This window comes from Moschus berezovskii, chromosome 11, assembly GCF_049115385.1.
Source record: "Moschus berezovskii isolate FMDL1 chromosome 11, NW_MosBer_1.0, whole genome shotgun sequence".
NCBI lineage: Eukaryota > Metazoa > Chordata > Mammalia > Artiodactyla > Moschidae > Moschus > Moschus berezovskii.
Genome location: NC_142470.1, coordinates 86,171,000 through 86,231,947, shown reverse-complemented (window position 1 = coordinate 86,231,947; position 60,948 = coordinate 86,171,000). Strand labels below are relative to the sequence as shown.

The following is a 60,948-nucleotide window of genomic DNA, read 5'->3' as shown; positions in this document are numbered from 1 at the left end:
GTCCTGGGTGTTCATTGGAAGGACTGATGCTAAAGCTGAAACTACAATACTTTGGCCACCTCATGCGACGAGTTGACTCACTGGAAAAGACTCTGATGCTGGGAAGGATTGGGGGCAGGAGGAGAAGGGGACAACAGAGAAAGAGATGGCTGGATGGCATCACCAACTCGATGGAGGTGAGTTTGAGTGAACTCCGGGAGTTGGTGGTGGACAGGAAGGCCTGGCGTGCTGTGATTCATGGGGTCTCAAGAGTTGGACACGACTGAGCGACTGAACTGAACTGATGAATATTTACTGTATGAATACACGACAGGTTACCATCCCACTGGGCCCAATATGAGGTGCTCTGGGTAAAAATCCCAATTATCACCTGTACCCCACTCACCCCACACTGACAGTGGACCTTGATAACTGAGCTGAGGTTACACGTTGCACCCTAGCCAGAAAACAAGTTTTTGCTTCTATTTTAGAAAGGTGGGATTCACAAGGTGAGAATTTTCCCCAAAATGGAAACATTGTTCAAATGGTACTAAAGCAGCCATGAAGCTATATTAGGCTATGGAAAAAAATCAAATTTTTCTTCAACTGTTTCTTTAAGAAGTGAACACAAAGGATGCATTTAATTTAAATAGGAATGAAGTGACAATGCTTTTAGAAAAAAACCAAAACTTTACTTTCCATCATGTTGGAGGATATTGGTTTAATTCACATTATTATTCCCACTGATGCTTTATATAATATGGGACATAAAAAATGTACTGTGAATAAAAGTTCTTTTCATTCAAATGGAAAAGAAAATTATAGGTTCAAAAAATCAAGTTAAATATCAAAAGAAGTTAATATCAAAAAATAAAAGTTTCTACATTTCAAAAAACCTGACAGTGAAGATATTATCAAATTTGTGATGACTGAGATACACTTTATGGTGAGCCTCTGAAAACCTTGGCTTTGAAGTTGAAGCTTCTGCTTAGAAACAGTGTGGGCAGAGCAGACCTGTTCACATTTTGATAGAAGGGTAAGTTTAAGAGTCCTTTAGTCCAAATATCTGTTAATTATCCTCTGTCAGAAACACTCTTCAGAGTGTTAGACAGAAGTTGTTATGGAAGAACAGGCGTCCAGCAGCTACAACCCTGTTTTAGGGGAATCTGTTGACTTGGAACTCTCTGGCACCGTTAAGATCCCTGAGACAACTGCCTTCTACTCTGTTCAGCTGACATGCAAGGATCAGTAGCAGCAAGCCTTCTATCGCCCAGGCGAGTACGCCTTCTTATATTTGGAGATGAGCGCGTCTGTTTTTCCAAGGCTCACTCTATAGCAGTCCACTGGCACCAAAGAGCCAAGCGGCGGCATTCCATCCAAGCACTCTTGGTTGCCGGCTGCGAATGAGGATGGCACCGGCTCTGATACAGCGGCTTTTTCTGCAGGAGTCAAGCACTCTTCGCCTCCAGGTTCCTCTGTGTGGCCGCCCTGGGAATTCAAAGGGCCGCTCCTTGCCTCACCACCCTTAAGGCGCTTATGGTGATCTTCGCTGAGTAACAGCACGATGGTCCCACCAACACGAAGCACTCTGGGACAGAAAAAAAAAAAAGGTAATTAGTATGAGTATTTCTTTTTTTGCAGACAACAAACAGTCCCACTTTGTTTAAAATATTTGGTGTTCTTAATTTGAAATTTAATTTTAGCCATTTAAATGCGAGGATTTTGATAATTAGGTAGTATCTTCCATAATGCATATTCATTATAGTAATTATGAAATCACTAGTACAAATCTGCTTTAATTATCTATTTTTACTCTATTTAAAAGGCAAGCCTCAAAGTAATTTGTAGTCACAGTTTAATAAGTGATTGTACAAAGGAAAAGGCAAATGAAAGGATCCTGAGGAATCTGACTCCATGAAAGGCAGCAGGCTGAACAACAGCAGAACAAAGTCCCCAGGAAGGAGTGAGGATGAAAACAAAGGAAGGGCCACAGGGAAGACCCGGAAATGTCAGCCTGTGGAGGAGGACTGACTTTCTCAATCGTTTGACCAAAGTCTATACAGCACTTACATGGAAACAGTGATGAATGATGACATACAGTCCCGAGTTGCTAAAAAGATGGCTGAGGAGTGGGAGAGAGAGGCAAGGAGAGAGCTAAAGAGCGTGGGTGGCAAATGACACTATCAAGGCAAGGGTGAGGGGCTCCGGAAACACCTTAGGTGGGACCCAAACCTGGGCGCTCAGAGGGTGAGAATAGCTACGGTGGGTGTGAAGGACGAGAGGAATGAGCTGGGCATGAGTGGGGGACTGGAGTAAGGGGGTGCCCGGGGCAGGGAAGGGAGCAAAGACGGAGAGGAGGTACTGAAACTAGTCCAGCTGGAGGGGGAACCAGAGGGGGCAGGATGAGGGGACGGAGGAGCTGTCTGGAACATGCTGAGCGCGGGGCCTCGGGGTTGTCAGAGAGACGGGGGTTGGAGGTGGAGATCTGAGTTTCCCATGATAAATGGCAGATAAAGCCAGGTGGTGCTAGTGACAAAGGACCCACCTGCCAATGCAGGAGACATGAGGGGCAGGTTTGATCCCTGGGTGGGAAAGATCCTCTGGACGAGGAAATGGCAGCCCACTCCAGTATACTTGCCTGAGAAATCTCATGGACAGAGGAGCCAGGTGGGCTACAGTCCATGGGGTCGCAAAGAGTCCGACACAACTGAAGGAACTTAACAAACACAAAGCAATTATGGGGGATGAGATCACCTAGGGTGGAAGAACAGAGAGAGGAGAGAAAAGGGGTCAAGGAATAGGGACTTAACATTCAAGGAAGGATGGAGAAGGAAGAGCCCATGAAACAGCCAAGGAGAAGGTCTGAAATATGGTGATAGCATGGAAGCCCGAAGAGCAGAGTTTCAAGACGGGAATGAATGGTCTCAACAGTGTCAAATGCTACAGGACTAACAAGTGATAAGGATACTAGTGACCCTGGGGCAGCACTCCTAGTTGGGAGCAGGGGCAAGTGCTGGTCTGCAGAGGCAAGGCAGGGGGTTGGAAGGTGAGGACAGCAAGTGTAGACTTTTCTCTGAAGAAACTTGGTTGTAGAGCTTAAGAAACCAGGTGACAGCTGGAGGGCCAAGACTTAAAGGGAGCTCTGCCCCCACCACACCCAGCAAAGAGGTCAGGAGCTGAAGTAGCTTTCCCTCATCTCAACAGTCCATCAATCTAAATGAGTCTGTCTGCAAACGACATCACAGATTCATCCACTTCATTCGGAGCTCTCCTCTGCCCGCACTATCACAGCCTGACAGGTCTTATTTCCAAATCTGTCATCATCCCCCAACCTCCCCTTCCGAGTTTCCACACCAGACACAACTGTACATCCCTGCGAATCTCTCGACCATTAAACTTCAAATAAACTCTAGACTCCCACTTGCCTGCTCCCCTTTGCTCACTGTGTGTTCCACAAACTGACCTCCCTTCTTCTTGCCCTGGGACATCCAGCTCTGCTGTTCTGGGGCACTGACACCCACTCCCTTGTGTGCTTCTCATCATTCAGGTCTCAGAGTTCAAACACCTCCTTGGAGAGGCTTTTCCCTGAGCATCTATCTAAGGAAGCCACAGCTGCTTTCTCAGTCACTCTCTGGCAAAAATGTCTTTAGTGTTCATCATATCTATCATGATCTGAAATTATTCTGTTGATTTGTTCATGATCTGTATTCCCATGCTGGAGTGCCAGCACCATGTGGGCAAAAACTGTCCTGTTCTCAGCCAGATCCCCAGTGCCTAGTACAGTGTGTGGGTATGACAGGCCACAAAAATGTCTGGGGAAGGGATAGCTGGATCTGGAGAGAATGAGGAGGTGGACAGGCTGAAGGTAAGAAAGAGGTGGGCAGAGAACAGTTCCTGAGGAGGCAGGAACCAAGGGGATACACTCTTGCTACTGGGAGAGGAGGAGGCGAGATGACAGGTGTGGCTGGACACCAGGGGACAGAAATGAGTATTCCTAAAGACAAAAATTGATATAACTTTTTTCACAGTAATATCAAAGATATGAAATGTACATAACCTTTGACCCAGCAATCTCACATCTAGGAAATTATTCTAAGATATAAGAGCAGAAGCTGTAGCAGTAGTAGAATAATAGTGACAATTAATGGCAAAGATGGCTAATATTTATCGGTACCAAGGTATTCCTAGGTGGCACTAGTGGTAAAGAACCTGCTTGCCAATGCAGGAGATGTAAGAGATGTGAGTTGGATAGCGGGTCAGGAAGATCTCCTGGAGGAGGGCATGGCAACTGACTCCAGTATTCTTGCCTGGAGATCCCATGTACAGAGGAGCCTGGCGGACTACAATCCATAGGGTTGCACAGAGTCAGACATGACTGAAGCAACTTAGCACGCACGCATGTATTATGTGATAAATATTGTTTTAAATGCTTTGCATATAATTTAATCCTTAGAATTCAAGTATATTCTGTTGCCATATCCATTGTGCAGATGAAGAAACAGAGGCACTGTGGTTTTAAATAACTTGCTCATTATAGCCAGTTTGAAAAACTGTTTGTGCAAAGATGGCTCAGAATGTTATTCTTTATTAAAACGAAACGGTGGAAGTTACCTAAATACCCATCCCTAAGTTCTGTAGGCTACAAAATGGTATATACATATAATGCAACCACTGTGGCAACCACTGAAAATTACCATGTACATTATAACAACTCATCAGAATGATTTATGACATATTTCTGAGTAGAAAAAAACAAAGCAGATTATACAGTGCAGTAAGTTAAGGATGATCCTATTAATATAAAATTGAAAACATCTATATATTTGAAGCTCAACATTCAGAAAACAAAGATCATGGCATCTGGTCCCATCACTTCATGGGAAATAGATGGGGAAACAGTGGAAACAGTGTCAGACTTTATTTTTTTGGGCTCCAAAATCACTGCAGATGCTGATTGCAGCCATGAAATTAAAAGAGGCTTGCTCCTTGGAAGGAAAGTTATGACCAACCTAGATAGCATATTAAAAAGCAGAGACATTACTTTGCCAACCAAGGTCCGTCTAGTCAAGGCTATGGTTTTTCCCGTGGTCATGTATGGATGTGAGAGTTGGACTGTGAAGAAAGCTGATCGCCGAAGAATTGATGCTTTTGAACTGTGGTGTTGGAGAAGACTCTTGAGAGTCCCTTGGACTGCAAGGAGATCCAACCAGTCCATTCTAAAGGAGATCAATCCTGGGTGTTCATTGGAAGGATGGATGCTAAAGCTGAAACTCCAATACTTTGGCCACCTCATGTGACGAGTTGACTCACTGGAAAAGACTCTGATGCTGGGAGGGGTTGGGAGCAGGAGGAGACGGGGACGACAGAGAATGAGATGGCTGGATGGCGTCACTGACTCAATGGACATGAGTTTGAGTGAACTCCGGGAGTTGGTGATGGACAGGGAGGCCTGGCGTGCTGTGATTCATGCAGTCGCAAAGAGTCGGACACGACTGAGCAACTGAACTGATACGTGTACGTGTACATGTACATGGAATGCTGTCTTACCGGACATTCACCAATTAATTTATTGTAACTTTTTTCACATAATGGAAGAAAATAAGAAAGTAAAAATCACCTGGAATCCTGCTACTCAGAGATGACCATTTTTGATAAAATGTCCCTCTAAGCATCTTTCCACATTCATATACACATACATTTCTTACTAAGAAAGCTATTCAGAAATTATAAAGCAGTATGTCCCAAACTGTATTCCTCTAAACACTAGTATAGTATGAGAGATTATTTCTTGTATATATATAAAAAAGAAACCAACTAGAGTTATGTGGTCAATAAGTTGGGGAAGCTCTGTATCAAGCAACATAAAAGCGATTTCTCTTCTACACGTGAACCTCCACGAGTAGGGGTGGATGACACAAACAGCCGCCTTATCTGAGCTTGGCTGGCATTAGGCCTAACCTGCTACCACTCATCTCTGTTCCAAGCAGTCTGCTATAGTCATTGTTTTTTGAACATGCTTTTTGCTTCATTATTACCCAAGAAATACTTGCTGAGTATCTGCATGTGTAAGTCACGGTGTGGTCTCCTTTTTCATTCTTTGCACATTTCTAAATTTCACTGAGATCATGCTTCTCCCATGAATCCACCTCAAATCTTCTGGGCATGGAGTGACTTCTTCCTTCAAGCCGAACAAGTTAAATTTCTAATTTTGCTCGTCTGGTTGAGAAGAAAGCTCTAATATTATACTTCTCTGTATTTCTCCTTTGCATACATGAAATTGTTATTGCTGAAGTAAATTAAAGGAGGAAATAATTGAGCTGACAGTGCAGTGCTCACACCACCAGAGCAATTATCTGTCCGACAATTTAAAATTCCGATTGCATGTTCTTTCTTGAAGAATCAGGTGCTCTGTTACGCTCAGGACCAAATATTTCCATTGCCTATTATAAACACGTTTATTTTGTATTTTTTCTCATTTTTAATATAATTCCCCTCCATTCTCTTCCACTTTATATCTAGAGCCTAAACTACTGGTAAATCATTGGGAAAAAAGTTATGTGTACTTTAGATATATTCATGTATATCCCCACCTATTTCTCAAAAGCACTGGAAGTGTTCTTCACTGAAAAATCAGTGAATCTGAGCTAACACTGGAAGTGTTCTTCACTGAATCTGAGCTAACACTGGAAGTGTTCTTCACTGAAAAATCAGTGAATCTGAGCTAACAGTTGCTGAGAGCTTTCAAGGCACCTAGCACTGTCCTTGCTTCCCTGGTGGCTCAGCTGGTAAAGAATCTGCCTGCAATGTGGGAGACCTGGGTTTGATCCTTGGCTTGAGAAGATTCCCTGGAGAAGGGAACAGCTATTCACTCCAGTGTTCTGGCCTGGAAAATTAGCACTGTCCTAAGAGCTTTAAATATACTGACTCCTCAGGCCAATGCTATCAAGTAGGTACTATTATTTAAAGATGAGGCACAGGGTGATTGAGCAACATGCCTATGACAGAAATGACAGAAGAACTATTGAGTATTCTGACTCCAGAGACTATGCTCTTCACCACTGTGTTACAATATATAGCCTGCATAAAATCTCAAACCAGAAAAAGTCAAAGGCCAAACCATAAAGGCCGAGGGCCTGTGGCAAGGAAGCTTGGTCATAGGACCCAGGAATGTTCCTTGTGTCCAGAAGCATAACTTTTTTTTCTAAATTTTATTTAAAAATTTTTTTGCCTTTTACATTTTTACAATGTTGTGTTGGTTTCTACAATTCAAATCAGCTGTAATTATATATCCATCCTTTCCCTCTAGAGATTCCCTCCCTTTCCCCCTTCCCATCCCTCCCTATTCCATCACAGAGCACCAGACTGTGTTCCCTGTGTTACACAGCGGCTTCTCACCAGCTATCCATTTTACACATGATAGTGTATATATGTTGATACTACTTTTTCCATTTATCCTACTCTCTCCCTCCCCAAGTGTCCGTAAGCCCATTCTCTACGTTTTCATCTCCATTCTTTCCTTGCAAATAGGTTCATCAGTACCATTTTTCTTTCTGGGAGGCACCTGAATTACATGGGAAATCTTGAACGTCTTCCTGGTTCTCGTGTAAATATTTAAATTTCCCGAGACAATGTGAGGGTGGTCATATCTATTAGTTTCATTTTCAGTTGCTTAGAACAGAAATCAAAACTGACCGAGAGAAAGTCAGGCTGGTCTAATTTTACCAGCGATGAAAGGGCAGTCTACTCCGAACACTGCCCTACAGTGACTTGTGAAGATGTTTAAAATACACAGCACTAGATCATCAGGGAGGCTAAGCCGCCACCTCTAGTGGGAAGTTCCAGGTTGGGTGGGAAGTTTCACACTCGGTGTAACATGCTCTTACAGCAGTATCTCGGCATGGGCCAGCTTAAATAGTACAACTGCTAAGTTACCTGGCTAGGCACAAAGGCTGTGGTTATTAATCCTGGGGGCACCACAGAATCGCCTTGGGAGATATTAAGAAATACTGGATGCCCAGGTTCTACCCTGGACTGATTAAATCAAAGCCTCAGTGAGGAGGAGTGGAGTATGGGTATCAGTGTTTTTCAGAAGCTCCTGAAATGATGTTAATATGAAATCAGCATTGCAAAATCTCAAGGGGAATGCTCCATCAAGCAGAAGGGGATACAGGAGCTCAGGAAATGTCTTGAGTTACAGGTGCTGAGACTCCAGGTGACGTCATAAGTCAGGCAGCTGTGGAACAGGGTTAAACACTGGCTCCTGACCACGTATTGTGTTGTCCTGCACCATCAAACACTCAGTTGAGACAATTTAATACAAACTGACCCTGTATCCATGACCCTTCATTCCGCTGTGTGTTCCAGGGTCTCTCCTTTTTCAACTGAAATGATCAGGAAAATTCATATTCAGGTCTCACTGTTTGAACCTCTCAAAGAAACACTTTCACTTCACTGCGTTATATTCCCTGAGGTTGACCTTAGAAACATCACATGGCTAGCACTTCTGCATTTTCATTTCAAACCAGCAACAAAGGCATCCATTCTATATGACAATGTTCCATGTGTAAATTCGTAGCTCTGTGATCTTGAGAAGGATAATATTTCTGGGTCCTGGTTTCTCTCCTGTAAAATGTGGGGGGTTAACACATAGGAGGCAGGGTTGCGGGGAGAATTCGAAGTAAATATGTAAATTAACTAGTTCAGTGACTGAAATATATGTCACTATTTTAGATTTTCAAATTTTTGGCTATATTGAAAAATTATTATCTTTTCCTGAATAAAACTCATAGTATGATGATATAGAATAACTATATCAAGTTTATAACTATATAAACTTCTGATTTGAAACCTTAGAAAATTAAGCTATAAAAACTCTAGGAAATTACTAAAATGTAATCAAATCTTAACTGAAGAGCTACAATACATTTTGGTTAAATTCCCCATGACTCAAAGATTTTGGAAATACACTCAACAGCTTACCTTTCCATCTCCTGCAGAGTCCTTTTGATGTCTTTTCCTAACTTAAACTTTTTTCCAAATGGAATATCGGAAATAATAATATCGATACTTTCTGAAGGCAATGGCAATTCTGAAATACAAAAATGAGAAAATTCTATTACAGTAAGTTCAAACATTTACAACCTAAACATGAGAAAACTGAAATACAAAGGATTATTTTTGCATACTAAATAAAATTTAAGGCTTCTAATATTGTTTCTAAGGAATGACAAGATCCTGAAGGCTTTCAGAATCACTAAAAATAGATGGTACAACTGTTGTATTCTGTTTTTTGAAAAGTGGTTTCTCAAGTGTAATAAAATATGACATAAGTTATGCAGAATTTTAAGTTAACCAGAAAATTAAACTCTTTAAAAACATAACATGAAGACTCTTGAGAGTCCCTTGGACTGCAAGGAGATCCAACCAGTCCATTCTGAAGGAGATCGATCCTGGGTGTTCATTGGAAAGACTGATGCTAAAGCTGAAACTCCAATACTTTGGCCACCTCATGCGAAGAGTTGACTCACTGAAAAAGACTCTGATGCTGGGAGGGATTGGGGGCGGGAGGAGATGGGGATGAAGGAGAATGAAATGGCTGGATGGCATCACCAACTCAATGGACTTGAGTTTGAGTGAACTCTGGGAGTTGGTGATGGACAGGGAGGCTTGCCGTGCTGTGATCCATGGGGTCGCAAAGAGTTGGACACGCCTGAGCGACTGAACTAAACTGAACTAAACTGAGCAGTGCTGGGAGCTAACTTTATTTTGGTCATGCTCTTCACACTCTAATACTTCGTATATTTATTTTCTTTCCCAGTAGAAATATAGTCTGTTAATAACTAAGTAAAAATACAGATCTCCATGTTGGGAATTTATGGATATAATTTAATCATCCCTGATGAGTCTAAATAACTTTTACATAAAACAACAACAAGGTCATCAAACCCTTAAATATTCCTTTGGAATCACCTTATTAATCACAATCCTCCCCCAGTGGGCCAGGTATGACAACATGGAAACAGAAAACTCAAGGAATATAGTAAGGCAACAAATTCACATTTGTGGTTTACTGACACTGTCACCATACACATAGGTGAATTTCCTGGAATTACTTTCAGAGAAGTAAAATTAGTGGACACATCTATGTAGCAGGATGTTAGATCCCAGGTTGGTCCACATAAATAAATAAACTGTATAAAAAACTTTTAGGTAAAACCTTAAATTTAGCTAGCTTCCACATGTCCTTTTTTATCCAGTGAACTTAAAAATGGCTCATCTAAGTATCTGCCCTCTCTTTAACTATCATCCACATTCTTCTTTCCCCTTCTTTTGTGCTAATCCATTTCCTTTAGTGACGCCTATCCCTTTCAAGTTCTTTCCATTAAATCCTCTGCAAAAATAGAAAGTTTTTTTCTTGTTTTGGATTCATTAACTTTTCAAACATTTAAAAAATTCTATCCACATTTGGTATTATATTTTCCATCATTAGCAGTTTAAACACTAATATAATTGAGAAAAAATCATGAGCAGTTCTTATCCTAACCACATAAGTTCTGTTGTATTATGCTATATATATGCTGCCTATTTCCTAGAAAATAGATATGATGATCTTGTTGTGAGTTGTATAAAAAACAATTATTAATAGAAAGATATTTCTTACGTGTTTGCTAAAAACTTCTCATTATTTTTTTTACTGAATATTCTATTACTTACCCTAATTAAAAATTGACTTTCAGTTGGAAAGAAAAGGATATAATTTTTCTGTCTTCCAAATCATAAATATTCATTTTTTAGCAATGTATAACTCATGTTAATAATCTTAAACCCTTCCTATTTTATCTACTCCCACTAATCTCTCCACATTCATTAAGGACATTTGACCTGACTCTATCTCATTCCTATTAAATGTATTTCACCATCTTGCATAAAAAAAAAAAAATAAAATAAAAAATAAAAAATAAAAAATAAAAACATAACATGAAAAGAAAATTGCTAGATCCAAGAAGAAATATATTAGGATGCCTAGAAAAATCTTTTACAAAATTATATCCTATAACTTTCATTTTTCTTTTCATGATCGTATATAAAATTTATTTGTAGATCTATTTGTTTTTAAGAAAAGTGACCCATAGGTTTCATTGTATTTTTAATGGCAACTCCAAAGGTTAAGAACATCCACTTAAGTCCTAAGACTAGAGAAAAAGTTAAACAATCAATAATCAAGAAAATGACATCACTAAAACAAAATATAGTGTTTGATTATCAAATCTAAATTTCTTTCTCAACTTTACATTTTATTCTCAGAAATTAATTACGATAAGGTAATACACCCAATCTTCCACATTTTCTGAATATACTTTTCACTTTGCACTTTTTATACTTCTACTACCATCAAAATTTAAATAATTATTTTAATTTCAGACAGCACCTAATTCTATAGAAGTACAATAGAATTTAAATAATCTTTATTATTCTGAATACAAATTTTTGTTGGCAGGAAATTTAAAAACAAAACAAAAAGTCCTGTTATCTGGGAAAGTCTAATGAATGAACATTTGCTAATAGAAGAGTGGGTTATTAAAAAATAAGTAATGGGATAATATTTTGTTAGAACTAGGCAGGAAATCTTCTTTTTTCCAAGTCATGTGTTAATGTCACGGTGACTCAGACAGTAAAGAATTCTCCTGCATGCAGGAGATCCGGGTTCAATACCTGAGTCCAGAAGATCCCCTGGAGAAGGGAATGGCAACCTACTCCAGTATTCTTGCCTGGAGAAACCCCATGGACAGAGGAGCCTGGTGGGCTGCAGTCTACAGGGTTGCAAAGATTCGGACATGACTGAGTGACTATCACTTTCACTTTCTTTTTTCATTTTTAGTTTTAGGGTATTGATATAGAGTGGGGCTTCCCAGGTGGCTCAGTGGTAAAGAAGCCTGCTTGCTGACACAAGAGATGTGGGTTCCATCCCTGGGTTGAAAAGATTCCCTGGAGGAGGAAATGACAACCCAATCCAGTATTCTTGCCTGGGAAATCCCATGGACAGAGGAGCCTGGCAGGCTACAGTCCACGGACTGAAAAGAATCAGACATGACTGAGCAAACTGAACACGCATACACTGATATAGGACACATCTATTTGAATACTGTAACTATACTTGTAAAACTACTAAAGACAATGAGCAAACATGGTTATCAAATGCTTATACTTGAGGAACCAGGCAGTAATTTACTCTTCAGATTGAGCTCACATCTTTTGCTTACATAAACACACAACAAACATGAGTTGCCCATCTTCAGGTTTGGATTTTTTCCCCTTCTGGTTAGTCTATTTTCATTTGCAATTTTTTTTTTTTACTCTGTACTATAATTTACCGAACTGCTTTACATCATTTTAGAAGATGAAGCAATAAACATCACCGAGACAGAAGAGAGTAACCTTTTACACAGAACCAGTGTCATCTTCCAATAACAGAACAGAAAATAATCTGAGCTTTTGTGCAGGCTCTGGTGTCATCTTGCATTTGGCTCTGCCACTTACCAGCTGTGCGACTCTGGGAAATTATTGCTTTACTTTTCTCATCTGTAAAATGGGATAAAAGTACCTATCTCAGAAGTTACATGTGAGGAACCTACAGAAAGTATCAACAGACATTGCCTGGCACACAATGAGCAGTCAGTAATTGTCAGCTGTTGTCAGTATTCACAATGTCCTCCAGTGCGTATAAGGAGATGACAGCCAGGTGGAGCCAGTGGGTCAGAATCCTTCCAGGAAGCTCTGCAGAACTTAGCACTTCTTCTCACGGCTCCTCAAAGACCTAGTGCGGTGACTACTTCCAGATGGGTCTCTTTCCAACTTGCCTTTCCCTTAGCAGTGGTTCTCAACGTGCGATCCCCAGAGAAGCACCGTCAGTATCACCTGGAACTATAAATGCAACATCTTGGGCCCTACAACTAACCTTGATATTTAGTGTGGATCAGAATCAACTGAAAGGCCTGGTAGAACACAAACTGCTCGCCCCGCTTCCAGAGATGCTCATGCATAAACTCCTAAAATCATGAGCACCTGACCCATAAGAGTCAACACACAGTAAAATCTTTTAAATTATTAAATGTCTGAATTGCCTGTGAACAAAGAGTTTGTAACTAAGGAGATAAAATTATGAAATAGAAACACAGCTTAAAACAAGTAAAAAAATCATCTTTTTTACATCTCTGCAGGATGATTTAGAAACATGAAATAAAGGTAAAAGACTGGTATGTCTTGAATAAAACTGTGCTGTTTACTCCCTCCTTCTGGGATAAGTTTGAGTAAGAACTGCTTAAAACCAGGATATAGCCCTAAGATATTTTCTCCCCCAAAGTTTTAAGAGCCTTTAAAATAACTTTCATGTATATACGTAGGCAAGAGACTGGGTAAACTGAGAACTTTTACAAGGCTGAGCACATTCTTTTTACATTTTCTTTCACTGTACTTTGTCATTCTTTCCATCATCTAGGTTTCTAACAATGGCATTCTGTCTTGTAATTCTCAGCTGCTCAAATAGTTGTATATTTGATTCAATCCTCATGACCGGTCATTTCACCTTGGCTTTCTCTATTCCTCAGCTGGTTCATCTCTTAAATGTCTGGGTTTTATTAATTTTTAATAATCCCTCCCCCTCTGACATGCTTGTTAGTGAAACGTTGCCTGAACTTTTTATATTTGAAAATATCTTTGTACTAAAATGACATGTGGTTGAGCATGATATTTCTGGGTCCCACTTTGCCTTAGGAACCTTGTAAGTAGCCACTATTTCATCGGCTATTGCTCTATAACTTTGTTTCCATTGTGGGCAGATTTTGAAGTTTACTGCATTAGATTATGCCTTTTCTTTATTTGATTGCTGCTGGTGAAATTTTTCTCTTCTACTATTTTTCTCTTTATACTATTCTTTTTGATTTCATAAAATAGAGAATACAAACACTTCAATGAAGTTGGAATTTCAATGTGTATTGCTAATTCAGAAGTCCATAATTAGTCTCGAACATGCAAAATGTAGTTTGGCATCTGGGGGATGATTTTAAAGTGCTATTGCCAGTTTTGTTTTTAATGACCGCAATTTTTAAAAAACTTAAAAGTTTTTTTGCACTCCATTTGTTGAATTCTTTGATTACGGATTTCCAATGAATTCTGAAAAAAATGCAACTACAATTAGGCAACTTATTTATTTAAAAAAGTTTATAGCACAATTATAAGATACTCTGGCTAGGTACATCAGTCATCAGTACATCTTCAAAAATTAAAACATTTTTAAGAAAACTGAAGTATAGTTGATTTACAATGTTGTGCCAATCTCTGCTGTATAGCAAAGTAACTCATTTATACACATACAGTTCCTTGTTTATATTCTTTTCCATTATGGTTTATCCCAGGAAATTGAATACAGCTCCCCGTAGCATACAGTAGCACCTTGTTGTTTATCTATTCTAAATGTAATAGTTTGCATCCAACAACTCCAAAATCACAGTCCATCCTACTCCCTCATCTCTTCCTCTTGGCAATCACAGGTCTGATCTCCCTGTCTATGAGTCTGTTTTTGTTTTGTGGATAGAAAAATTGTTCTGTTTTGTTCACTTGTGCTATATTTTAAGATTCCACATATAAGTGATATTATATGGTATTTGTCTTTCTCTTTCTAACTTACTTCACTTGGTATGATAATCTCTAGTTGCATCCGTGTTGCTGCAAATGGCATTATTTCACCTTTTTTACGACTGAGCAGTATTCCATTACACACATACAAACACATATGTATATACCACATTTTCTTTACCTATTCATCTGTTGATGGGCATTTAGGTTGTTTCCAAGTTTTGCCTATTGTGAATAGTGCTGCTATGAACATTCGGGTGCATGTATCTCTTTGAATTATTTTTGTCCGAGTATATATTCCCAGTAATGGGATTGGTGGATCATACGATAATTCCATTTTTAGTTTTCTGAGGAACCTCCCTACTGTTTTCCATAGTGACTGCACCAACTTACATTCCCACCAGTGGTGTAGGAGGGTTCCCTTTTCTCCACACTTTCTCTAACATTTGTTATTTGTAGACTTTTTAATGAAGGCCATTCTGACCAGTGTTAGGTGGTACCTAATTGTAGTTTTGATTTGTATTTCTTTAATATTTAGTGATGCTGAGCATCTTTTCATATGCCTATTGGCCATCTGTTCTCTGGAGAAATGTTTATTAAGGTATTCTGTTCATTTTTTTTTTTTCTTGGATTGGGTTTTTTTTTTGTGGTTGTTGTTGAGTTGTTTGAGCTGTTTGTATATTTTGGAGATAAAGCACTTGTTGGATGCATCATTTACAAATATTTCTCTCATTCTGTAGGTTGTCTTTTTGTGTTCTTTTCTCCATGCAAAAGCTTATAAGTTTGGTTAGGTCCCTTTGTTTATTTTTATTTCTATTGCCTGGGAGACTGGCCTAAGAAAACATTGATACGATTTATGTCGGGGAATGCTCTGCCTATGCTCTCTTCTAGGATAGGAGTTTTAGGGTATTGTATCTTTTTTTTTAATTGGAGGATAATTGCTTTACAATGTTGTGTTGACTTCTGCCGCACAGCGATGCGAATCAGTCAGAACTATACATGTATCTCGTCCCCCTTAAGCCTCTCTCCCACCTCCAGTGTTAATGTTTGTCTTTAAGCCATTTTGTTTATTTTTGTGCACAGGATGACGATGTGTTTTAACTTCACTGATTTACATGCAGCTGTCCAACTTTTCCAGTACCACTTGCTAAAGAGACTGTCTTTTTCCCATTTAAAACTCGGATTAAACATTTTAAAACCCAACAAATGATGGGCAAACAGAAAAGCATGTACTGTCAGGCTGAATTGCTTTTTCTGCATTCAACCATCTTTACAGAGAGTCTACAGTTCAGTTACTCTGTGTATATTAAAAGTTTTTTTAAGTCTATTATTTTGATAAGTTACTATTTCAATTCAGAACATCACAGCTTGTTTGGAGGTAATGATGAATTATGTAGGTACCATGTCAAATTCTAAGTACATTTCTGCGTCATAGATTTCTTTATTTAATAAACACATTAATTTTTACCAGGATGCTGCGGTCCACCAAACAATGCATAAACAGACACAGGTGCAGTGCTGAGCTGAATCTATAGTAGCGTTCACAATCATGAAAGATGTTTCATCTCTGACAGAAAAAAAAATTCCTAAATTTCCGAGAATTGGGAGGGGGTAGGAATACTAAACCATTACTGGAATTGACTTAGCTAATTTTCTTTTTGAAGGATCTGGTAACACTGATACAAAACTGGTAACATTTAACTTTCTGCAGAGGTCTTCTGCTCATGGAGCCAATGTATTAATAGCTATAGCTTCATTTTGTTTACATACATAAGAAAATTTGGAACTGAAAATGAACAAAATTAATTTAGAAGAGTGGTCATTTGATCTAAATGAAAAGTCATGCTTCACAGAGTGATAGTTAAATGCCTTTCTTTCTGTTGCATCTGATAAACACTATTTTGGCTTGGTCTCCTTAACATAATGACCAAGTTTTGAAGTAACTGCTAGATGCCTCTATAAACAAGTTTATTTCATTTGGTTACTGCTATCCCCATGGACCTCACAGTGCATGATAAAAGTACATAAACATTTTACTCCAGTTGTATGTTCACCAACAGCTTTCTTGAGAAACAAACTCAGTATAAAATTTTTCATTAAACATGGATTTTTAAAATTGGGGTCGCAAAGAGTCGGACACAACTGAGCAACTGAACTGAACTGAAAACCTTATTGCTGCTGAAAGAGTTTGTTACAGAACAGTGTTACCAAACAAAGGGATTTATAGCATGATATATGATAAAGCCACTGTAGCAAAAACACCCAAATTCTCTAAGGTGAGCTTCTCACCCACTATATCCCACACGTATTTTGTGGACACCCAACCTATCACTTCTCACATTTTCCAACTTCCCAGATGCCAGGGCAGCCTGGCAGCTTCATGAACTGTGCAGAATATGGTGTGAACCACAACACACCTGGTAGAACGCCAACTTTTCTGCTCCCCTTACCAGGCAAACTACCCAAAAGAATGATGAGAACTAGCTGTCTTCAAGTTACCTTTTCCCACTCTCTCCAGATCCTATTCAGGCAGGCAAGCCTTTGTTCCTGCTGCTCCATGGAACCAGTGAATCCTGAGTTTTGCTCCATGGAACTGGTCAAGCCTGAGTTTTGCTTCACCAACCAGCAGCATCTGACACAGCTGCTCTTCTTGCTCAGATTTTCTCTTACTTTCTCATCCCTGGTCATTCCTTTACTAGATTCTCACCCTCCAGAACTCTAAGCATCTTATCCTCAGAGAAAGCCTCTCTTCTCTATTTGTGCTCATTTCCTAGGTGATCTCACGGATGTAAATGTTATCTAGACTAGTGATGTGCAGCGTCTCCCCTAAACTCCAGATTTGTATGTTGACTATCTACCTTGTGATCTTAATGGCTCTTAATCATCATGCAGAACTGAACAGGCCCCCAACTCTTAACTTGTTCCTCCTGCAGTTTTCTGCAACTCAATAAACAGTAACGCCACCCTCTAGCTGTTCAAGCCAGAAAGTTTAGTCATCCTTGTTCTTTTTCTCACATTTAATCCACTAACAAATCCTGTTGGCTCTACCTTCAATGTATATATACATATATATGTGTGTGTGTGTATATGTATGTCTGACCTCTTTGCAACACCTCCACCAACACCACTTTGTCCCAAGCCACCACCATTTACCTGGATTATTGCCATAGTCTTGTAACTAGTCTCTCTGTTTCCATCCGTGCTCTACTATTGTCTGTTCTTAATAGACAATAAAAAGACTAATCTTTAAAAAAGCTAGGATTTATCTGGCTACTAGGTATAATAGAAAACTTAAAAAAAAAAAAAAAACCAAAACTTTTCTTTATTAACAATTGAGCACTTAATGCTTGTTCTTGAAGTGAAATCTTACGGGAAATGCCCAAAACATGAGAACTGATGAAAGTGGAGCTGGTACAGCAGCGACGGTCTGATGGGGAAATTAGTACTTCCTTTCTCATGCAACCAAGGCACTTTTGAGACTGTAAAGGGTTGGAAAAACCACTGCTCTGGAACAATTTATAGAGCTATTCCATTTTTCCCGTTCTCAAAAAAACAGCTTTCTTAAAGAAATGTATATGAAAACTTAATTTCAATCTAATCATCCCTCAGCTTCCCCTAGAAACTTGTGTTGCACACCGAGTCCAATTAAAAACCTCAACAGAAAGACTGAAAAGAAGTCACTGGCAGCAAACAATTATGAAACTTCAACCAACAGTACAATTTCTTCTATGAGGCTACTTTATTATACATTTATAGAAGAGTTATCCTAATATTTTGTTAACAATGCTTTTCTACAATAACAGAACAATTTTTTAAACAGTATACTATTTTCCTAGATTACAGGGACTTATCTATCACCTATTCTCACTGTGCCAAGAGAATATGATTTTCTTAGCTGAGAATTAAATGTGGTCACTTTTAAGGGAGAAAGGCACACTGAGGGAAAGATAGGAGGAATGTGAGGCTTCTCTCAGTCTAAATACCATGGGTATCAGCAAAATGTTATTTTGGACTCCAAAGGCTTGATTCCTTATAATGTTTCTTGCTGCTGACTCCCCATCAGTAGACAGGGAGTAATGGCTTTCCTCTGCCTCACAGGGTGATGAATCCTGGTTTGCCCTAGAATTTCTGTTTTAGTATTAAAAGTAGTACTGGCGTAGCAAACTGGGATGGCTTGTTACCTCATTCCCCATAACACAGGAATATCATACAACTAAAGCAAGGGGAAGGTAAGATAATTCAAACCATTTCATATAGTTTATTGCAAAGAATTCACAGATTCTCAACAAATTATTGTTATTATTCTGTTTATTTTATGCCTATACTAAATGATCCCTGGTTATCATATGAGAAATGGTTCAGATGCAACAAACACATCTTAAAATTTCTTAAGATGCTTTTACTTTGTACCATGCTTTTAAGGCTTGCTTTTACTTACATGCTTAGGGAAACTAGATAAATATAGTTCCTGACAATGAATCTTTTGAAAAATAAAAAAGTTACAATTATAATATTGGAAGTAAACTGAGTATTGGCCCCACAGATATATCATAAGGTATAAATAATTCAACCTTTATATTAACATATGAAAAGTGAGTGGTGTTCTATGATTCTAAGGGTGTTTACACATGTTTATTTCCCCCAAATGTCTGCATTTTTACTATCTTACCTGTAACAGAGACTTTAAGTAACTCGATCTTATCCTCGAGGCCTGCAGCTCTCAGATTGTCATATGCACCCGACAGCTGTGAGTCACTGACATCAGCGCCCACGTAATACACATCCTATGAGGGGAGAAATTCAGATTGTAAATGAAACCGTATTTTATGTAGCTAAGAAAATCTACTTGCATTTTTTCAAATGATGAAAATGAAATCAATAGATTTGTTAATTTAGATTTAAAAAATTTAGGATATTTCTTTAAAATAACACTCAAGGACCAAAACCTGAGACGTTTTTGGTAAAATGTTAAAACATTAATTTTTAACATTTTACAATTAATATTTTACAATACAAATGTCTAAGAAATTGAGGGATTTAGATAATGTAGGTCATGACTAGTTACTGGAATTCTGTCATAATTTCCTAAACTTATCACAGTATTTAAAGAAATAACACAGTAATTTAATTAACCTTTCATAGTCTACTTTGACTAAAATTAAATAGTAGCTCATATAATTAAAAATAATAATCCCTAAATAGACAATCTACCTGTAAATATTTGTTAAGTGTACACACAACACACACTGATTAAAGTAAAACACTGCTTGGTTTACCAAATTTTAGAACTTACTGGCCATTCCTTAGCAGCTTCCAAAAGTATTGTTCCAAGTCCACACATTGGATCTAAAACAACTGCACCAGCCTATAGATAGAAATGTTGATTTGCTGCTGTTAAATCTACTGTAACAGGTATTATACAAGAAGCCTAAAACTTGAAGAATCAATCATTTCAGAGTAAAGATTCCTTTCTAAACTTTATTAGGAATTTCAGGTAGTTAAAGCCCTAGGGCAGGTGTCTGCTTGGCACACTTAAAGATTAGGCAGGAGACCAGTGTGGCCAAAGCACAGTGAGTGGGAGGTGGAAGTGGTGATGACATCAGAGAGGGGGCCAGGCAGCTCCCCCAAGATGGGCTGTGTAGAATTGCAACCACCACATCCTACAGGTTCAAAACACTGTGTAGCTCATGGTACAAGCCTATAGTATGACACCTGGGGCTTCTGCTTCTTACCCGGAAAGTGAAACAGTGAAGGGGTCACCAGCAGAGGCAAAGAAAACACAATGAATCAGGCAATGGCTTTTAAAGTGTCATCTGGAAGTGACATACATCATTTCCACCAACATTTAACTGGCGAAAGCATGTCAGTTGCATGACACACACAATGTGAAGAGGTTAGGAAAGGGGCCATCCTCTCTGTACCTGAGAGGAGAACAGGAAATCTGGAGGAAAAAAACTAATGACTCTCCCCTCTGGGGGACAGAGGGTGTCACATCATGTCTGATCTTATAGGTGTTACAAGGATTCTGATTCTATTCTAAAGGATGGGAAACTACTGCAGGGTTCTGAGCGGAGGAGAAACATGATGTAACATTTCAAAGGGATCATTATGGCTGCCCGAGAAAGGACCGCAGAAAAGTAGGAGAGTTATGAGGAGGCTAGTTAGGGAATCCAGGCAGAGAGAATGGTGGCCCGAATAAAGACTGACATTGGTGGAGGTGGGGAGAAGTAGTTGGATTCTGGATATATTTTAAATGAAGATCCAACAGGATGGATGGTGATGTGGAATATTACAAAATGACAATGGTCTGACGTGACTGAAGTTTTTAAGAGAAGGTTAAAAAAATATATATATATATAAGTCTATCGTCTGGATGCTGGTGATCTCCTAAGTACCAATGTTTGGTAGATGAAGATTCAGCAGTGTACGCTGACAGCAAAGTACCCTGACACAGAACCTAGCCTGGTCCTGAAACAAGGGGGAAACATCCAACAAGCGGGCGTGATGACAGTGTCCACGTGCTAGCAGGACAAGCAAGATGAGTGGTTTCAGTGGAGTGCTAGTGAGAAGAGCCTGAGGGAAGGCGGACACAAGAGAGCGTGGGAAGGAAGAAGTAGGCACCAAATATGGATGACCGGTCGTAAGTTTCTCTCAAAGGGAAGCAGAGGAGGGGGTGAGAGCTGATGGATCACGTGGGTTCAGGAGAGGGTCAATTCATTTCTAAGTTGCAAGATATTATAGCGTGTGCTCATGCTGATGGGAATGACCCAGCAGAGAAAAAAGTCCTTAAGGAGGCAAGAGGGAATGGAATCCAGCACACAAGTAATGGAGGGAAACAAGGACAGTTCATTTATTATAATGATTATAATAATTATACTCCACTATAATTCCAATGTGTTGGTAGACCTCATGAGGAGAACATGTTAAAGTTCTCTTTTGATTCCACTTAAGAAGCAAGATAATTACAAGTATGCTCACGGGAATGACTGTAATGATAGAGCCCCAAATCCAAGTGGTGAGGGAGGGCTGAGTACAGCTGGTGAGCAGGGCCACCTACTGGGCTTCCTTGGTAGCGCAGCTGGTAAAGAATCTGCCTGCAATACAGGAGACCCTGGTTCAATTCCTGGGTCAGGAAGATCCCTGGACAAGGGCATGGCAACCCTTTCCAGTATTCTTGCCTGGTGAATCCCATGGACAGAGGCACCTGGTGGGCTACAGCCCATGTGGCTGCGTCGGACATGACTGGACTAAGCACAGCACAGCACAGGGCCACTGGTGACTAGAGGTCTCATGGAGTTAAAAAACTTGGCAGGGCACAAGAGGAAGTGAGTGGGAAAGAGGAGGAGGATAAGAACAGAAATTTTGAGATTTGGGGAAGGTATACTTTTCTGGGTGTGATAAATTCTAGGATGTGACTATAGCAGATCATGAGAGGCAGGGAGAGCAAGACGCTGAGGGATCAGATAGTGCAGACACGGAGTTGATAAAGATTTCTGACAGGAATAATGGTGTATACTAGTACAGCGATGACAACAAGAGATCTGTAGATGACCAGGATAATTGGATGGCATGTGCTTCTAAGGCAGTGAGAGATCCTGGGCAGAAAGGGCAGCGAGGTGCAAGCAGGACACCTACCCCAGCTCCAGGCCCAGAGGTCCCTTGTTCTGTCTACAGAGGAGGCAGAGTGCTCAGAAGACAGCGGCGTTCAGCCAGAGCCAGGGGCTACCTGATGAAAAGAAACAAAATATCTTTCAGAAACGTCTCCCTGACACTAAATTCTACCAGAGTGTCAGATGGATCCCCCATGAAGGGACAGAAAAGGAACAAAAAGAATAATGATTTAAACGACAATTTTGTTTAATAGTGGTATGAGAACTAATTTTTATTAAGGACTTAAAATGTACCAAACTCCATGTTCTTTCTCCCCACAGTCCCTCTTTGATGAGGTGATCTGCCCTTAAATATTTTCCAATGTCCTTATTTTACTGCAGGACTTTTGTAGTCATGACACCTGGGGACATAGACAGTAGCAGAGAAGTATTTCCATATGCTTAAAGTAATAACCAAGATTTACATAGAACTTGATTTTCCTTGCTTTTATGATCTGTATGAAGGAGAATGGTTTACACTGAACATGAAAAATACCTAACACCCCCAGGCTTAAATTTCAGTTTCCATGGCATTGGCCTACTCAAGGCTGAGCTGCTTGTGCAGAGTTTTAGGTACCAAGCTCCAAAGAGGGGCCGCCTGGATCAAGGCTGGATATTGGGATCATTTATATGGTGGGTCACACTGTGTTCCCCCCAAAAGAACTGTGCTGTGCACATCAAACGGGAGGAAGTCCCTCAAAAGCTAGAGAGAAAACAGGCAGAACAAACAATACACATCAGTGAAATGAAACTTCTGGAGGGAACAGATAAATATGTGAAAAAAGTTAAAGCCTCTAGAGATATCAAATATAGCACGTGATGTGTGCTAAGTTGCCTCAGACTCCGTATGACCCCATGGACTGTAGCCCTCCAGGCTCCTCTGTCCATGGGATTCTCCAAGAAAGAATACTGAAGTGGGTTGCCATGCCCTTCTCCAAGGGATCTTCCCAACTTAGGGACTGAATTCTGGTTTGTTCCGTCTCCTTCATTGGCAGACAGTTCTTTACCAAATATAGCATGCTGCTGCTGCTGTCACTTCAGTCGTGTCCGACTCTGTGTGACCCCATAGATGGCAGCCCACCAGGCTCCTCTGTCCCTGAGATTCTCCAGGCAAGAACACTGGAGTGGGTTGCCATTTCCTTCTCCAATGCATGCATGCATACTAAGTGGCTTCAGTCATGTCCAACTCTGTGTGACCCCATGGACAGCAGCCCACCAGGCTCCTCTGTCCACGGAATTCTCTAGGCATACACATATGCAATTTTCCAAAGCTAAAAAAATCCATGATTTTAAAACTAAACATTTCAATAAAGTACAGCACATTTTGGTGACTCTGGTTATACCTTGGAAGATAATGTCCAAGGAAAACTCAAAATACACAGGGAAAATATAAAGAGATGGAAAACATGTGAGAAAGGAAGCGTAACATGTTTATCACAGGAACTCCAGAAGAAAAAAAAAGGAAGCTGTTTAAGGTAAAAGACACTAAAGCAAAATAGTTGAGGAAATAATAAGCAAATAATGGATGAAAGAGTACCTGAGCTGGAGGAAAAAATGATTTCTATAATTATTACATATCCTAAATAATAGTTATTATAATTATTATTACTATTGAGGTCCAGGACAGGATACCCCAAAATATGCTTTAATGGCATATTGATTATTTTGAATTAAAAGTTACTTAAGAAATAGCTGCTGCTGCTGCTAAGTCACTTCAGTCGTGACCGACTCTGTGTGACCCTGTAGATGACAGCCCACCAGGCCCCCATCCCTGGGATTCTCCAGGCAAGAACACTGGAGTTGCCATTTCCTTCTCCAATGCATGAAAGTGAAAAGTGAAAGTGAAGTCACCCAGTCGTGTCTGACTCTTAGCGACCCCAAGAAACAGAAGGTAAAAATAAATGACATTAAAAATAAAATACACTCTGACCCACTTCTCTCCCCCTGAAAGCAGGAACTGAATCTCCCAAGTGAAGTTATCTTCCCTCTACCAGGAGGATAGACAGCATCTTTATCACAGAGTTAGGGAATTCAAGGCTGTATATATGAGAAAGCTGGATAAACAAACTGTTACTTCTTCACTACTCTGCTACCCCAAGCACAAACCCCTTTGTTTTGTTAAATCTTCACAAGTGTTTCTTTGCCTAAAAATAATATATAAATAGCCTGCTTCCATCACTTCAGGGGTCCCACGTCTATGAGACTTACATGCATACAAATTAAAATTTTTTTTCTCCTGTTAATCTGTCTTGTGTCAATTTAATTATTAGATCAGTCAAAAGAACTCAAGGGGGGATAGCGAGGTAATTTCTCCATCCCTGACATAACCATTGCAGAAGTTAACACTTAGGTACTTCCTATATGCTAGGTGTTGTTCTAATCCCTTGATAAATGCTAATTCACTTCGTCCTCACATGGTCCTATGAGATGACTATTTTCATCTTGGAAGTGAGAAACCGAGGCACAGAGATGTTAAGTATCTTACATAAAGTTTCCCAGCCTGTAAGTGGTAGAGTTGGACTCACCTAGTTCTGGGCTGAATAGAAAAGATACTTAAACAAGTACATCTGGTAATATCCCTGAGATTAGAGGGTTAAAAAGAAAACTCTTACAAGCTTGCAAACAAAAAGAACAAGATAGCCATCAAGGAAAAAAAAAATCATACCGGCAGGAATTGCTCCCCTAAAACAGTGGAAGTGAAAGAATAATGGAACAGCATCTATAGACCTCTGAGAGAAAAGGACTGCAACTCAAGGATCTCATACCAGACCAAAGGGGGATTCCCAGATGACAGGAAGTAGTGTAAAGAGGTACAGGAATCCAGAGAGTACATTATTCAAATACCAAGTTTGAGGAAAGTACCAAGAAAAGACTATCTAAGCAACAAATAAAGCAGAGCAGAGACCTCAAAGAGAGAAAGATAAAGTGAAGAAGAAAGGTGAGAAGCAATGCACCTCACACTATACTTTGTGTGTTTATACAGAAATGCATGTTACACATACTGCATCTTAATGATTACGGATGGGTTGTGTAATATAAGTGCAGTATAAGAACTTTTGAATATAGGAGGGATATACTTGGAAATTTTGATGCATAATAAATAATTTAGTTCAAGCTGGTAGTTGGGAGTGGAAGAGGGTACACACGTTTCAAAAGTCTCACTGTAGGGAGGAGCAAAGGTGGGACAGAAGAAGAGAAAAGGTACCCTGGAGGTCTCATCTCATGACAAGAAGGAGCAGACAAAGGAGGAAGTTCAGAGTGTAGGAGGTAAAAACAGTGTGCTGGCAAAGAAAACAGCTGATGTCTTGGTTTAAAGTAAGAGTCAAGTCTCATGTGTTTAATTAAGAGAACTGGGAGAGGGAGCCATGAATGGAATAGAACAAAGAGTAAAATCTAACCTCAGGGAAAACAATGAGATGATTTACTTGATGAAACTAGCAAAAATAAAGAGAGAAAACTGCAAGAAGTTGCAAAGTAACTCTATCATAACTGGTGTATCTATCATAATACTGTACTGAACTCTCTCACTGAAAGAGCCTATCATTGTGGGATAAAGATAGAGTTCTGTGTTTATATAAAATACACACTGAAAACCAAGTTGAAAACAAAGCAGAAGTACAAAAGAAAATGCAAAGAAAAAAAGTGGAAATACTAACAAGACATGGTGAAATTTAAGTTTAAACTTACAAATCAACATAATGAAAACTTTAATAACAATAAAAAGGAACACTTCACAATGAAGCAGTAACAGTCATAAATGAGTATAAACCCAACTACAGAACAAACTACAGAATGAGGGGACAATGAATAAAAATGCAAAATCTTGAAAAATATAATCTAATAAATTTCAAAATACCTCTTTCAGTACTGAGCAGACAGTAAAATAGCAAGTAAAAGATACAGAGGCCATCTCTTGACTAGAAAATAAAATTATTTTCTTATGTTCATGGAGCATTTACAAAAACTGATCAAGATCTTGGTTAAATTTTAAGAAGCAGAAGTTTTCAGGCCACATGACTGTAACAAAAAATTAGAAGTAATAAAATGTAGTTATCTTTTGACTCAGCATTTTCATAGCCAAAATACTCCCAGAAATTCGACAAGAGCCTATCTCTGCAGTTTGTTTAAGTGTAATGGCAAGAAAAGAAAAAGAAAAACAGAATAAAAAAGGTTAAAAGAACCAAAGAGAAAAGAAAGCAACCATCAATAAGCGGCTGTGTAAATTAATTATGGAAAGGACCTTGGTATTCAATTAAAAGGGACAAGAACAGGTTCCTTACCTTAATTTCTGCTAGGGAGGCCATTGCCCAGGCTATGGTAGATCTCAACCCTGCTGTCTTGATGTAAGCTCTGCAAGCTAAAGGAACCCTAAAGTAAAACAACACCCAATATTACTGAATGTTAATAGGATACAAACAAAAATAATTAACCCATTCATACCTGTACGTCATGCACTGAAGTATTCCCTAAGTTAGAGAGTATATAACCTTTTTATTAATACAAAATTACCTTCTCTAACTGGCATCTTGTCTAACTAGCCAAGTGTGGTATTTCAGAAAGGAAAATTTTTTAGATAACTGAAATTTAAACCCTTATGTGTTTAACTTAAAAAATTTAATATGAGGGAAGTCTTTCTAATTATATGCTTCCCTGACTTCCCATGTAGAACAGACTTTCTCACTGATCCAGAGTCATCAAGGAGTAAACTACACTGTGGTACAGATGCAGTATAGGAAGCACAGCTGAATGGATGCTAACCCTTAAAGAATTTCTAAAAGGTCCCTTTTGTAAGTTTGCCTTTTGCTCATTTGCACCTTTCTCTAAAGTTGGAATGAAGCTTGACACTGCACTGTCTAAGATAATTTATTGAATGAAATGCTGAAGCAGAGGACTCCCCAGTGAGTTCACTGGTCTCCATATGTGTCACTTCATACTTGATCTTCTACCCCATTATTGCTAATATCAATGTTTCCAGATTTGATACAGATTTTAAAAATATTATTTCTATGTTTCTGGTGCAGTGAACAACATTTCCTTGCAAATTTCAATGCACTTATCTATTTTGTGTATACAATTTATTGGTAAGACATGATGTATGATTTCAAAAATCAGTGCTTGGTTGTTTTGCAGTTAGGCCTGTTTCAAAGCCACTAAGAGGGCTCTTCTGCTAACATTATACAAAGCCACAGTGTCTTCTAAACCCTATTTCCTTTCATCATTTTCTTTCTGCTCTTTAAGTTATCTTGTTTTGTCTATATTTATTGCAAGCCTCTTAAGATCTTAGAATTAGATGAGGTATGTCTTTTAAATAAAACAGTGCAATTCTGTATTTACTATTATGATGAAGAAGCCTGCATGATAAAACTATGAGAGGTTGTTTTTGTCAAAAAGGTTTTTCAGGAAATAAAATTTCATACTGTAAATAGTACTATATCCAGAGATTTGGAATCTGGGATATAAACTTTGCGGGTAGAAGAATTATAAAATAATTTGATCAACAAATCTTGCTTCAGCAGGCTAAGTGCAGCAATTATCTCGCTACAAAACACATTAGGTAAAACCAAAACTGAGAAATTACTTTCACTCTAGACACACACACACACACAAATAGAATCGGTATGGAAAACCGTCTTTGTCCATACACATTAAAGTCCTTCTCTACGCATCGGGGATTTATGTAGAACCTTTGAAATTTTTGCTATTGTGTGCATACTTTTGCTAATAGAGGTTTTATTTTATGGGAGCCAACTCTATTAATATGTGACAAAGGGAACCCATTCTTATTTTGCCTGGACAAAACTAATCTGCTATTACTTCAACAAAAGGGCCTCATTATATCAGTAAAATAAAATTATTCAGGGAAAAGAACTGTTCAGAAATAAACTCTTTGAAAATAAAAATAATTCTCTACTTTCATAGAACCATGTGTTTATTCGGAGTTTTAGTTGCCTTTTTACCCCAATACAAAAATAAATGTGGCTTTTGATCCTCTTGTCCTCATATATGAATCTCTTCTTTATTCTCTTACACGCCATCTATAACCAAGTTGAAGACATTCTCATCTCCATCTCTAGCCTAGATCAGTCCTCTGAATCCCAGATCTTTATCTTCAAATGTGTGTTTGGACACCTTTTACCCTGGAAGTACTGCAAAACTTACAGATATAAACTAAGCATACTCTACTTTCCCTGTATTTCATATCTCCATACATTTCTTCATTTTCTTAGGCCACTTCCTATCTACAATATATAGGGTATCCCCATCTACATCTGCAGGGGTTAGTGCCTGGCACTCCAAAAGGCACTGTTGTAGGGAAGCCTGGACACCTCGTAGGTGCAGACATAAAACAGGGGGTTAGGTTTGGTCTGGAAGAGTTGGGAGGGTACTGGAGTAGGTGGGGGCCAAGGGAAGCCAACAGGGCCTTGAGGCATGTGATGACATCGTATGTGTTAAAGTGGCTATTGGCTCATGATTTTTGTAATCTTGAGGCTAGTGGGGCTTACCCTATAACTAGCACACAGCAAAAACGCAATCATTCAGCATTTCTTGAACATCCACAATGTCCTCAGCACTGTGCTAATCAACTGCAATGGTGCACCATTTGATAAAACTGTTACAATGACCTTAAGCATTCTTTTTTACATCCTGAGCCAGGCTTACACATGCACAAATGTGAGCTTAGGGTCAATGGGATCTTTCCATAGGATTTTATGATTTTAAAAATATTCCATACCTAGAACCACCTAGAGAAAAGACATCTAAATCACTTTATACTACGTAAACATGGCTATGCATATAAAATGTTTTGAAGATGCCAACAATATTTACATGCTCCCAAGAAACTGCAAATCACTATTTCTATCATCCAACCATCCATTCCTTCCCAAAGCATCTAAGAAAGTACTGCTGTATGATAAGCATTCAATAAATATTTCTGAATAAGAAAGTGAATCAACTGCATTTATTATTGTATAGTACCCAATATAACTAGGGAGAAAACCTGAAGGAGATTTTAAAAATTGGAATTACTCTCCCACAAAAAAAAGTGCAGTAAAATGTGAAGTATGTTCAAGATGAATTTTAAGAACTGTGATGTATTTTCTACTTTAATGAAAAATCCAGGAGGCCAATGGACTAAAATTTAGTTTAAATGTGGGCCTGTGAAAATAATTTAATAAAAAAAATATATATATGATTTTCAGTATGAAACATGTAATCAGTCAATTATTGTGATCAAATCTTTCACAACTCTAACCATTCCAATCAGGATCCAGTAAGTTCCATGCAAATACTTTACTGGTTCAAGCAAAGAACTCAAAGGCTTTGATTTAAGCTCCCTCTGATATATCAGTGCTTCATACTATGAATAAAAACACAAAGTTTTTAGTTTTACAAACTCTCCTAAGGCACAAACCTGAAGCTTAGAAATAATACCTACCTGAACACAGGAATTCCCAGCACAGAGTAAATGTCACTTAGATGTATAAAGATCTGAAAGAACAAATTGAAGTTAGAATGGAACAGGTAATGCATTACCCAATGAGTGACAATTTGAAAGCTTCCAGTTTGAACCTATACAACCTATATTTTAATAAGAAATTCCCAGGCTTCTTCATATCTGAAAAAATGTTCCATAGTATTTTTTATTGTCCAGAGGCTAAGTAAATTTTAAGTACATCTCATAGAAAAATTCTGAAGTCAATTTGGTAAACAACTTATATTGAGAATCACATTATGAAGAACTCAAGATCACTTTTCTTTTCAGTGATTCTTTGAATTACCCTAACTAAATTAGATTTTTAAGCATTTTAGGTTAGAGGTAACTACCTAAATCACCCTAATTCTAGCCTCAAATAAAACTTGATACCATGGTTAACAGAAAACCTGTATATACCGTAGCAAGAGTGACCTTTCACTCTCTATTATTTATAGGGAGTGTCTTTTTTCTCTTTTTTAAATTTTTATTGGGGTATAGTTAATCCACAAGCTGTGCTACTTTCAGCAAAGTGCATCAGTTATATGAAGAGTTTACTCCTTTCTATCATCTTTCTCCTGTTATTTCCCCGCAGTTTTATTGAGTAATAAGTGACATACATCACTGTCTACGTTTAAGGCATACGGCATGAAGGTGTGATTCATGTATATTGTGAAATGATTATCACAATAGGTTCAACTAACATCCATCTTCTCATGTAGATAAAAAGAAAAGCAAAAAAGGGAAAAAAAAATTTCCTCACCATGAGGACTCTTAGGATTTACTCTTCACAACCTTCCTATACCATACAGCAGTGTTAGCTATAGTCCTCATGTTAGGTCATGATGAGGATTTAAATATCTCAAGTTGAAATTAGTAGCCCACGTAAATTTTAAAAGAATCTTACTCCTTTAGCCTGATGAGGTTTATGGAATATTCTAACTCTGCTCTTTGACCTCAACAACATTTGACTCCTGATACTTTTACCCCAAAGGTATTTTAATATAGTTTAATCAGAACTATTCCAATATTGATAAGCTTTTACTAGGAAAAGAATTATCTGGAATGAATTCCATTTAGTTTAATTCTTTGATCACTGAAGCTAAACTTTCCAATTTTTTAAATCTTATTCATGTTAGCAAAGCTATTGATTGGTATTGATTCTTTTCTATTTAATAGTTAAAGTTATGATATACTGATATTTTTATATAGCAAATGTTATCAGGTATAGCTTTTTGCACTATGCAGTTTTCTCTGTTAACTGTACAGAACAAAATTTGCTAAGATTTGATTCTTCTGTCAGTTTTGGTCACACAGATTTTACTATGTGTGATATTGTTGTCAATTTTGTTTCATGTTGATTATTTCTACCAATAGCTATTATTTGCATTAAATGGATGATAGGAATTAAATTAGATATATTTGTTTATGAGCTCAACTATGAGAAAACTGTAGTTCTGAGACAGTGAGATGGAGTCAGGGAGAGATGAGAGGAGGAAACCAGACAGAAGATAAGAAAACTAGAGATGGGGAGATGAAGGAAGATACGCTTATATAAAAACATTCCCAGCATCAAAGTATTTTGCAAAACAGCAATAAAGGATATACCCTAGGCATGACTTTTTAAAAGCAAAAAATATCAAATAACAAGATAGAAAACAACAAAAAGCCTTCTGATTTGACTAGCCATTACTCCTTTTAAAGCTATATAAAAATAATCTACCAATTAATGAATCATAAAAATGACTACTGGTCAAACTTACGGTTTTCAAAAAACATTGAAGAACATTTGTTATAGTTAGAATTCATTTCCCCATGTGTTTACTTTGTTCCAATTAAAAATGGTATAACCTCATTAAATTCATTTTGAAAATAGAGAAAAAGGAAAGAAAAGTAAACCCAGAAGTCTAACAAAGCCACTATTACCATAGGTCTTTTTGTTTTCCAAGCTTATATTTTACTTTAACTAGAATTTCTTATTATAGACATTTGTTATGTTGCCTGGAAAATCCCATGGATGGAGGAGCCTAGTAGGCTGCAGTCCATGGGGTCGCAAAGAGTCGGACATGACTGAGCGACTTCACTTTCACTTTTCACTTTCATGCACTGGAGGAGGAAATGGCAACCCACTCCAGTGTTCTTGCCTGGAGAATCCCAGGGATGGGGGAGCCTGGTGGGCTTCCGTCTATGGGGTCGCACAGAGTCGGACACGACTGAAGTGACTTAGCAGCAGCAGCAGCATAGTGATTACAGAGAGCATCTCTGCAGTGTTTAGTTTAACTGCGACTAAACAATTCCATTCCAAAAGTTCAATTTGAATGAGACATTTTCACAGTGAAAGCTACTAGCAAAAGAATCTGCAGTATTCTGTTGCTAAGGAGGAATCAGACTGCTGGATCCATGTAGACATGACTTTTAAAACTTTAAAGCAAAGTTAAAAAGCACAGTAAAAGTTGTTGACATTGCAGCTGTATTGCAATAAGTTGAATGGAGACAGATGGCTATTAGACTTGTGATGATTTTATAATATATGCAAATGTTCAATCACTGTGTAATTCACGTGAATCATAATATTTTATGTCAACTACCTTTCAATTAAAAAAAAAGAACAGTCGGCATTGTCTTTAAAGAATTAGGTTATGAGCACATAAAATAAAATGAACATTCATTACCTCCAAATTTGGATTCCTCAAATCTGCTTTCCATCCAAACTGTTTCATAAGAGTAATTCCAATTACTCTTCCTACCTCCTGAAAAGGCAACAGGTTAAAAAAAGATAAGAATACTAAAAATGAAAATTTTAAGTTTAAATGTAAGCAAAAAACTAACAGAGCCTGCAGGGAAATCAATCATACTATCCGATGGTAATTTAAGGTTACAATATGAAAATACTATACAAAAGCATTTTCTATTCAAGGCAATAGGGTGCATTGTATCTCTCCACCCCAACAAATCTGATGGCATTCACGTTTACTTGTGTGTAATCTCTCTCCTTGTAATTTCAGACACATGAAATAATCAGATTGTGGCCTGATAAATATGGTCATTTTGGGTTCCAGGAAACAGATGCAAACTGAAAGATGAACTATTTTAGCTATGGCAATCCTGTATGTTCAAAAATGACCCGTATAGTAGCATTAGGTTCAGACTGAAGAGTCTGTCTGATTTTAAGACTGGCCCAAGGACCCACACCTATGCCCTCTAGATCGCTAAACTTTGCAGGGTCCGATTGTGGTGTTCACTCTCCTTTTAAGTACACCTGTGTATCTCAGTCTGGGTCCTGGGAAGATCCCACATGCAAGACCTGGTGCAGAGGAACCACTCGTCAACACAGGACCGAACTGAAGAGAAAGCCAAAAAGCTTAGGGCCATGATATTAGAATTTCCAAATGTAAACAGTATCTATGAGTTTAAGGAAACTTCTAGGGAGAAAGTAAAAGGAAGTCTTTATGTAGACTGGCACAGTATTCCTCTCAAGCATCTGAGGTAAAGTTAAGAAGGAAAATGCATTTTTAGAAGAGATTTCAGTTCAGTTCAGTTCAGTCGCTCAGTCGTGTCCGACTCTCCGTGACCCCATGAATCACAGCACGCCAGGCCTCCTTGTCCATCACCAACTCCCGGAGTTAGTTATGTGCAATTAGGCTGAGCGATCTGTCTGGGCCTGGTTATGTATTCTGTGAAAGGTTTTCACCTCATTTTTGATCTAAAGAATAATTAATTATTTTAGAAAATGGGAACCCACTCTGGGGGTCAAGTGTACCTGTGCAGTGATGGTCTTTGCAATGGCTCCACTGCAGCGACAGGAAACTCTAAAAGTTAAGTTGGTCTGGTTACGAGTATCAACAGCTTCCGTCACATCATTCTGAAGTTCTTGAAATTTTTCTCCTTCAGTGATAAAATTTCCTTGCTCCAATATTTTTTCTTCTATTTGTTTTTCCAGCTGGCATTCCTTAGTCTCTTGTATATCTTGGATTTGTTCCGTTTTCAATTTCTTAGCAGTGATATCATCTTCTCCCACTTTTCTTTTGAGCGGGTTAGCATTTTTGTGAGAAAGTTTTTCCTTTTTTGCATCAAGTTCAAGAAGATTCTTCCAAATTGAAATGGCATTCAACCAACTTTCAGGATCATCATTTATAAGTCTCTGCAGTTCATTAAATATTTTTCCTAAATAAGTAAAATCTCAGTTTAACCTTTACTGAAGCTATTCACACCCTCAAATCCCATTACCTTTATTTCTTTATATAAGAAATTTTATTAAATTGCTACACGAATACTGATTTCCCTTTTATCTGGAACTTCTATAATTTAACTTAAGAATATTGTGCAGAATAAAGTTCATTCATGTATTCCATACTTAACATCAAACCTGTTTTAAAATTCCTATAAAGTTACCATTTACTTTAGCAAGATCATTTGTCCTGCAACATATGTATCTCTTCAATATACACAGAGATGTACAATGTGTGCGTTAAAGTAATGCTGATCTTGCCTATAAAAAATTAAGTTTAAAAAAATAGAGTAAATTGCAAAACAGAGCTCAAAAACAGAGCAACTGAATCTTGAGATTATTTTAGACCACAAAATATTAGCACAGATCATAAAATGAGCTTCCATAATGTAACATTTCAGATACACAACTCATTCATAATTTAGAAACTGGCAGTCATGCTTAGTAAAATGTAATCTTTTCTTGATAAACAAAAGCCATCAAGATGATCAAAGAGTAATTACTGTAGTTCTTTAAAGATGAAAGTGTGTGGAATATTGGGATGAAATTATACTGACCTTACAATATAGTATCTTAGGATTTGTTTCAAAACAATTTTTCTGCCCCATCTTGATTACTCGCCATTTGAATTGCTCTTGACACAGTTTATTATAGACTGTATGATGACATGATTTCTTGTGCACAAGCAGCAATCAAAATCAGGTTTAAGGCAATGTTTTATCCAGCTGTAGCTGATCCTTTTTTGCTTTTGTCAATATCTTTACATTATTTCAGCAGTATATTTATAAAAGTAGGGAGTGGACAAGAACTCTCTTATGCCCTCTTTAATTAAAGCTTTATCAATTTAAAGTTCCCAAAACAGGAAATCTTACTATTTAGTATTTTTCAATTATATCACTCATCAGGTAAAATTTATAAGTTCTGACCAATTATTTAAATCAATGCATTTGGGGTTATTCAGTTCAGTTCAGTTCATTCACTCATTTGTGTCCGACTCTTTGCGACCCCATGAATCTACAGCACGCCAGGCCTCCCCATGTTCCTAAATCTAAATAAATGCACCAACCATAAATAGCCTTAGAGAAGGTGTCTGATCATAATTCTCAAGGAAGAAATGTGACTGAGGACACTAAAATCTCAGAAGGAAGGCAGCACATTCGTCAAAACTTGTAAAAGACAAGAGACACAATTAGGTGATAATATTCAGGAAATACAGAAAAATAACTAATTATGATCCCAGGGGTATGAATGATTCTTAAAAATGTGAAATGGCTACATATTAATTGCAAAGCAAAAAACTTTGGAGTGCACTACATCATGTAGGAAAAAGCAACAGGTATACACCTACCTTTACTTACAGAAGAAACAGGAAATGGAAGCTGCTTTTTAATCAGCAAAAATAACCTTTCTGCAGATTTCAATTGTTTCAGCATATTCAAGTCAGAACAGGTGGTGAAAAAAACTTTTCCTGAAATGTATTCAACCTAGAGATAGAAAAAATAGATATTAACATAGTTCAATGTCAGAGTAAGAATCATTTCCCTTCCCTCTCCCTTAATGCATTAAAACATAGCATCTGCTGCTGCTGCTGCTGCTAAGTCACTTCAGTCGTGTCCAACTCTGTGTGACCCCATAGACGGCAGCCCACCAGGCTCCCCCGTCCCTGGGATTCTCCACTAGACTAACAATAATAAAAATGCCTATTTCTGAAGTATCTACTATTTATTAGGCACTCTGAATATGTTTTTTCCCCCTCATCTTGTAACAACCCTCTAAGGTAGATTTTATCATCGCCATTTTATAGATTAGGAAATTGAGGCTTAGAGTGGTTAAGTAATTTGTATGAAGTCACATAGTCAGTGATGAAGACCATAATCTTTCTGCGTTGCCTTTTAAAGTGTGTGTGTGCACTCTACTAAAAAAAAATAGAACACAAAATACTGATTAATTATTAAATCTCACACAACTACTAAAAGTGGGCAAAGGAAAGGCAAAATGGATAGGTCAAATTAGGTGTCTAGACCAAGTTTAACCTAATCAGTAGGTATTTATTAAACATCTACCTCATGGTCTACAAGGAAGCATACAGTATAAATCCCAAAGGTGAATAATAATGTAAAAGGCATATACTGACATACAATTAAAATGTGAGTGTATAAGACAATAACTTGCATTAAACCCAGGAGAAAAGTAAAATGTTAATAAATATTCTGATAAGTTGCAGGTACAATAAGCATTACTAACGATGGAAGCCATCATTAGTAAAAGTCTTGGGAAAGAATCCTATAAGATTTGGTAAGAGGGATTCTCACAAAAGAATGAAGGGGAAGAATGCAGAGGTGGGCATGACAATCTGGCCGAAGTAAACTGTAAGACAGCATGGCAACCATTGCTGTGTGATGCTGACTGATGGTGTCAGGTGGACGGATGGTGTAGCTCAGGCCCAGCTTGAAAAACGGTCACGATTTTACCCCAGATGGTAATGGTTCACCATTATAGACTTCTGATGAAAACTATGAGAGCACTAAATTAGCTGGAAGGAAGATTTCTGTTGATGGGGCATAAAGGACTGAGTGCTGAATGTGATGCTGGAGGGAGAAGCAGATTACTGAGGAAGAAACAATGAATCACTTGGCTGTGGGAACCGGACAATGGATAGAAGCAAGAGTATGCATCAAACTGAAAGAGGCTTTGAAGACAGGATAGATATGTGGACACAGTCAGAGAAGAAAGAAAAATGTAAAGAGCACTGATTCAGAGTCAAATGAGGTACAGCAAATGATGCTCAATGCCGCCGATGGAATCCTAAACCTTTTGGGTCAACCCAACCCCCTCAAGTTCAGGATGGATGTGGATGATCCTAGCATTCTTCTTTTAGCAGTGGCCACGGGCTAACTAACATGGTTTTAAGTCATCTTCTAGGACTGAGGCAACCACGGAATCAGGGGTATTCCATTGTGTACAGGCAGCTTCCACTCAGTGGGAACTTGAACTCCAAGTGTATGATATGTTTAATCTAACCTGTTCTAATTAAGCTTTTGGGATGGTAATTCCTAAAGTTACACTCTAACTTGATGAAAAAGAATCTCTACTGGGGAAGCCCTAAATTGATGACAATTAAAACCCCAATACTTCTATAGTTGTAAGATTAACAAGTTCTGGGATTCTGATGTATAGCATGGTGATTCTGGCTAATAATTCTGTATTACCTAGATGAAAGTCACTAAAAGAGTAGATCTTAAATGTTCACATCAAAAAAGTAATGCTGATTACATGATGGGACGGAGGTGTTAGCTAATGCTATGGTGGTCATCATTTTGCAAAATATAAATGTATCAAATCACCTTAAACTTACATAATGCTATTATGTATTATATCTATTATATCTAAATAGAGCTGGAAAAACAAATTTAAAAAACCCCAAAGACTTTAGGTACTAGCAATGTACCTAAGACACACGGAGGAAGAAGGGAATGAAAAGAATGTTTGGGAATCAATATTTAAGGGGATAATGAAGTAACTAAAACAAGAACTTCTGGTTTTTACAATTTATTTCTTTCTCATTACAAAGGTGACATTTTCCCACTAAAGTCAAAATTGAATATATACCTCAAAATGCTTCGAACTTGGAAACGAAGTTTTAAAAGGTAAATTTTTTTGAAGTTTAGATTTTCTTACTTGATCTACAAGTATACTTGATATTAAGCCATCACATGAAATAGCTGGTTAAGGTTCTGGGGGAACTGAAATAAATATTTTACTGTAAACCTATGGTTCTAAGATTCAAGTCTTGTAAACAAACTGATACAAACAGCTACACCAGTGATTTTAACCTAGGTAGTCTAGACATTAGTTATTTATTAGTACAAAGATCTTTTCTCATTTACTTCAGTATCAAGGGAAACAATTTATATAATGAACTTCTAAAAATATTTTATTGGAGGGGGGTGTGGAGAGCAAAATTTTTTTTGACTGAAAATCAAGTTAATTAAGAGGACCTAAAAGGCCCTTTTAATGTACTGGGGTGCTCAATCATAAGAATAAAATGTGTTTAGCCACTTAAAATGTTAAATACATTCTAAAAATCAACACCAACACTGGTTTATTCTGGGTATTTAAAAAAATTAACATTAGGCCTACGTTCCTTTTATAATTAGTGAGCAAGTAATCAGTAGTTTATGAAATGGTAAAACAGCCACTGTGAGAATCAATCATATATATGAAAGTGCTTTAACAGTTCACCTTTTGTAAAGTATTCTATCTCAAAGTAGTAGAAAAATGAGTTTTGGTGTTTATGATTTCAAGCACTGCTGAAGCTACTGTTACTCATTTTCTTTAATTTATTGTTTGTAACTGATCATATTCAATAACAATAATTAGGACTGTGGCATTTTAGAATATTTCACACTAGTATTTGTTACTTGAAAATTTATTTATATATCCAATCTGTTTTTTTCCATTTGGAATTAAATCATTAGAAGTGTCTAAAGCCAACTGGTTTTATGTCTAACACTTCAGAAGATGAAATAACAGCCTTTATTAAAAGAAAAAAAACTGCTCTGTTGTCAGCTAGAATATCTAAGCAGTTAGTATTTTTGCCTTTCTTTTAAAATTTAGGGAGTCAGATCTAATGCAAAGATGAAAAGCTTAAGACAAAGCAAAGAGGTAAGGTGCAGTAACAAGGAGATACCAAAGTTTTCCTAATTCTACAGAGGCCATTTAATTTTGGAATTAATTTTTAAGTGCTAGGAGAAGGACTGAGGTGGTGTGTGAGCTTTTGTGTTTCATTTTAGAAGAGAGAATTAAAAAAATATATTTTACTTAATTTTTAAAAAAGTATCCAATCTACAGGGAATACACAGACTCTTCAGAGAACCTTATGCAATCATCCCATTAAAATGAAACAACTGAAATAACTCGACTATCTGCTTAACCCTACTATGTGGGCTAACTGTTTTGCTATGTGGGTTTATAAAGGCTGATTAATCAACTGACCGGGCCTCCTGGTTCGCTGGCATTGCAGACACCTCTTCTACAGTGAATTTTATCTTCAAAATTACTGTTTCTACTTTTATTTTTATAATAACAGTATTTAACACATTAAACAGAATTACAAAGTAAAGCTTAATTTTACCCAATACATTTCTCTAAGATACGCTATACACTGCATACTAGAGTATATAGTATATTTAGATGCTATAAATTAAATATTTAAAAATACCCAGGAACCTATAGATAGGCTTGCCCCAATAGCGGAGGTAAAAAATCAAACCTGAACATGACCAAGTGCCAGCTATAACTTATAGGACTCCAATTTATAAGAAAATAAGAAAATAGAGGAACATGTGAAACTACACCTTGGCGGTGCAAATGGCAAACACCGAGAGCAAGCAGAGGTTAGTTTTCTAATAATGAAGCATACGCAGGTTGGGTCAAGCCTTCTATTTTTCATACCAAGAACTCTTAGTGAACATTTGAAAAAAAAAAAAAATCAGCGCAGCATGATGTCATGGCTTCGCAGTGTTTAAGGAATTGGAACCAGGTGCCAACCTGCCTGGGTTGAACATGGTAACAGTTTGATTTCACAGATAGCTTGGGCTTGAACCCCAGCTCTGCCATTTTCTGGTTCCATGACGTGAATATTTTACTGGATTTACTTGTGCTTCATCTTCCATTTCTGTTAAATGTGGAGCCCACCTCAAAAGATAGGGTTGTTGTGAAAATTAAGTGTCTGACATATTAAATGCTTAACCCATGTCAGCAGTTGCTATTATATTGTTGCTTTTTTAGACTAACTACATTCAACACTCTATGACGTTCGGTGACTAAAACCATGAAAGGCAGTTAGTCTAATAAGATCGATGTCATTCTTCATAATCCTCTCTATCCTCCTCTCCCCAATCATCATCACAGAAACTCCTTTTGTGAGTTTTCAACACTTTAGGAGTCCTGGGAGTGGAGTGGTCAATTTCTTTAAATAAGCTTTCATTTTCCAAAAATACATCATTCACACTGTCATATATAATCCCATCAAGGCACTGGAGCCTTTTTCTATTACATTCTTTCCCTGTTTTCAAGACACAGGCTCAGCATGTACTAGAACGTAAACTGATGTTTACAACTTTCTTCATTTCATCGAAATTAACAGCGTAATAATACCAGCAGCTGCTAACTTCCTTCTCTGAGACATCCTAGAGTATTTTTCTAGCTACTATTTACTGCGGATTTACGTTGTACTTTACATAACCTTTATCACTGAATCCTCCCACCAGTCCTTTGAGATAAACACAGTGTTAGGAAACTGACAAAAATAGCTGAACCTGACGATTATATTTGCATTTAAAAGCTGGGGAAAGAATTCTTACAGGTCTAATTCTAATTACAGGCACTATCAAACATTTTTCTTTTAAAGAATCTAGGAAGTAACTCGCATCAATCGCTCTTTTTAAAAAAAACTTCGGCCGTGACAGTGACAGATGTGTAGGGGGAAAGGGCTGGCGGGTCTTTCCGGCAGTAATTAAAAGACCTGCCAGCAGAACTCCGAGGGCCCGGCCGTCGCCGCTGCGGGTTCCGGCAGTCAGTGGGGGGTTCGCGTGGCTTTCGCGGGTCGAGGACTGACCCCAGCGGGCGGGACCACGGGCAGGTGCGGGGCCCGCCGCCCTGCTCCTCGTCCCGGCTCGCTGCGAGGCCGACTCACCTGGGTGGCAGCCAGCCGCTCCCGCACCTCCCGCATCAGGAAGGGCTCCAGGCCGCGGCCCGCGGTGCAGAAGAAGTGGGCGCCCGGTGCAGGCCCGGAGCGGGGACCTGCGGACACCACCGCCATGGCCGCTCGGGGTCACGTGGCCTCGGGTGCGCGCGGCGCGGCCCCGAGGGCCCGCAGGCGGCGCGCAGGGGCCGAGGGGCCGGGTGTTGCCAAAGGCGAGCCCGGCCGGGGCCTCCCAGGAAGGTCTGATCGGCTGGGAGGGGCCCTGTGGGTCTCCTAGGTTAACCGACTGGATCCTCGTTGATTAGGCATCTGGAATTATTTAGAATCACAGGTGGAAGGGATGTGATTGGGATATATAACTGGGAAGAATAAAGACTGTCATTCATCTGTTAGATCCTTAGCAGATGCTATCATGGCACATCTTTGCCTCTAATATCATGGCTTCGCTATGCTAAAAGAAATGAATGAGGACTGTAGGAAAGCAACCTAAAATGTGAAAGGCTGGAGGGAATAACTGATTGCGTTGCTTGAAATATCCATTAGATTTTCCCTCAGTGCTTCCGCGGTAGTGAGATAGGGGATACAATTACTGGTTTGTGCTAATAATAAGACATCCTATTCCAACTGATTATTGGTGTATAAAATAAATGAATAATATTTTCAAATCAATATTTTTTAAGGTGGGAAAATGAAGCCTTAAAAATGATTTCCCTATAACATCTGTGACTGCTACTCTTTACGTGACTATAACAAAGGAAGATACATCAGTAATAGGTCCTTTTGTTGTACCTTGGAGAAAACAATAAGTCAGAACTTGGATCAGAAGTTGGAACTTGGATAAGAAGGCAAGTAGGAGTATAAATAGTGTACTCTTATTTTTACTCTTTGAGTATAATAATGTCATGCGAGTGTATGTTCATCGGTTTTTGTCTTGTCACAACAAAGATTTGGAGTGACGGACATTAAAGCCAGCTTGGCGTGTCACAGCTCTTGGGTCTTGGACAGACCGTGTTATAGCTCTCAGGTCTTGAACGTACCGAGTTATAGCTCTTAGACTAATCAGTGTTACAGCTCAGTGTTACAGCTCTATTATATTTAGAAGATAGCAGGAAAATCCATCTTCAAGGCGTGCGGGCATGCCGATCCAAAGACGCGAAGAGAAGAGCGCCCCAGCACTGCAGGAGAGAGAGAGAGAGCCCTTTGGCTCCTCTTTTTATATGCTTTTTTCCCCTGGGCCTGTCCTATGTAAACTGGGCCAGCCAGGAATGTTGTTTGTTTTACCTGAGGTCCTCACTCAGGTCGTGGGACCTTCCTTTGTTCTATTTTCGCGGGCTTTTCTCTTCTTTATCTTTTAGCCACCGCCATTCTGGACTCTTTTCCCTATTCTACCTACCTAACAATAATATAAACAGGCAATAAAAAATATGATATGCATTAGTGTGGGCTTCCCAGGTGGCGCAAGTTGTAAAGAACCCACCTGCCAATGCAGTAGACATAACAGAGGTGGGTTTGAGCCCTGGGTGGGAAAGATCCCCTGGAGGAGGGAATGGCAATCCACTCCAGTGTTCTTGCCTAGAGAATCCTATGGACAGAGGAGCCTGGCATCCTACAGTGTTTGGGATCGCAAAGAGTCAGACACAGACTGAAGTGACTTAGCAGGCTCACATGCATTAGCCTAACTTTAAAACAAATTATATCTCTGACATAACTTTTAAAAATAAAGATGTGAAATATTTTTTAAAAAGGAGATATACTATCATCTCATTCATCTGCTTATTTTTCAGAGCGAGGAAATTGATGCTCAGGGACAGTGAGTTAGAGGCACAGCTCAGGCTAGAACCTAAGTCTTGATTTATACAGTACATACTGAGTTTTGTTCCATTCCTACCAACTCCCTCCCCTCATCTCCATCCCTCCCCACTACTCTCCTAAGATTAAGAGCCAGGCTCTGTCTTCTCCAAGCATTGGGCCAAAACTGGGAATTCCTAGGCCCAAGAGCAGACATTTCTATGCTTCAACAAAATGTCTTTATATTCATAAAACAGGTAATATTTCTGCACTAAATTAACTATCCAGTCTGGGCTACCTGATTTGATTGACTCTCTTAACAGTATTTGGAGAGGTGTTTTTTAAACTCTGAACTTTAAATTGATAGTGAATACATCACTTGAAGACTAGAATTCATATTATTTAATAAACAGCATTAAATTAGCTCTGTAGTTATATAAATCAGAGATACAGAAACTATTAAATGTGAATCTTTATCAGGTGTGTCTCCTGTTCTTCACAATAGGATATCAAGTTCAGTAAGTGGATATTCCTCCACTCTGCCCTGCCCCCTACCCAGCTCATGGTCCACTAGGACATATTGTGAAAATTCTTATGGAGTCAGATTACATGAGCTTTACAAACTTCAGTCCTAAAATTCTGCAGCCTTGGCTCGGCCGTGGTTCTGTCCAGGAGAGTACATTGCTGGCCAGCCTGAGGCTGGAGGAGTTATTTCTTCTGCCTTGGGCAGCACTGCCATGACCTGGCCCCTACTGATCTCTCTATCTCTTGATGTCAACTCATATAATTTATGCTCCGATAACTTGCAGTTTTTTAAATGTTCTGATAGAGTGCCTGAAGAACTATGGATGGAGGTTTGTGATATTGTACAGGAGGCAGGGATCAGGACCATCCCCAAGGAAAAGAAATGCAAAAAGGCTAAATGGTTGTCTGAGGAGGCCTTACAAATAGCTGTGAATAGAAGAGAATTGAAAGGCAAAGGAGAAAAGGAAAGATATACCCATTTGAATGCAGAAGAGATAAGAAAGCCTTCCTCAGTGATCAGTGCAAAGAAATAGAGGAAAACAATAGAATGGGTAAGTCTAGAGATCTCTTCAAGAAAATTAGAGATACCAAGGGAACATTTCATGCAAAGATGGGCTCGATAAAGAACAGAAATGGTATGGACCTAACAGAAGCAGAAGATATTAAGAAGAGGTGGCATGAATACACAGAAGAACTGTACAAAAAGATCTTCACGACCCAGATAATCACGATGGTGTGATCACTCACCTAGAGCCAGACATCATGGAATGCAAAGTCAAGTGGGCCTTAGGAAGCATCACTACGAACAAAGCTAGTGAAGGTGCTGGAATTCCAGTTGAGCTATTTCAAATCCTAAAAGATGATGTTGTGAAAGTGTTGCACTCAATATGCCAGCAAATTTGAAAACTCAGCAGTGGCCACAAGAATGGAAAAGGTTAGTTTTCATTCCAGTTCCTAAGAAAGGCAATGCCAAAGAAAGCTCAAACTACCACACAATTGCACTCATCTCACATGCTAGTAAAGTAATGCTCAAAATTCTCCAAGACAGACTTCAGCAATATATGAACCATGAACCTCCAGATGTTCAAGCTGGATTTAGAAAAAGCAGAGGAACCAGAGATCAAATTGCCAACATACATTGGATCAACAAAAAAGCGAGAGTTCCAGTAAAACATCTATTTCTGCTTTATTGACTATGCCAAAGCCTTTGACTGTGTAGACCACCACAAACTGGAAAATTCTGAAAGTGATGGGAATATCAGACCACCTGACCTGCCTCTTGAGAAATTTATATGCAGGTCAGGAAGCAAGAGCTAGAACTGGACATGGAACAACAGACTGGTTGCAAATCGGGAAAGGAGTACGTCAAGGCTGTATATTGTCACCCTGCCTATTTAACTTATATGCAGAGTACATCATGAGAAACGCTGGGCTGGAGGAAGCACAAGCTGGAATCAAGATTGCTGGGAGAAATATCAATAACCTCAGATATGCAGATGACAACACCCTTATGGCGGAAAGTGAAGAGGAACTAAAGAGTCTCTTGATGAAAGTGAAAGAGGAGAGTGAAAAAGTTGGCTTGAAGCTCAACATTCAGAAAACTAAGATCATGGCATCTGGTCCCATCACTTCATGACAAATATATGGAGAAACAGTGGAAACAGAGACTTTATTTTTTTGGCTCCCAAATCACTTCAGATGGTGACTGCAGCCATGAAATTTAAAGATACTTGCTCCTTGGAAGAAAAGTTATGACCAACCTAGATAGCATATTAAAAAGCAGAGACATTACTTTGCCAACAAATGTCCATCTAGTCAAAGCTATAGTTTTTCCAGTAGTCATGTATGGATGTGAGAGTTGGACTATAAAAAAAGCTGAGTGCAGAAGAATTGATGCTTTTGAACTGTGGTGTTGGAGAAGACTCTTGAGAGTCCCTTGGACTGCAGGGAGATCCAACCAGTCCATCCTAAAGGGAATCAGTCCTGAATATTCATTGGAAGGACTGATGCTAAAGCTGAAACTCCAATACTTTGGCCACCTGATGAGAAGAACTGACTCATTGGAAAAGACCCTGCTGCTGGGAAAGATTGAAGGTGGAAGAGGAGGACGACAGAGAATGAGATGGCTCATGGAATCACCAACTCAATGGACATGAGTTTGAGTAAATTCCAGGGAGGCTTGGCGTGCTGCAGTCCATGGGGTTGCAATGAGTCAGACATGACTGAGCGACTGAACTGAACTGAATGTTCTGTTTGTAACATTTTTTAAAAATAATTTTTGACTGTCCTGGGTCTTTGTTGGCTGCACACAGGCTTTCTCTAGTTGCTGCAAGCAGGGGCTACTCTTCCTTGTGATGCTCAGGTTCTCACTGTGGTGGCTTTTCTACTTTCAGAGCACAGGCTCTAGGAGTGTGGGCTGCAGTAGTTGTAGCTCATGCGCCCAGTTGCTCCTTGGCATGTAGGATTTTCCTAGACTAGCGATCAAACCCCTGTCCCCTGCATTGGCAGATGGATTCCCAACCACTGGACCACCAGGAAAGTCCTGTAATTTGCAACTTTGCCTACTATTTCTCCTTTGCTCATCATCCCTTCTACACACTTTATAAATAAAGTTTGTTAACGAGAAATATTCCTCAGAATGACGTGGGGAGTTGTTTCAATACGTCAGGCTTCAATACATCAGCCCCTGTATTCTTTTACAGTTGAGTGGGGTTGGTGGTGAGCCAAGGTTCATCTTCCCAGGAGGGAACCAGAGCTATATGCCAACCAATTCAACTGCCAACTTCCCCCAAATGCCCACTCTTTCCTCTCTCTCAAGCCTTCGCTTATACTGTTCCCTTTTTCTAGAACCTCCTTCCTTTTCTTCTCTTTAAGCCTGAGCTAGAATACCACATCTTCTATGATGCTCTTTCCTTGCCTTTACTACATAGAATTATGCTTTTATTATTTATTTATTCATTCATAAATATCTATTGGTTCCATGGCAATGTGTCAGTTGATATGATAAGGTCCCAGCCTTTGAGAATCTATCAATTTAATGGGAAGCAATGTGATGGTGCTGGATTGCCCAGAGAGGCATATAAAGGATGATATATAAAATATGACATATGGGAAGGAAAGGAAAGCAACTGGGCCTGACATACAGTAGGCACTTTATATATAAGATTGAACAAATGAACTTATTCTGAAGTTGAGTGAGCATTTATCCTGTTTGTGGCTTCTCAGCAACTTTTGAGCATCTTTGCCAAGTCAGGACATTTTCTGCCTTCAGAAGCCCACCTCCCTAAGGTAGATATGCAGGTGGTGGGCACTGTGGAGGTATGATGAACTCTTGTTCCCACAGCCCAGCATAGTAACTTACAAAGAGTAGAATTTTATAGGTATTTTTAGAGTTCAGTTGAATTGTGGCATTGCGGTAAAAGCTTCGATGCAGAGGTCTGCTGGATACACACATTCCAACCAAGTCAATGCAGCTGTGAAAGAATAAGCATATTTTTATGTTTGCAATGTCAAAAGCACTTTGGAAAAAAGCTCTTGGTCACATGCTGATCATTTAAACCATTTACACGCACACAGTAATCATCCTGAGTGTACAGTCAAAAAGAGAAAATTTAGCAGAAAATTATTGCATTATGTATGTAAATACTGCCTTTAAAAGCATTATTTATTCATTAGTTTTAGTATATCTCTGTAGTTTTAGTGTAGCATCAAAATTCAAAACATGCAACTGCCATGCTTGATCTAGAGAGACAATTCTTTTACAGATATTATCTTTCTCTAGTTATGCAGTACATGAAATTCTTTTGATGTACAAATAAAGCCTAGTATATTCAGTGCTTTTTTTCAGAAAAGCATGCTGAGTGTTTAATGCATGTTTCAAGACAGTAGGGTATTTGATGTGATTTTATTTGTTTAAATGTACTTTGAGCCCATAAAACCATATTTATATTTGATAGACCTTTATAGTGTCCCAGTTAGAAGAGAGTTTGGAAATTATTTCTTCGATATATTTGCTGACTGAAAGAATGACTGAATCTACAATTTTCCTCAATTTACTTTAATGGGCTACATTCCTAAATAAAATAAAGCCATTTTATTCTTGCAGTTATGCTCACTTTACTCAGGCTGCTGTTTTAATATTCCTTTTCTTGTGCTGCATTTGTGTGTATGTTTACTGTGACCTGTTTTCCTTGAGCGGTTTGCTCTTACCTCTCTATTTCCTAGTCCAAAGAAAGTCCTAGAAATTTCCCAAACTACCTAGGATACCCATATTTTTATATTTTCTTCCTTTTATTTTCTCCTCTTACTGCTTTCTAGTAGATGGCCATTTATTTTGCCTGGTTTATCAGTGGTCATTAAAAAAAAATCACCTTAAAACTCAAGCAGACATGAATTATAAGTAAACAAAAACAACCAAAGGACAGATTTTATTTCTTCAAAAGTACAGAAAACACACCCTGTTTTAATGTGAATGGTATTTGGCAGAATGGAATCTGGAGATTTTATTAGAATGTTGGCTTGATTCTGTCACTTTTCTCCCATTGTTGGCACAAAATGTTGAGAGTGGAGTGTGGAGCAAGCAAACTTACTTTATTATGTATTCACATCTTTCTGTTTTTCTTTTTGTTGAAGGGTGATAATTCTTTGCTGCCCACAGAGATTTTGTGCTGCTTTGAAAAACAGATTTTTTTTTTTTTAGCACTCTTGGAAAATTCTTTTTGATACATATCCACACATAATCAGCCTTGTCTTCCAACAATTTTCTGTAAAAAAATTTTTGTGCTGTGCTAAGTCGCTTCAGTCATGTCTGACTTTGCGACCCTATGGACTGTGGCCCACCAGGCTCCTGTGTCCATGGGATTCTCCAGGCAAGAATACTGCAGTGAGTTGATCTCTCCTCCTCCAAGGGATGTTCCCACCCCAGGGATCAAACCTGAGTCTCTTATGTCTCCTGTTTTGGCAGGCAGGTTTTACCACTAGTGCAACCTGGAATTTTAATAACTAGGGCTTCCCTGGTGGCTCAGAGGTTAAAGCATCTGCCACCAATGCGGGAGACCCGGGTTCGGTCCCTGGGTCGGGAAGATCCCCTGGAGAAGGAAACGGTAACCCACTCCAGTATTCTTGCCTGGAGAATCCCATGGACGGAGAAGCCTGGTAGGCTACAGTCCACAGGGTTGCATAGAGTCGGACATGACTGAGCGACGGAACGGAAGAATATTCTATTTATATTTAATGCTATAATTTTTAATTGCAGTATTAACTACTTGGCTTAACAGAAAAACAATACAGATACAAAATAAAGGCTGCAATCTGTAGCACTAACTTAGGCAATCATTTGAGGCTTTCATAAAATACCTTCAGAACAGGATATAATGTTGGGAATTATTTGGTACTGCATGAACTTCTAGATCCTAGATAGATAAAGGTATTTGTATCTTTAATCACTACATGTATGTTGCTCTATTTCTCTGTCACTTTCATCAGCTTAGGTGACACAGATCTTCTGCTTCACAAAATTCAAAATCTAAATGTAGCCAGGCTGAGAAAAATAATCTTAAAAGTAGCTTCAGAATTCATCTTAGGTACACATGAGTCTTTAAGAAAATTCCTTGATTGAGTTCAGCAAGGCTTCAACTAGAGAAATCTAGAGATGGTAATAATTAAACTGTGCCGCTTAAAAAGTCAAGGGGAGGTAGGGAATATGGTGAGGGGGAAGCTCAGGAAAGGAAAGGAGGTTTGGGGAGTAGTGGAGGAAGATGAGGCCAGGGAGGAAAAGTAACCAGAGAGAGACTGCCTGTGGTGTGGTTGCTAAAGGACTTCTAAGAAGGATCTTCAATACTCAATTAAATTTTTTTTCTGGTATTGCTGTGTTAGACCCTCTCAAGTGGCCCAGACTTTCAGTAAAACAAATAGAAACAGCTATTTGCCTCTGGTATTTTAGTATTCAAAGTTACCATGGTGTTGGTCTTTGTTAAATTAAAATATAGTTGATTTACCGTGTTGTGTTAGTTTCAGGTATACAACAAAGTGATTCAGATTGGCGTGCTGTGATTCATGGGGTCACGGAGAGTCGGACACGACTGAGCGACTGAACTGAACTGAACTGACTGATATAAGCTTTAAGATTCATATTATAGGTTATTACAAAATATTGAGTATAGTTCCCTGTGCTATACAATAGGTCCTTGTTATCTATTTTATATATAGTAGTGTGTTCTGATGTGGAAAGGGGTTGGCACCCTCTACGTGGATTGTGGATATCTTTTGAGTAAATTCAACAGAACTCAAAACTCAGAGTAGAGTCCATAAGAAGAACCTAAGTGTCTGAATTTATCTCTTACCTGAAGCAATAAATTTTATATAAACCAGTGTCTAATCCTTAAGTGCTTATTTCTTATTCTTGACAGGTGTAGGTGTTGCAATTTTGGAGTGTCCCAGGGCAGATAAACTAATGGGGATTAAAGTCAGAGGTTGGGCTCAACACCCTCAATTTTATATTTTTAGGTAGTCATTTTCTTATAGTTTTATTATTATAATTTAAAATAGTACTAGCTTTGAACATGGATTAATCACACGAATCAGAATTGCTCAAATTTGTTATCTGGTATTGTATGTAGTTTGCAGTGGATATTGTATTGGATGTCTACACTGGATGTAGATTACTGTGCAGATGTTCCAGACTTTTTAAGACTTCAACGGTACACATACTCTTTAAATTGGGAACATCCTTCCAATTTAATGATGTGATAATGAACTTGGGTTCTTTAAAAAGCAAATTTCTAAAGTTGTGAAAGTTTGTATGTGTGTTGGGGGAAGGAGGGAATGCTGTTACAAACCCTGAGGCTCTTTGTTTTGGGCCTGAGAATAGCAGTCACAGTTCTGAGAGTTTGATTTCCTTGAAGGCAACTGTGATACTGAATGCCCAGTGAGGGCAACTGGAAGACAGGGCCCTATAACAAATATTGGAGACCACTGATAATCCAAACAATTGCAGGTAAACTTGGCACTCATATGTTTTAAATGTGTGGCTCATATATGGTAAGTAATGCTATTTGCTATTTCAGAATGGGTATACATAGAATTTAAAACATTCATATACATAACTTGTTGAAAACAGTGTTAGGTGATAACTTGATTTGGAAATTCCTTGCTCTTCTTCAAATTAGAATTGGCTCTCTACCCAGACGATGTCAAAGAAATATTCAAAAACTTGAGACAAAAATCTCAATAATAAGCTAAATCTTATGGGGGCAAATGCAAGGGGAAAAATGAGGAAAGACTGACTAGATATAAGTTTAATCCAAGTTTAGCTGTTTATAAACCTAAACACTAAAAGTGGACCCCCAAATTGACCACAGTCTATATCCATTTGTCGATCACATTCTAAGCAAGAAAGTGTCCCAAGGAGAAGGGGGAGAGGGTGGCAGAGGATAAGCTGCTTAGATAGCGTCACCGACTCAATGGACATGAACTTGCGTAAACTCCAGGAGATAGTGAAAGACAGGGAAGCCTGGAATGCTGCAATCAATCCATGGGGTCGCAAAGAGCTGGACATGACTTAGCGACTGAACAACAGGTTGTCCCAAGATCAGGTCATAAAGGATGAAACTGGTGAGTAGAGACAGATGGTTACTGAAAAGGATAATTGGGTGATTATTCACTTTCAAAGGCTTTGAAAGTGAAAAAACAATCCTGTGTTTTCTCATAAGCTCTTTAGCCTTATTCCTCTATTAGGATTCACCATATTGTTTTTCATTTGTTTTGCTTTCATTTAAAAAATTGTGGTAAACACCACATAACATAAAATTTTACCATCTTAACCATTTTTAAATATACAGTTTGGTAGGAACTATATTCATATCGTTATATAACTAATCTGTAGAACTTTTTCATCTTGTAAAACTGAGCAGCCTCTGGTTTCCCTGTCTCCCCAGACTTTGGTACATTGGATTTTTTTTTTTTCTTGCATCCCTCCTTGCCCTGGCCAGGGATTGAACTCACACCCACTGCTGTGGAAGCACAGAGTCTTAAGCACTGGACCACTAGGAAAGTCAGGATATGGGATTTTAATGGATTTTTTCCCTACATATTTATATCCCTCATTAGTCTCTAAGAACTTAATCATCCTTTGTTCCCAGTGCCTTACATTTAGGGGGGTTATTTAATAAATGTCTTTTGAAAGAATGAGGGAATAACAGAAGGAAAGTTATGACCAACCTTGATAATATATTGAAAAGCAGAGACATTACTTTGCCAACAAAGGTCCATCTAGTCAAGGCTATGGTTTTTCCTGTGGTCATGTATGGATGTGAGAGTTGGACTGTGAAGAAAGCTGATCGCCGAAGAATTGATGCTTTTGCACTGTGGTCTTGGAGAAGACTCTTGAGAGTCCCTTGTACCGCCAGGAGATCCAACCAGTCCATTCTAAGGGATATCAATCCTGGGTGTTCATTGGAAGGACTGATGCTAAAGCTGAAGCTGCAATACTTTGACCACCTCATGCGACGAGTTGACTCACTGGAAAAGACTCTGATGCTGGGAAAGGTTGGGGGCGGGAGGAGAAGGGGACAACCAAGAGTGAGATGGCTGGATGGCATCACCGACTCTGTGGACATGAGTTTGAGTGAACTCTGGGATTTGGTGATGGACAGGGAGGCCTGGCGTGCTGTGATTCATGGGGTCGCGGAGAGTCGGACACGACTGAGAGACTGAACTGAACTGAACTGGAGTCCTTTCAAGTAGAGTTATGATAATAACATTAAGTTAACAAATGTGGCTAATGCTATTTGCTTTTCCAACCCATTCCCTTTCCTTAATCTTTTTTTTTTTTTTAACAAAAACCAGATTATTTCATTCACAATGGCCATGGATGTGGTTGACCATGTCAATAACTCTTGAATGGCCCAGTCTGTGATTCGCATCCTTGCCTCCACATGACAATCACCTATGTTGCTTTTAAAAATATCCATTAAAAAAAAAATAGATACCTGCAAAATGAATCACTTTGCTGTTTACATGAAACTAACACAACATTGTTCAACTATAATATAAAAACAAACAAAAGACAGAACAGGAGAGAAAAGCATGGAAAAAAGAAATTCTTAAAAACATGAAAGTATGATTCTTGCTTTCCTTCCATGATTCCGATTTAACTGGTTTGAAATGGGGCCTAGGCATTAGCATTAAAAAAAAAAATCTCACTAGTTTAGAAAATCATTGTCAGGCAATCCTGTTCTTTGCCAGGTCTTTGCTTTTCCTGGCTTTTTAATCTCTGTGGTTGGCCATGTGATCTAGTTCTGGCCAATGAATCTCTGCTGTGTGTTCTAGAACCTCTTTTGCATTCCTAATAAAAGAGACAGATACCAGAGAACTCAATGGTATGGGATTTTCCTCCTTTTTTTTCTGTCTTGAATGCAGTTGTGATCCCTTATGCCTTGTCAGTCCTCTTGCAACCACGAGGCAACAAACATTATGAAAAAACATCCAAGTTAATGGGGAAGCAGCAAGTTGAAAGAACCTGGGTCTTTAATAACATTGTTGAACTCCGAGGGTGCTTATTTCATTATAGTTTAATCTCCCTAACAGTAGCTCTTCTGTGATTGAAGTGAAGTGAAAGTCTCTGAGTTGTGTCCGACTCTTTGCCCCATGGACTGTAGCCTGCCAGGCTTCTCTGTCTATGGAATTCTCCAGGCCAGAATACTGGAGTGGGTAGCCATTGCCTTCTCCAGGGGATCTTCCCAACCCAGGGATCGAACCCAGGTCTCCTGCATTGCAGGCAGATTCTTTACCAGCTGAGCCACCAGGGAAGCCCAAGAATACTGGAGTGGGTAGCCTATCCTTTCTCCAGCAGATCTTTCCAACCCAGGAATCAAACAAAGGTCTCTTGCATTGCAGGTGGATTCTTCTGTGGATTACCTGCTTACAAAAGCATCCTGAGCTGAAACAAAGGTTATCATAGACACTACCCAAACTGGATGCAGATAAATCCCAGAATGAAATGTTTTTCAGAAAAGCTAGCTAAAACTCTAAAAATATTTGCTTAAATGTATAACTGTTATTACAAAGGTTTGTGATCTTTTCTGTAAAACACTATCTGACGTGGCTATCAAAAACAGACCACGGTTGGGTATAATTCTTACTCAGTTTTGCGTTTACATTTTTTATATTTCCAGTAATTAATGTCAGCAGGGTAAAATAGTAATAAATAAAAAATAAAATTTATTCACTGTACAAATGTTTATTCAATGTAAACTCTGCCAGGGACAATTTTAGGTAAACATATGGGAAACATTAGTGAGTGAAACAAATCACTCTGTTTTTAAAAATACCCCTACGGTGCTCACATTCTAGCTGGGGGCTGCAGAGGGCAAGCAAAGGAGCCATCTTTATAATAAGTAAGATATGTGATGTGTTAGAAGGTGAAAGTTCAGTTCGGTTGCTCAGTCGTGTCTGACTCTTTGTGACCCCATGGACTGCAGCACACCAGGCTTCTCTGTCCATCACCAACTCCCGGAGCTTGCTCAAACTCATGTCCATTGAGTCGGTGATGCTGTCAAACAATCTCATCCTCTGTTGTCCCTTCTCCTCCTGCCCTCAATCTTTCCCAGCATCAGGATCTTTTCAAATGAGTCAGTTCTTCACATCAGGTGGCCAAAGTACTGGGGTTTCAGCTTCAGCATCAGTCCTTCCAATGAATATTCAGGACTGATTTCCTTTAGGATGGACTGGTTGGATCTCCTTGCAGTCCAAGGGACTCTCAAGAGTCTTCTCCAACACCACAGTTCAAAAGTATCAATTCTTTAGTGCTCAGCTTCCTTTATAGTCCAGCTCTCACATCTATACATGATTACAAGAAAAACCATAGCTTTGACTAGTGGACCTTTGTTGACAAAGTAATGTCTCTGCTTTTCAATATACTGTCTAGGTTGGTCATAGCTTTTCTTCCAAGGAGCAAGCGTCTTTAAATTTCATGGCTGCGGTCACCATCTGCAGTGATTTTGGAGCCCCCCAAAATAAAGTCTGTCACTTTATTTTCCCATCTATTTGCCATAAAGTGATGGGACTAGATGCCATAATTTTAGCTTTCTGAATGTTGAGTTTTAAGCCAACTTTTTCACTCTCCTCTTTCACTTTCATCAAGGGTCTCTTTAGTTCTTTGCTTTCTGCCATAAGGATGGTGTCATCTGCGTATCCGAGGTTATTGATATTACTCCTGGCAATCTTGATTCCAGCTTGTGCTTCATCCAGCTCAGCATTTCACATGATGTACTTTGCACATCAGTAAAATAAGCAGGGTGACAATATACAGCCTTGATGTACTCCTTTTCCAATTTGGAACCAATCTGTTGTTTCATGTCCAGTTCTACCTGTTGCTTAGAAAGTGAAAAGTGTTATTAAAAAATAGAAGAGCTGAAGAAGGGCTAGGAGGGCAGGAAAGAGCAAGGCTTATAGTTTTAAATCAGGTGAAGGCAAATTTTAATGTTTTCACTTTTGACATGATGTACCTTTAAATATTCAGAGAAAAGCATCATTTTAGAGAGTGAAATTAACTTTAAGTGCTAGATTCATTTTCTGAGTATGTACTGTAACCAATGTGTACTCTGCAGAGGGCTGGTGAAATTTATACCTGCTAGCCACAGATGAAAGGAATAAGATTGGACATAGAAGGACATTCTGATGGCCACGTGTTGCTCTGTTTGAAAATAGGGAAGGGATGCAGTCAGTCGTGGGCCTTCTTTCTGACCTATGACAAGTGTCACTCTTGTTACTCTATGCTGGCCAGCTGACTTTGGTTGATATAACAGCAGTTTTGTGAATGCCTAGGGAAACCCCACTAGTCAGAAATGCAAAGAAGGGGAAAGAGACAGATTTAGGAATTAGTCTCTCCTAAGGGTCTTCTTTCGGAGAAGGCAATGGCAAGCCACTCCAGTACTCTTGCCTAGAAAATCCCATGGATGGAGGAGCCTGGTAGGCTGCCGTCCATGGGGTCGCTAAGAGTTGGACACGACTGAGCGACTTCACTTTCACACATTGGAGAAGGAAATGGCAACCCACTCCAGTGTTCTTGCCTGGAGAATCCCAGGGACGGGGGCTTCTGTCTGTGGGGTCACACAGAGTCGGACACGACTGAAGTGACGCAGCAGCAAGGGTCTTCTTTGGACTTCCCTGGTGGCTCAGCAGTAGAGAATCCACCTTCAATTAGGAGCTGTAAGAGATGTGGGTTAGAACCCTGGGTCAGGAAGATACCCTGGAGGAGCGCATGGCAACCCACTCTAGTATTCTTGCCTGGAGAATCCCATGGACAGAGGAGCCTGGCGGGCTACAATCCAAAGAGTCGGACACAACTGAAGTGACTCAGCACGCTTGCAAGTGTCTTCCTCAGATTTTACCTCAATTAATTGCTTGAGATATTGATAAAAGTCATATAGATGAAATTTAACTTTTATATAAAGTATTTAGAAAGGTTTGTAAAAATTACTTTTGAGACAATGGTAAAAAAAAGTCATTTAAAAATTTTTACTGACCTATAGTTGATTTTACAATGTTGTGTCTAACTTCTGCTGTTCAGCAAAGTGGCTCAGTTATGCATTTATATATTCTTTTCATATTCTTTAGCATTATGGTTTATCCTAGGTTATTGAATATAGTTCCCTGTGCAATACAGTGGGACCTTGTTGTTTATCCATCCTGTATATTACAGTTTGAATCTGCTAAACCCAACATCCCGGTCCTTCCCTCTGACTGACTCTGCTGAGTATGATAATCTCTAGGTTCATCCATGTTGCTGCAAATGACATTATTTCATTCTTTTTTTATAGCTGAATAATATTCCTTTATATACAATGGAATATTTTACATATATATATATATATATAAATCACATCTTTATCCTATACATTCATGTGTCCATGGCCATTTAGGCTATTTCCATGTCTTGGCTATTGTAAATTGTACTGCTATGAACAAAGGGGTGAATGAATCTTTTCAGAATTATAGTTTTGTCTGGGCATATGCTCAAGAGGGGGATTTCTGGATCATACGGTAAATCTAGTTCTAGAAAATTAGTTATTTAAAAAAATACCAAGAGCTCTGTAGACCAGGGCTTGACTATTACTGATATCTACTTCTTATCAACTAAATATAAGGGTTATTATAAGGAACCTAGTGGGGAAAATTCTTTACTAGCTAGCCCATGGCTTATTTTTCTAAAGAAAAGTCTTTTAAATGTACTTGAGACTTGAGTGTACTTGAGACTAGGGAATAGAGAAAACACCAAAAACCAAGGAGAATGATTTTTGTTTTGTACAATGTTGCTTTTTTGTACAGCAAAAGAATGCTGTTCTTTTGTACAATATCCAGGAAAAGGGACATGGCTTCACCTTTAGCCAAACTACACAGTATAAGGGGATTCTCATGGTCAGTTTTAAGGAACCTGATAATCATAAGATTTAGCTTATTAACTTTTTTTTTTCTTTGCAGAGAAAACAGAGGTCTCTGGAGCCTTTAAGAGAGGTGATTGAGGACTGGTTGATGTTTTATGGCTGCTTGGTTTTAGCCTAGTTTGGTTTTGTGAAGTGAGAGGAGGAAAAAAAATGTTGGTTGGAGTGCTCTGTGTTTTATTTACCTTCCTGAGTTATTGTGATGGCCTTCTAGGCTGAAGTTTTATGGCATCAAATGAAAACTGTTTATTTTACCCGGGCTTCAACATCTGACAGAGGCAAATCATCCAATCTTACATCCTGGATTAAGTGTAAACAGAAGTGTGATAAGATACAACCCAAAGAACAAATTTTAAAAATATTAATCATCACTCAGATACAGTTTTTATAAGCTTTTTCCTGTTTATTTCACTTGATTGCATTAACACTAGCACTGCCTACAGAAATGAGATTTTGTGATGTGTGTGACATTATTCTTCTTTATTTACTGTTGAAATTGAAAACAAATATCTCAGCAAATAAATGTCAGAAGAAAACCTGTATAAAATTTCAAATTGTTTTCTGTTGTTTCTATGATTTTAAAAATCAACACAACTATGTATTTTGTGTGTGGTTAGATTTAATTCAATAAAAATATTTGGAAATCAAAGAAAAATTTTGTTCTTATGTATCCTAGGAAAAGGATCAATAAGATGGAGTGTTAATGAATCTATTCTAATTATTTTTTTCCTTTGGAGTTGATAGTGTAATTTATTTAAATACAAGATTTAAATTCAGCCAGTCCATCATTTGACAAGAACAGTAAACACAACTCAAACTATTAATTTTTCAGTTTCTTTTGGGGATATTTCTCAGTAATAGTCTAAAAGAAATGACCAGTTGTGAGGCTTGAAGAGATAATAGTGTGAGTTGCTCTAGGAAGACTTAAAAGCTTAACAAAAAAACGTTTTCAGAAAAAAATTAAATTTAATTGATTTAAAGGTTTCCAATAATCACTTAAGAGAGTTCCATATTTTATGTAAAGGATCTCAGATCAGATGAAATCCATGGTACACAAGGTCAGCCATGAGTTCAACAGTCCTATTTAAATGGTAATATTCCCAATTAGAAATTTCCCACAAAAGAGACTTAGTCTTACAGGAAACTTCATCCAAAACAATGAATATTTTCCAGTCTTCCTCCCTGGGCTTCCTTTATTATAGAGTTTGTGGCTATGCTTTGAGTTGTCAATGTTAATAATGTTAAGTGAAAGTGTTAGTTGCTCAGTCATTTCTGACTCACTGAGATTCCATGGACTGCAGGCCACTAGGCTCCTCTGTCCATAGAATTCTCTGGTCAAGAATACCAGAGTGGGTAGCCATTCCCTTCTCCAGGGGGTCTTCCCAACCCAGGGATCAAACCCAGGTCTCCTGCATTGCAGGCAGATTCTTTGCCATGTGAACCACCAGGGAAACCCGTTAATAATATAATAACCAGTTATTTTACCAGCAAAAGCAAGCCTATTCTGAAATAGTCAGAAGAACTGCAATGTGGGATATGTGAACTATGGTGGACGATAGGCAATTCAGAGAACAAGGAAGGCAAATAGGTTCTTATGGGAAAAGGGAGGAGTAGGAATGGGCTGTAATAACCAAGGGGACCACTGGAAGAAGCTGCTGGTCCAAAGTGTGGAGGTTTCTTATCTGTTGGGGCTGCTAGCAAACTGGATTGTCAGTGGCTGAGTTTTATTTTTCCTGTTGGACAGCTGAGTAGGAGATGCCTTCCTATCAGAGATGTAGGCTTATGCCTCTTCCTGTTTGGAGTAATTGATGATGCAATACAGGGTAAAGAGAGCTCCTTTGTGAGGCTGTCCTGGCTCCAATTTTAGCTTTCAGTTCAGTCGCTCAGTCGTGTCCGACTCTCCGCGACCCCATGAATCACAGCACGCCAGGCCTCCCTGTCCATCACCAACTCCCGGAGTTCACTCAGACTCATGACCATCGAGTCGGTGATGCATCCAGCCATCTCATTCTCTGTTGTCCCCGACTCCTCCCACCCCCAATCCCTCCCAGCTGGAAAAGAATTTTAGCTTAGGTTTCTTTAATTCTACAAAGTAAACATTCAAATTAAAATATTTGTCCATTAAAAAAATATATTTGTCCAGAGAGATGCAAATTTAAACTTTCCCCCAAAGCATCATTAATGACATATTCTGGGTCCAAGTTCTGCTATTAAATCAGATCTTTGAATTGTGGGTTTTGCCAGTTTCTCTTGCTCTGCCTTTATTAACTGTATAATAAGAAATGAATCCACCTAAATATTGGTAAATCTTTATTTCTGTTAGTCTGATAACATTCTCTTCTATTTCTTTTCAGTCCTGATCATAATGAGATAGAGATTTTTGACCTACAGCATCATGGTTACAGTTAGATTTAAGAGAAAATATCCTTTGGACTTTTGTCTTTAAAATTGATTTTTTATCAGGGAGGACCTTGTTCCTAGAAAACATCTTGTTTTCTAGGATACTGATCATAAAAACATATCTGGCTTGACCATCATTTGTAACAGTCATTCTTAGGAGATAGTCACAGAACTGACAAAACATTGGCTTTTAAACTTGGATTTCCTTACATTTTGAGGCTATTCGCCCATCAGTACATATGTCAGACTTATACCCTGCCCACTCCCCATAATGCTCTTGCTTCTAAACTTGGATTATTCTTTAGTGAACGAAAGAAAAGAGGAAACCAGAAACTTATATTCTCAGACATGACTGGATCAACATATGATAACAACAGAAAATTTTTTTTTTAAACTTAAAAGCAAATAATTTTATAGTGAATTGTTTCTGGAGTCATGATGGTTTCCCAATGATCAACTGAGTGATATCTGAATTACTAATAGATTGAAAACTTCCTATGTGCTAGGAGCTATGCTATGCTAAGTAAGGCCTTTCCATTTACATCATTTCACTTATTACTCAATATTTCTCATTGAAATAGATGGAGAAACAATGGAAACAGTGATAGACTTTATTTCTTTGGGTTCCAAAATCACTGCAGATGGGTGACTGAAGCCATGAAATTAAAAGACACCTGCTCCTTGGAAGAAAGGCTATCAACAACCTAGACAACATATTAAAAAGCAGAGACATTACTTTACCAACAAAGGTCCATCTAGTGAAAGCTATGGTTTTTCCAGTGGTCATGTATGGATATGAGAGTTGGACTATAAAGAAAGCTGAGTGCCGAAGAATTGATGCTTTTGAACTGTGGTGTTGGAGAAGACTCTCGAGAGTCCCTTGAACTGCAAGGAGATCCAACCAGTCCATCCTAAAGGAAATCAGTCCTGAATATTCATTGGAAGGACTGATGCTGAAGCTGAAACTCCAGTACTTTGGCCACCTGATGTGAAGAACGGACTCATTTGAAAAGACTCTGATGCTGGGAAAGACTGAAGGCAGGAGGATAAGGGGACGACAGAGGATGAGATGGTTGGATGGCATCACCAACTCCATGGACATGAGTTTGAGCAAGCTCTAGGAGTGGTGATGGACAGGAAAACCTGGCATGCTGCAAGGCTCCGACATGAATCCAACATGCTCCAAGGGTCCAACATGACTGAGCGACTGAACTGAATTGACTTTTTACTCCCAATAACTGTGGTTAGTTGGGTACTAGTCTCATCTTACACATCAGAAAATTGAGGTACAGAGTGGTTAAGTGACTTTCTGAAATACACACAGTGCTCAGTGGCAGAGCTGAGAATGAAATTTGTGCTGCTTGACCTCAATGCCCCGGCTCTTATCTGTTATTCTCACTTTTTCTCCTTCAAGGGATGGACAGTGGATGATTCAATAAATGGAGGGTAATGCTGGGCTGGAAAAAGCACAAGCTGGAATCAAGATTGCCGGGAGAAATATCAATAACCTCAGATATGCAGATGACACCACCCTTATGGCAGAAAGTGAAGAGGAACTAAAAAGCCTCTTGATGAAGGTGAAAGAGGAGAGTGAAAAGGTTGGCTTGAAGCTCAACATTCAGAAAACAAAGATCATGGCATCTGGTCCCATCACTTCATGGGAAATAGATGGGGAAACAGTGGAAACAGTTCCGGACTTTATTGTTTTGGGCTCCAAAATCACTGTGGATGCTGATTGCAGCCATGAAATTAAAAGACGTTTACTTCTTGGAGGAAGGTTATGACCAACCTAGATAGCATATTAAAAAGCAGAGATATTACTTTGCCAACCAAGGTCCGTCTAGTCAAGGCTATGGTTTTTCCCGTGGTCATGTATGGATGTGAGAGTTGGACTGTGAAGAAAGCTGATCGCCGAAGAATTGATGCTTTTGAACTGTGGTGCTGGAGGACTCTTGAGAGTCCCTTGGACTGCAAGGAGATCCAACAAGTCCGTTCTAAAGGAGATCAGTCCTGGGTGTTCATTAGAAGGACTGACCCTAAAGCTGAAACTCCAATACTTTGGCCACCTCATGTGAAGAGTTGACTCACTGGAAAAGACTCTGATGCTGGGAAAGATTGAGGGCAGGAGG

General features: G+C 38.7%; 1 protein-coding gene across 2 annotated transcripts; it reads right to left on the bottom strand.

Moving 5' to 3' along the window:
- Positions 1-612: 612 nt before the first annotated feature.
- On the bottom strand, positions 613-40,811 carry THUMPD2 (THUMP domain 2 tRNA and snRNA guanosine methyltransferase). 2 transcript variants are annotated; one of them, XM_055399289.2, is made up of 10 exons: positions 40,659-40,811; positions 35,310-35,445; positions 33,494-33,897; positions 32,406-32,483; positions 29,698-29,750; positions 26,540-26,627; positions 19,904-19,975; positions 19,280-19,394; positions 8,959-9,067; positions 613-1,567 (listed from the first exon to the last, which is right to left on the bottom strand). In XM_055399289.2, exons 1-10 carry the CDS (start codon positions 40,782-40,784, stop codon positions 1,243-1,245), a joined length of 1,506 nt encoding a protein of 501 aa, XP_055255264.2. In that variant the 5' UTR covers positions 40,785-40,811; the 3' UTR covers positions 613-1,242. The 2 variants fall into 2 exon arrangements, with proteins under 2 accessions (XP_055255264.2, XP_055255266.2); XM_055399291.2 differs by lacking the exon at positions 19,904-19,975 and having other exon boundaries at positions 40,659-40,796.
- Positions 40,812-60,948: the final 20,137 nt, after the last annotated feature.

What these genes read in the sequence shown, in the direction of transcription:
- THUMPD2 (XM_055399289.2), bottom strand. Translation starts at nt 40,784, where the DNA reads ATGGCGGTGGTGTCCGCAGGTCCCCGCTCCGGGCCTGCACCGGGCGCC. An exon ending in CAAAGACCATCACTGCACAG is followed by an intron (nt 32,484 to 33,493) that starts GTACACTTGACC and finishes TTGCCTTTTCAG; the next exon opens with GAGGTAGGAAGAGTAATTGG. An exon ending in ACTTAAAGTCTCTGTTACAG is followed by an intron (nt 9,068 to 19,279) that starts GTAAGATAGTAA and finishes TTTGTATTTCAG; the next exon opens with AATTGCCATTGCCTTCAGAA.